Source organism: Akebia trifoliata, chromosome 15, assembly GCF_017979445.1.
Source record: "Akebia trifoliata isolate Shusen 1 chromosome 15, ASM1797944v1, whole genome shotgun sequence".
In the NCBI taxonomy this organism is placed as follows: Eukaryota; Viridiplantae; Streptophyta; class Magnoliopsida; order Ranunculales; family Lardizabalaceae; genus Akebia; species Akebia trifoliata.
The window spans coordinates 22902205-22972962 of NC_141389.1; the positions used below are offsets into that span (position 1 = coordinate 22902205).

At 33.7% G+C, this 70758-nt stretch overlaps 3 protein-coding genes across 5 annotated transcripts in view; 2 read left to right on the plus strand and 1 right to left on the minus strand.

Annotated features, from left to right (window-relative positions):
- Positions 1-18774: 18774 nt before the first annotated feature.
- SGR9 (RING/U-box superfamily protein) lies at positions 18775-19832 on the plus strand. The gene has a single exon (XM_086424723.1). The coding sequence runs from the start codon at positions 18823-18825 to the stop codon at positions 19672-19674; it is 852 nt and encodes a 283-aa protein (XP_086280849.1). The 5' UTR covers positions 18775-18822; the 3' UTR covers positions 19675-19832.
- A 16563-nt stretch (positions 19833-36395) lies between these two features.
- On the plus strand, positions 36396-55548 carry PDE149 (integral membrane TerC family protein). Of its 3 annotated transcripts, none has more exons than XM_086425456.1 (15): positions 36398-36631; positions 36733-36813; positions 39399-39550; positions 39643-39719; positions 41702-41789; positions 41978-42058; positions 42203-42259; positions 47120-47201; positions 48966-49015; positions 49123-49179; positions 49289-49367; positions 50505-50563; positions 54482-54539; positions 54635-54751; positions 54825-55243. In XM_086425456.1, exons 1-14 carry the CDS (start codon positions 36466-36468, stop codon positions 54724-54726), a joined length of 1179 nt encoding a protein of 392 aa, XP_086281582.1. In that variant the 5' UTR covers positions 36398-36465; the 3' UTR covers positions 54727-54751; positions 54825-55243. The 3 variants fall into 3 exon arrangements, with proteins under 3 accessions (XP_086281583.1, XP_086281582.1, XP_086281581.1); XM_086425455.1 differs by lacking the exon at positions 54825-55243 and adding an exon at positions 55269-55548 and having other exon boundaries at positions 36399-36631; XM_086425457.1 differs by lacking the exons at positions 54482-54539; positions 54635-54751; positions 54825-55243 and adding an exon at positions 54178-54469 and having other exon boundaries at positions 36396-36631.
- A 2242-nt stretch (positions 55549-57790) lies between these two features.
- Positions 57791-70758, minus strand: part of PHOT1 (phototropin 1) — a 20327-nt gene continuing 7359 nt past the window's right edge. Inside the window, exons 6-24 of the mRNA XM_086425128.1 lie at positions 70716-70758; positions 70533-70603; positions 67018-67124; positions 66429-66478; positions 66185-66289; positions 65866-65925; positions 65665-65754; positions 63822-63898; positions 63623-63707; positions 62764-62844; positions 62388-62491; positions 61587-61636; positions 61208-61314; positions 60955-61077; positions 60761-60812; positions 59712-59824; positions 59275-59415; positions 58598-58699; positions 57791-58062 (exon numbers count right to left, since the gene is read on the minus strand). The exon at positions 70716-70758 is cut by the window's right edge and continues 174 nt beyond it. Coding sequence (XP_086281254.1) covers positions 58601-58699; positions 59275-59415; positions 59712-59824; positions 60761-60812; positions 60955-61077; positions 61208-61314; positions 61587-61636; positions 62388-62491; positions 62764-62844; positions 63623-63707; positions 63822-63898; positions 65665-65754; positions 65866-65925; positions 66185-66289; positions 66429-66478; positions 67018-67124; positions 70533-70603; positions 70716-70758 — 1558 coding nt within the window. The 3' untranslated portion in view covers positions 57791-58062; positions 58598-58600. The remainder of the gene's footprint in view (positions 58063-58597; positions 58700-59274; positions 59416-59711; positions 59825-60760; positions 60813-60954; positions 61078-61207; positions 61315-61586; positions 61637-62387; positions 62492-62763; positions 62845-63622; positions 63708-63821; positions 63899-65664; positions 65755-65865; positions 65926-66184; positions 66290-66428; positions 66479-67017; positions 67125-70532; positions 70604-70715) is intronic.

Below are 70758 nucleotides of genomic sequence, written 5' to 3' on the forward strand. Positions count from 1 at the left end.
ATTAGTTCCGGAGATTTTCCATCTTAAGTAAAAAAAAATTCCTTATTAACAATACCACGTGACATCTTAGATGGGGACCTTATACATTTTGAGATACGTACTAAGCCAGCCATTCTAGTGATAATCAATACCATGATATTTACATTAGATAAGTCTTGGATGTGTGCCAATTAATACCATTAGTTATTATCAATCAGTGATTTAGGATTTATATTGTATCAACTTAGAACATCTCCGATGGCTTATCGAAATATGGCAATTCCTAAATTTGAAATAGCCTCTCATAAATGCCCGTCCATGCTCCAATGTAAGTGTCAAATGTCCTCATAAAAATGAAATATGCTAAAATCGATGTTATATTTGACAATGATCTTGAAATATTTCAAAATTTACTAAAGTGTGTATATTTTAGAATTAGAAAAGTGTCTTTTTTAAACTTTTTAAATAAAAGTAACATTGAAAAAAATAAAAAGTATCAGTTGAATTTTCTTTTTTAAAAAAATTACCATCCAAAACATATCAATAGCATTTTTTTCTTTTTGGAGATGAAGAATTAGAGAGGCATGTGTCAAATATAGTATTTTTGTATGTCTTATAACGAGGAGGGCTCCTTCAAAATTTTAAAACGGCCCACCCTCTTCATAGTCGGACTCAAGACAAAATATATCATTGTCATTGGAGTTGCTCTAGCGTGTATCATTGAGTATTTTTTTAGTATCACATGTCTAATATGTTAGATTTGGTATGTGTTACTAACATAGTTTTAAATCTCGTCCGAGACCAAGATGACTCTTCCAAGTTGTTTCGATATCGTCTACTAATGAGACGAATTGACAATTTGTCTCACAGACATGGGTTGTTCCAACTTGTAAGACATTTTTTTTAGGTAAATTTATCAAAACATGCACCACATTTCAACTTTTTACCAAAACGGTAAACTGTAGCAATGAATTTTGAAAACGGTAATTTACCATTTTTGGAATTATTTTTTTTATCAAATCGGTAAAAATAAAAATTTATTCCAAAAATACCCTTTTTTATTTTTTGACTGAAATTACGAGAAAGTTCTCTCCTCTTTCATATTTATGTTTTGGTGTCTTTTGTGACCGTCGATCTGATGAACTCACACCCAACCCTTCACGTTAACTATGAAGGCACTGGATGGGTTGGAGCTCCACCCAATCTCCACCATTTGACTGCTTTAGAGTAAAACAGATTCACATTGTTGTAGAATGAGACTTTCTCATCCCTCCCATAATGCTTCTTCTTCATCTCCATTGATTGCTCATGGAACAAACGGATGGCCTCAATCGTCTCCTCCATTAATTGCATGGGTATTCCATGGTTGATTACTTGGAAGAATCCCCACGTGCGGCATGCTTCTTTTACTTCATCGATGATTTCTGACCGTTGATTTGATGAATTCAACCCTGATAGATCGATGATGGGGGCTATTAAGTTAGAAGATGCAACTGATGGTTTGAGATCAAATATCATTTTGAGTGGGTGATGGAAGATTTGAGGAATGGAGGTGATGGAGTGAATCCAAAGATTTAGTTGGATTTTGATTTATTGTTAAGGTTAAAATGGTAGATGCATATGTAAATCCAAAAAGAGTATTTTCGGTAAAAAAAATTTACATTTTACTGTTTTACCGTTTTGGTAAAAAATATTAGTTTCAAAAACGGTAAATTACCATTTTCGGAATTAATTGCTACAGTTTATCATTTTGATAAATAATTATGAAAACTCTACCGTTTTGGTAAATTTCTCTTTTTTAAATCTCGTCCAAGACGAGTCAAATAAATCGGATATCTTGTCCAAGACGACTTGGTCTCATTCATCGCCGTTTTGGTAAGTATTTGAAGAAGGCTTTGTTTTCAAATTGATAATATACCCCTTTGATCACAGTCATCTATGAAAGACTTTACTTAAAATGGTAATTTAATGTTTTGAGTATATCAAATGTTTCGATATGTTTCGGCAATGTTTCGATTTTTTAAGAAACTGAAACATTGGATCGAAACAAGATTTCAAACCATGCATATATGCATTTCTTTGCTATTATAATTAGAGAAGGTGGAGTAAATTGATTCAACACAAAAAGTTGAAAGATCAAAAATATCCCCACATTTGTTTTTAATCTAATTCATTTTAGTCAAAATAAGCAAAAATACAATCCCATGGCTCCTATAGACTAGCGTTCATTATTAATGGTGCAACTTGGACCAGATCAAATTGAGAATCTAACCAAACCGATAGCTTTGGGCTGGATTGGTTCAGTTTGGAACAAGTTGATGTTTGGTTCTGGGTTAAGAAAATGAAGAACCAATCAATTGGATTCAATTTTTTTATTCAAGGTTTGTATAGAACTGAATCCTTGCGTAATAAATATATTATCTTTATTATGAATTATTTTAGGAGTTAGGACATTGATTAATGAATATTTATGGATTAAGTAATGATTTTTATGGATATATTAATGCTTTATTTTATGAGATTTTATGTTTATTATAATTTTTTCATTAAAAATATGTTATTTCCAAGAAGATTTATTGAATATTGGTAACCCATAAAACTGAAGTGAACTTAGTTTGATTTGGGTTGATTTTGTTCCATTGGTATTTCAATTCAATTATGGTTCTTATTTACTGGAACTAACCTATGTCTGTTTGGTTCTAATTTGGCCCAAGATCGAACCAAGTTACACCTCTATTAGTTATTAACTTTCTAAATTGATAGAAATATCATTTTTGTTTTGTTATCTATAAAATCAACTTAGTCATTATTTAAATTATAAAAAGACCTTTACAATATATTAAATAATAAAATATAATATAAAATTATATTATTCATTAAAATGATTATAAAAAAATATAAAACATGCATAAATCCTAAATTTTGTAATACATGTGTTTTTGCACAAACCACCTATTAGTTGTCTATAAATGTATGATTTTTAATAGAAGAGGAAGGCAATGTTGTGGGCTCAATTGCCTTAGTAAATGGTATAAAATAAATAGTAGTTCAATGTGTATGCTACGTATACACTAGTCTCAAGAGCCAGTTCAAGTCAATGACTCATCATTTGACTTAGTCGAGTCAAATATAAATAAAAAATATATATTTAAAAATAATTATTAGTATTGTAATTATATTTTTTTTGTTCTCCACCAAAATATTAATTATAGTCTCATAATTAGTTCGAGTTTCTGGCCCAATTCAATGTCGTTCTAATCTAGATAAGTCAGGTTGCTGAGTTGAATAGTAAATGATTTACTGAGTTAGACTCGACAAATTGGTTCTATCAAGTATTGGGGATGAATCACCTTGCAATCCAATCAAGTCATTCAATTTGACAAGTTTTAAAAATATAAAGTATGCTAATAATGAGTGAAATAGAACAATAAAATCATAATAGAATGGGAGAAAATTTGTGGTTGAAATCTAATAGATGACATCTTTGAAAAATCAAAACAGAAAAGAAGACAAAAAATTAACCAAATACAAGAATTTACATGGTTCGACAATGTCCTACATCCACGGAACAAGAACAATCACTATTTTCTTATTTGTTTTACAACCCCAGAGATTTTTATTTATAAAATCAGAAGTTACTAAAACATATAAATCTCCCCTAAATAAGAAACCCTCAAAAATAGAAAAATTCTTAAGAAAATATTAGATGCTCCTTACACTCTCGCAACTTTGTGTAGCATAATAGAATACAAGACATTTACACAACAATCTCCACCTTGGTTTGGATTCTGCCATCTTGAAGAAAAATGGTAAATGCTTCATCTCTCGCACCTCCTTGAGGTACCCTTCCCACACCCCTTTCACTACTTTCTAGGGGATGTATTCAAATACATGCCAATGGATGTTGACCAAGTCCAAGCAATGCTCGAACTTGGTTGTTGTAATTGACTTAGTCATCATATCTGTTAGGTTGTCATTTGTACATACTTTCTCCAATATAATCTCTTAGTCAGATATAGCATCCCTGATGAAGTGAAAATGAACATCAATATGTTTGGTTCTTACAATGTAAACATGATTCTTCACATTAAATGTATTGCACTTTGACTATAAGATGCAAAACCATATTTTCATGTTTAATCCCTAGTTCAACTACAAGTCCATTCAACTAAATTGTTTCTGAGACTGTCATATATTCTACTTTTGTAGTAGACAAAGCTGTAGTAGGTTGTAATATAGATTTTCAACTAATGCACTTGCCATTGTAAATAAATACCTAATAGTAGATTTTCTATTTTCCAAGTCATCCGCAAAGTCTGAATCAATATAACATGTAACTCTACTTCCCTTCTGGACATCCATATTAAACTCAATGCCTACATCCAAAGTATCATTCATATACCTAAGAATCTACTTTACCGCTTGCCAATGTTTCTTTCTTGGGTTTGCCATGTACCAACTAACCACATTGTCTACATATGATATGTCAGATCTAGTGCATATCATAGCATACGTAATGCTTCCAATTGCACTAGCACAGGGAATTTGGGACATTTTCTCTTTTATTCATCTGTAACTGGGCATAATAGTGAAGATAACTTGAAGATTGATGTCAATGGGGTATTAACTAGTTCTATACTGAATAAGCCAAATCTCTCAACTACCTTATTCAAATATATTACCTGCGACAACTATAATTTTTCCAATTCTCTATTTCTTATTCTTAAGATTATCTTTGCACCCCCTAGGCCTTTCATATCAAACTCATTGCTAAGTTGTCTCCTAAGCCAATCAATATCAGATCTATCTTTAACAGATATCAACATGTCATCCACATAAAGTTCTAAAAAAATGAAAGAATTATTATCAAGCGATCTGAAATAAAGACATAGATCAAACTCACATTGTGTGTACTCGTTCTTTAACATGAAAGTATTGAAGTGTTTGTACCATCGCCTTTGGGAATGTTTCAAATCATAGAAAGACTTCTTCAACTTGCAAACATAATTTTCCTTTCCCTTTTTTTAAAATTCTCCTAATTGATGCATGTAAATCTATTTCTCTAGTTCTCCATGTAAGAAAGTTATAATGGCATTTAACTGTTCTAACTCAAGGTCCTGTATAGTTATTATAAATATCAAAACATGAATAGAAGTATACTTGACCACTGGTGAAAAATTTTCACTGAAATCAATACTTTCACGTAATGAAAAAAATATCAAAACATGAATAGAAGTATGCTTGACCACTAGCTCCCCATTTCTCTATTTTCAAAAGATGGTTCTTCTTTTTTTTTTGTCTAAAAACTCATTTGCAGTCAATCGCCTTTTTTCCCTTCAATAACTTCACTAAATCCCACATCTGATTTCTGTGCAAAGAATTCTTCTCATCTTCCACTTCCTTTTTTCACTTGTCCTATTGTTCATCAACAAGAGAAAATTTGATGGTTCACCATACTCTATAACAAGTGCAAAAATCTCCACATCTATATTTTCAAACCTCTTTAGCATCATCCGTGTACATTATGATTTTCGTAGTTGAGGTTGTAAAACTTATTAGGGCCGGGGGGGGGGGGGGGGGAAGGGGGGAGGAGAAGGGTTCATCTCCATCTTCTTTACCTAAAGCCTCAGGGTATCAATCTCCACCTCAATGGGGCTAGCCTTCCTAACAGTGGTCTCATCTTTATGTTTGTCATGTTTTAACATACTAGTTTTATCAAATATCACGTCTTTTCTATCACTACTTTTTTTGTTATAGGATCTCATACTCTATGTTCCTTTATACCTTTTGTATAGCCAAGAAAAATACCATTATTTGATTTATGATCAAGTTTACTACACTCATTACAAAAAGAACATGCATATAGACAGAACATCCAAATATTCTCAAATAAGATTAATAAATTGATTTACCTTATCATATATCTTTTGATGTCTGAAGTTTTATTGTATTTGATGGTGATTTGTTAATCAAGTAAGTTGTTGTATTGGCCACTTCACCACTTTTGGATATCCATGCATTGATCCTCAGCATCTAACTTTCTTAAGTAGAGTCTTATTCATGCGTTCTACAATCTTATTCTATTGTGGCATTTTCTTTACAACAAAGTTATGCCCAATGCCCAAATCCTTGCAAAATTGTAAAAACTTGCCTTCATTAAATTCCCCTTCATTATATGTCTTGATACACTTTAATTGTTTATTAGTTTGCTTTTGCAACTCTAACTTTTCATTCCTTGAAGATACTATAGATCTCTTATTTATACTTAATTAAGTATACATATACTTTTCTGGAGAAGTCTATACATGTTATAAAGTACATGACTTCTGAATTAGAGGCTATTGTGGTTGGTCCCCATACATCTGAGTACACGTACTCAAGTATCTTCATACTACGATATTTAGAAATCTTGAAATTTACCCTGCAGTATTTTCCAAACACAGTTTTTACAAAAATCCAACTTACAAGTTTTCAATTCTCTTTAAGAGTTTTTTGTTGTGAAGTTTCAACATACCCCGTTTACTCATATGACCCAATCACATGTGTCATAATCTAGTTTCATCATTTTCACCATTTTCTGATGAACCAATAACAGTTCCACCTATAACTATATTCTCTATCAGCTTATGCAAATTTCTTGACTTCTAACCTTTTAGGACAACCATAGCTCCTTTCACAACCTTCAAAACTCCACCTGCATTATAGTATCTATACCCACCAGAATCCAATGCACTTAAAAAAATCAAATTCTTTTTCAGATCGGACACATACCATGTATTAGTAAAGGTACGACTCATTCCATCGTGCATCTTAATTTTAATAGTTCATAATCCCAACTGTTTTACACATTGTATTGTTACTCATAAACATAATGCCCATTATATGGTTCATATGTTTCGAATCAATTTCTATTCGGAGACATGTGATACGAACATCCCTAATCCAATATCCAAGAATCACGTAAGGTGTCGGTACTTGAGGAAATGAAAATTGAAAGTGCATCCCCATTGCTACTATCTGCAGCGTCCGCTGCTATACTTGCTAAATGAAAAGAATTTTATTTTTTATTTTTTTCAATATCTTTCAAACATTTTAGGTAATCTATTTTGAAGTGTAATTTCTTATGGCAGTAGTACTACTTATTTTTCCCTTGATTTCGATCTAGATTTTTTCCTATCTGATTGATATTTGTTTTTTGACCTTACTCGTCCTTGAGTCTCTTTTGCCACAAGCCCTTCTGCCCAAGATTTCTCATTATTTGATTTTCTCCTCATCTGATGTGATGAAAATGTTGTAGTGACATCTTCTATATTTAGAATCTCCTTCACATTAAGTAGGGTTGTGACAAGATGATCATATGAAATACAAAAAGATGCCAACAATAACAGCGCCTTATCTTCTTTTTCGATTTTAACCTCAGGTCTCAATAGTCCACTCACGATCTTGTTGATTGTACTAAGATACTCCAGCAGATTTGAACATTTAGCCATTTGTAAACTGTACAGTTGTTTCTTCAAAAACAGTTTGTCTTTTAAAGATTTTTTGTCATGTATAAACTTTCCAATTTATTCCATAGATCTGAAGTTGATTCTTCATCCATCATGTTATACATTACTTCGTCTATAAGACATAAACGAACAATACCTATGACTTTTTTACTGAACTCTTCCCAATCATCCTTGTCCATCGTCGCAGGTTTCTTACTAGACAGTGCCTTGTGCAATTCTTATTGTATTAGCAGATCTTGCACTCGCATCTACCATAAGTTGAAGTTATTCCTTCCATCGAACTTATCAAACTTCAAACCAATCATCTTCCGCAGGGACCTCAATAATCTGTGGCTCTGATACTAATTTGTGAAAAATCAAACTAACAAAGAAGACAAAAAAAAAAAAAAATCGAACAAACACAAAGATTTACATAATTAGATAGTATGCTTACATCTACGGAACAAAACAAGAACAATCACTATTTTCTCATTCATTTTACAACCCGCAATATTTCTATTTATAAAAACGGGATTTACTAAAACATGTAAATCTCCCTCATAAAAAACCCTTAGAGAAAATATTACATGTTTTCCCTTTGGGTCAAGGGTTCCACCCTAGGACCACTAGGAGGGGATGCTTCCTCCTTCATCCCCGCTCACTGACTGGGCAATGGGACCCCCAATGGGGGCGCTACCCCCTGCACCTCCACAACTTTGCATAGCACAACAAAATACAAGACATTTATAAAACAACATACTTATTTTCATTTTTTAATTTAATAAGTATTATCTTGTTTAGAAAATCCAAGTAGCATTATCTTTTCTAGTCATTGGATGAGAGAGTGGTATTTCATGTGCTGCCATTATTTATGCCCATGATAACCGTAGTAAGGCAAAAATCAATATCATTTTCGTTTAGGACAACTCTTTATCTTGCAATTTCTTTAATGGAGTTCTCCCTCCATACCCTTCATCAATGACACTTATAAATGCTAAGGTTAAGAAATTTCTTCGATGTCACCTACTAAACATGTGTCATTGCTAGTAAAATAGTTCCTTTGATTATTGAATTTTATTACAAGAGCTCTAATATGATTTATACAAAATAATACGAAGAAATCCTAATTAGAAGTTAAGTCTTTCACTATAATAAATCGGAAACTAGTTTGATTGGAAATGATTTGGTATATATATTAATATACTTCTTATGATAATGCAACCAATTTAATATTATTCTATTTCCCATTATGATATGTTCTCTTGAATAAGGAATGTGAGATTGGTTTCATTTAATATCAAATCCTTTGATCTTTTCTTTTTTGATGACAGGATTTCTGAACCCGTAGGTCTGACTAGTAGGGGCGAGTTGACAACTAGCCTTTTGTAGTATCATATCTCGCCCAAATCCCCCTGGTACATACAATACCCCACAAGCCACACATACCATGTAAGAAGGGGTAAATTCTTGTGAGTCGTCAAAGAGGGCTTGGACTCCAGACCTCTCCCTCTTTGTCAAATCCCTTGATCTCATTGGTTGAATGATTGATATCATTAGAAAATTTTCTATTGTGTTGTTTGTGGCCATTGCAATAGAAGGCATCCCCAAATTACAAAACTACCCTCATTAATTAGGTTTCGTGTGATTGGTCGTCCGAAATTCTGTGAAATCTCATATCAATTTTTCAGTGAGCAAAAAATTTCTCAAGGATGATGCACCAAGAGCTATCAATACAGTTCAAGCCATTAGATGATTCACTCTAATACAATTTTAAGAAAAATAAGTATTTCATTAATTAAAAGAACTCTAATAGAATTTTAGACAGAAAAAAATGGAAAGACACTACAATATAGAATAATGATGAATGCAAGCGGTCTTGGTATGCGGCTGATGTGGCAAGGACGCAGAACCGCACATATTTTTTGTGTGTATCCTGATGAAAATGATGTATGATTTTGTACCCTTACCACATCAGCCGCGTACCCAACCACGTGCTTTCATCATGACTATATATATTTAACAAATGGGGAGGGTAGATGTCTCAATCCTTGTGTCTCTGATGCATGGTTTTAAGACCGGATTTGTTGATTTAGATGTGTTCCAACCATTGAAACAATCTGGATCACTGCCCAACTACGTCACCTGTGCAGCAAACCCTAGATGGAGGTTGATTAGATGAATGAGTCCATCAATTTCCTATGTTATCTGGTTCATCCGTTTGCTCGGTTCAAATTTAAAATGAATTTGGTTCGTAAGGGTAAGCAAAGATATATAAATCATTTCTAGGTTCGCTAGTGCAAATATATTTACTTCAGCCATGCAAATTAAAGAATAACTGTAGCCTTAAAATACTTTAAGGGCTAAATTTGGAAAATAAAAATAAAAAAAATCTCGACGATGGAAGATTAAAAGGTATAATCGACTTTTTCTTTAAAAAAAAAAAAGAAAATTTGTATCTTTACCATTCTGTGTGCCGAATGCAATGACAGAATTCTGCGAATCAAAGCCATTTATTTTATATTTGATCACTTTGGGGTTTTGATCAGTCAATTAAGATTAAATCGTGTTTTTATATGATTTTAATTAGGCAGGAGGCCCCATGATCTGAAGCAAAATGGTCACTTAGACCTGAAGCTAATGACAGTCTACAGTTTCCAACCCTTATTTGATTGCCCAAAAAATAGTACCATGCCTCCCTTTAAATGACGATTCTACCCTTAATCTTCAAACCACTTCATTCCAACCTATGAGATGACCATGGTACCCTAGATTCACATTTAAATAATTCTTAATTTATGCATGAGTTGCATATATATATCACTTGTTATTGCTTGCATTCCCAACCTAAAAAGAAATTTTCTCGTTTTTCAAATCCCTATCTTAACCCTAATATTTGCACACATCATGGGAGGTGTCTTTGTGAGCTCCTCCAATCCACTTCATACTTCTTTACTCATGTTCTCTTGATTTACTATAATTGTGGCAATCATACACATGTAGTGCAACCATTAGAAGGAGAAGAAAATGATTATACAGGAATATAGTTTTTTTTTTTTTTTTTTGAGTGATGATAAACAAAGAAAATCGATGACGTTGCATAGACTTTAATCAATCTAAAAAACAAGAAGATGATGGAGTGAAGAAGAAAATAATGTTGCAGTAATGCAATCATTTTATCCTTTTTTTATTTATTTATTTTTTATTAGAGTGTAAGGAGGAATTTTTTAAGTAAGAAAGTACAATTGGTACTTGGAGATCTAAAACTAGTGAATCTTTTTCTACATGAGTGCTCATAATATGACGGACTTTTGATGGATGGACTTGACGTACGACGACATAGAAACATATAACTTATTAAAAAAAAACAAAAAAAAGAGAAAGTTTCTCTCTCTCACCCATTCTAAGCCCATATGTTTATTTATTTTTATTTCAAATCTTAAAAAGGATCGTTGGGCCCACATTGATTATCACATTGACAATCCAACAACACAGACATGTAGATTTCATGAAAATATTCATATTCAAAACAAAATAATTAAAAACAATTGTCTCTTGAGCTTGATGCATGGTGTTTAAAACGGATGACTACCGAGCACCCACATATAAAAATAAAATTCAACAATGAAAAATAACTATTTTTTTTTAAGGTTCATATAATTTTGTCATCTACAACCCCATTTCATGGGATCATGATTTTGAATGTCACAAGGTGATCAGATTTATAAGTTTTTTTTTTTTTTTTTTTCACTATGTGCAAGAGATAGAAACTCTCTTTTTCTCTTTTTTATTTTTTTAATAAGTTATGTGCTTCCACGTCAGCGTGCGTCAATTCCGTTCATCAAATGTTCATCAAATTATCAACACTCTTTCTACATTGACATCATGTATTATATATTGGCGTCAAGTCCATCCATCAAATGTCCGTCAAATTATCAACACTCTTTCTACATTGACATCATGTATTATATATTGATTGGTAAGCTTATTTTTAATGAATTTAATTAACTCCATGCTAACGGGATTTACCCAGGTCTTTAATATGATCACCCAAAGATTTCGCCAACTAAGCTAGCTGGCTTGCTCATCATGTATTATATAGAGTAGAGTAATTTAAGGGTTGAGATCCGTTGACTCCTAAGAATGACTCATGAAAAAAACATATGATCCTAACCCTTTAAATACAAAATCCAATAGTTGAGATTTATAACTATCTTGATATCACAAATCTCAAATATATTTATCCGCAGGATAAATCTCAATCATTGAATTTTGTGTCTAAAGGGTTGGGATCATGTGTTTTTTTCACGAGTCATTCTTAGGAGTCAAGGGATCCCGACCCGCCCGGGTGTCTTTCAATTGATGAGATACTCCTTGTCATTGGTCTTCTCTGAGAAACTAACCTAAATAACATAAATATATATCCTCATCTTCAGTCTCTAGCCAAAAAAAGACCACCCATCATGCTCCTTGTCTTTAACCTTAGATTTTATCTCTTCGTAGCAAGAATAAGCTACGATTCTTTACGAGAAGCAGATTGTAGATTTTATAGAAAAACAAAAAAAAAAATTTATCTACAATAAATTGAAAATGAGGGTATTTAGGTTATTTTATGCTAATCTTTAGAATATTGGAACTCAGGTATCTCCAACATTCACCAAAACGTGAAGCGGCGTGAGGGGTAGGTCTGTAATTTGCTCAAAGGGAAAGATACTTCTGTAAAAGAATCAGCGACAAATGGCCTTTATAAGCGCAGTAAGTGTGAGACTATGTTGCACTTGATATCATTTTTGCTGTTTTATAAGTGGACAAGACTCCCACGTGAATGTTTCCTGATCTCGCCCCAAGTCCCAAGGGAAAGAATTAATGAAGAATAAATAAATGGGATATTTACGAAAAAGTGATCAACTTTTGACGAATTTACGATTACGGCTTACTGTTCATTTTAATTATCAAAACGTGAATAATAATAAATTTGGAGGTTTTTAAAGTGACAATTTCACAGGTTTAATCTGACTAATTAGAAATAATTACTTTAAAACCGTTGAATTAATTATCATCCTGAAATTTTTTTTAACAAAAATTAAACGTGATCATTGACATTTTGGTAATTAAAATGATCAATTAGCATAATCGTAAATAACTCATTTTCAACTCACGAAATGGTAATTCACCCTAAATAAATTGTTATGATCACGCCTGCTTTTTATAAGATCAGGAGCATTAAATTTATACCTAAATGCTTACTAATTTTTCTATTATAGGGTGGATTAGTAATGCTTTTTTATTTTTATGACGAGAGTGTCAAAACTTACGGCTGACTAGGAGAAGCCGCCCAAGCATGTGAGTCCCTCCCTTGGGCATGAGCAGCGCCCGCACATCACATGCACCGTTAAGTGAGGGTGCACACTCATGGGTGGCCTCGAGAAAATACTGCTCATAATAGGTATCAAACTCACAACCTGAGGACTCTCATTGCTTATTGGATCCGAAATTGCCATTGAACGATTGCCTCGGGGCTGGTAATGCTGATTCACAAAATCTTATTTTTATAGATATTAATATTATAAATAATTAAATTCTTTTTGTGAGGCTAATTTCTTATCACCCACACATTGGTATGCACAACAACGCCAACCTTCATGGATGACATGTTTTTGAAGAAGTGTGGTGAGTTACCTACTAAAGAGATCCTGATGCCAAAATTATATTATTGAGTAGAATTAGATAATAAAAAGAAACCTAACAAAGTAAAATAAGCTTCTTATATATGTATTCTTAGTTGAATCGTGACAATCTATTGTTTCTTTTTTGCATGCTCCCTTCACAAAACTGTAGTCCATTGTTTTGGGATACACAAGGACATATATTTATGATTCTGTACAGTTTTGTGAAGGGTGCGTACAAAAAAAGAGCGTCAAATTATCACGACTTTTCTTATTTTTAATAACTATCCTTATCTCTTTTTTTTTATCGATAACTATCCTTATCTTTCTTAATAGTGCAATACTATCTATCACTTCCATGACTACGTGGTGGTTATGATTATTGCTTTTTGAAAGAGAAAATTTCGAAAACATGCACAACTTTTATTTAAATTCCCATTCTAATATACTATTCATTTTAATTTCGGAAATATGCATAACGAGATTGCATGTATTTTAACTTGATAATCTTGCAGATAAAAAGTGGCGAGATCGTTAATATTTATTCGAAAAATTAAATTCTTGGTGGTTTATAAAGGTAACAATCTTACTAAAATGTAGCGAGATCACTTCTATTTAGTATTTATTTTAAAAGTGACGATCTCGCTAAAAAGTATGTTTTGAAAATTGAAATGAACAGTGAATTGGAATGGAAACACTTTCCCATACTCAGCGCACAAAATGATAATTTACCCTTTCTAAAATCTTGTCATCAATTACATACACATTCAATGTTGCCTTTACTAGGGGCAGAGCCAAGATTTTCTTTTAGTGAGGGAAAACTTATAATTAATTAGAGGGGGAGGGAGATGAGGAAGTGAGGGCAACAGGTCAAACGGGGAATATCAGTGGTTCAAATTGCAAGGGTATCTCGAATTTAAGCATAAATTCAAGGATATCAAAAATACCTAAAAATGTTGAGTGGAGGCAATTACCCTCAATGTCTCCTTACTAGCTCCGCCCGTGGCCTTTACCATCCCATTATCACTTTTCACTCCTATTTCCTATCTCGGAATGTGACAATAATGATGATCCTCTTCCTTATCTTGTTCTCGTTGTTTTACCCTTTCTAACCATTTACTAGGCATAAGACTAATACCTCTGAATGCACGCTTAAGGTGCGTTTTTATTTTTCTCTCAAGCATTCTTCTATCCAATTGACTAGACCAAATTATTTTGTGTCAAAAAAGGAAAAATCAAACTTGGTTCATTAGGTTGAGTTGTCATAACTCGTTTGATATTTTATCAATGTGACGTAGAATTCACTTGTTCAAATCATCGTAGTCTTGTATGTCATGGTAAAGATCTTCAACTTTCTTTGTCTTTCTGGTTCAAAAATCTTAAAAATTAACTCCTATAATAATGCGTCAAGTCATTTCCATATCATTTGTGAACGAACGAGACGAAAAAATAAAGATTGAAAACCATGATTGGTTGTGATAAAATCAATATGTGAGGCCAACTAAATAATGTCCATCGCATCACTTGATAAAAAGAAGAAATGAATGAAATTCCAAACATGATAAAAACAAAAAAATGGAAAGAAAGGAAAAAAATCCAACAAAGAAAACGACATTGGAAATGCCAACGTGCTATAACTGGACACGAACTTGTGGACAAAACCACACCGCCACTAGCCCATTCTGCTCCACAATCCTCCTTACTATCAACCAAACTCACATCTACTCTAATAATAGAGCTCGATGACCTCAACTACACTGACTACTCACTTAATGCCAGATATGTCCCTTAATTTTATCCATTAAAGAGGAACCTAACCCAGTTACAGCCCATGGAGTTTTACTTGTATGATCAAACTCAAAAGCAAGCAATTCTTCTTTTGTGTACCTTTAACCTTAACTATACACTATATATTCAAGGGAACTTCTTTAACACACGAACTTTTTTACTTTATAACATTCCAATCTATACGTGATTAATTACAAAAGAATCGGTGTGTTTTAAGTAATATTTGATGTGCCAATAGAATCTTAATAAATAAATTAGGATGTGTTTTGACAAATTAAAAATGAGATGAATGGATATTGTGGAAGATTTTTCGATCAATCCAACATAGCAATGCCAACCCTCGAACTCTTGACACCACAAAACTGATCTGGTATTTGTCAAAGAAATTCTCGTGCTGAAGTTATAAATTCACAATAATTTTTAAACAAAATCATCTAAAAATTAAAATGAAATACCTTTTTCACTATTTATGTGGAGAACTCTCCTAACTTTATCTCTTTCCTTGATTTTCAACCTTTGTAATTATCACCATTTTCACGAGTCTCTCAGATTACATAAATTAACATATTAATTATTTACCATCTTTAGATCCTTCTCTCATACTCATTGGATATCTACTTCTCTCCTTACCACCTAGGGATGGAAGCTCATCTCTTACAACATGTTTGGATGCTTATCCTAAAACTTCTTTGTATGTATGATGAAGTGCTCCACAACTTGTTATCTCATTACGGAGCCATCAGTGGTGGAGCATCTATCTTTATTTTTGACTCACAGAAGTATAGTAAAAAAAGATGATGAGTTTAGATCCTCTACTCTTGAGAGTAAATTAGGAAGAGTCATGATAATCTGACTTACTCACGCGGCATAATCAATCGACACCCTTGACATGACATATTCAAGAATCGGAGATCTGCACTTAAGGGATACAGAATTGCACTTTATGGGGAAGTGCAGTTTTGTATCCCAAGGAATGCAGATCTATGGGAAGTCAAGTCAGCAGTGGCGGAGCCAAGATTTTGCCCATGTGGGGGGCAATCAAGATTAGAAATTTTTTTTATGGGAACAAAAGTGAAAAAAAAATTGTTGTGAGGGCAACTAAGATTGAAAAAAAATAAAATTGTGAGGGTAATAGTGGCAGATGTTTTTATCCCCCGCTAAAATCTGTTGCAATATCTCACTAATTCATAAACTTTGAAAATTCTTGCCCCCACTCTAAATCTGCCCCTACACGTCAGGGGTGTCGATTGAGTATGCCACATGGGTAAGTCAGATTATCACGATTCAATTAGAAATCCAAATCCTCTACAGATTAATGGCAAAGATGTCCACAAACTAACAACCAACCCCCACCCATATTATTGTGAGTAGATTGAACAAATATGTTAATAGCTTCCAAAGGAGTAGAAATTCCGATATGACTCTAGGGAACAAGGATCTTCAGAGTATCTCATCACATTTCACGGATGAGAAGTTGTGATGTAACGAGTTTATTTAATAGAAATCTGATTAAAATTACTTTTGGACTGATATGATCATTACATAGCATGTTCATTAGTATGGTTGCTAATTAAGACTAATCCTTCCAAATAGACTCCTTACACCTCCTGTCATCGCAATTAGATGCACTAATAATGATTCAATGTATCTCATGCACTACATTATGAAAAAAAAAACCTTTTTCGAGATTTCAAAACTGTCAAATTTTAGGTAATCAAATCTATAATTTGATACTCTAAAATTATCAAAATTTTTTGACCACACATGCATATGGTCAAATACTTGTCAAATTACCATCAATCTTTATCAAAAAGATAATGGCTTTGGGCCGTAGAATTTTGATGTCGTTATTTTCTTATATTCAAAAATGATATGAAGACACTTGCATGGAACCATTAATTAAATAATGGCCCACGATAAATTTGAATGATAACCATGATTTAAAAAAAAAAAAATGCTGGAGCATGGTTTTAAAATTGGATTTCGTGTCTTGTCTCTTCCATGCTGAATATCGAGTTGTCTCGGACGATTTTTCAATACGTTTGAGACGTCTTGTTCAAAAAGATGAAACATGAACGTAAGATTTTATATCTCGCCTAAAAATTTTGACTTGTTGGTCCGTCTGTCTCATCCATGCTTGATATTGAGATGACTCGGGCAATATGTCTCGATCTCGGACAGGTTTTGAAACCATGTGCTGGAGTGACCTCAAGATTGACCTCAATTCATACTTTATTGACGTGGAGGTTTGAACAGAACCATCAATGCTTTTCATTGAGATACAAGTAAAAAACATCTATAGTTCTATGTGCACGATCAATAAAGCGTGAATTGAGGTCACTCCAGCACGATCGAGATAACTAGTCCAAGTCATATTGATATCATTCATGAATGAGATGAGACAAACGAAAAACCAAGATTTACTTCTTTAATTTTTTTTTCTTTTTTTCTTATACATAAATTGGAATTGAGCTCGACTCGTTTTCGTTCCCAACGAGACGAAACCAAAACTGGATTTAAAACCATGATGGCTACAATGTGTCACTACAATATTTTTTATCTACAACGGCGGATTTTTTTGTCGCTATAAGGTATTTTTTCCGTCGGTAAAGGCTATAGCAGCAAATGAGTAACGGAACCAAAATCCATCGTTGTTGCCTCGGTCGCTAAATCTAGCGGCAGATAACCGATTCCGTTGTTGCAGGTACTATTTTTAGCAGCGGATATAAATATCCGTTGCCATAGGTCAATTTATTAACAAATAGAATATAATACATATAGCAGCGGATATTAATCTCCGCTGCCATAAGTCAATTTAAAAAAAATTAAATATACTACATATAGTGGCGGATATTAAGATCCGCTGCAATAATTCAATTTTTAACAAATAAAATATACCACATATAGCAGCGGATATGAAAATTCGCTGCAATAGGTCAATTGTTAATAAATAAAAATATATAATCCACTATTATATTAAATTTTTTAAAAAAAATTGATAAAAAGAACTCACTAAAACGATTTTTTTAATAGAAAAATTGGCTTCTATAGCTGTGAAAAATACAATCCGCTGCTATACTCAATTTAAAAATTTTGGCCGTGCACACTAAAATGAGATTTTTAATAAAAAATTTCACTCTACTACTGCGAAAAATATAATCCGCTGTTATATTCAATTTAACAAAATTTGATAGAAAGAACTCACTAAAACGAGATTTTTTAATAGAAAAATTGGACTCTACAGCTGTAGACAATACCATCCGCTGCTATACTCCATTTAAAAACACTTTTTTTAAGCAAAAATTAGACCCTACAACTGCCGAAAATATCATCCGCTGCTATATTCAATTTAAAAAAATTCATAGGGGAGAACCTATACTAAAGCGAGTTTTTTATATTAAAAAAAATTTGATTTTTTAGTGGCGGATTCATTTGTCCGCTGCTATATGCGCCTGAATAAACAGAAAATTATTAGTGTGAATTTTCTGGTTTTGCGCAGGTCCCTACAGTGATGGATACAATTATCCGCTGCAAAAATATATATCTATAGAGGCGGATAAATATATCCGCTGCAATAAATGTATATATAGCAACGGATAAAATTATCCGCTGTTATAAAACGTCGTTATAAATAAAAAATGTTGTAGTGTGTGGTGTTGCACCACATGGTTGATTGTGGCCATAAACCAACTTATCCACAAATTTGAGGGTAATTTTGTCATTTTATTTGTCATACTCATACATTATCGTATATGTAAAGTAGTTAAAAAAAAAAATCAAACAAAAAAAGGATACATTGGTCATTATAACAAAATTTCATATCCAAATTAGTCATTAATATTATGTTCAACTTTTCATCTTTTAAAGTCCCCACGTTCTCCAAGTCTCTCACCCCACACGATCCCATGGAAGAAGACCACAAGAAGAACTCAAGCGAAACCATCATGACTGCTCTCTTAACCTTAAACCCACACCAATTCCACGATCTGACACACTCTCTGTTGTCAGATTTCCATCTCCAATACCACCGCCTCTTCTCTCTTCTCCACTCCCCCACACGCTTCAATCACACGCTTCACCACCTCCAAACCCTCTCTCTCCACCAAAAAACCCTCTTAATCGCTCGTTATCTCTTAACAACACTGAAACAACTCACACGTGTCTGGGAAACCCACAGCACGTGCCCAGGCATCTTCAGATTACGAGACATCGACGCAGTATTACTCCTAATGCTCCTCTGTGAAATCAGCCAACACAACTCACAAGCCCTAGACACCTCCCCTGTTTCCACGTGGCGGGTCATTCTCAACAATTACTACTTCAGTAACATGTTGACCATTTCGGGTATTGGTATCTCAAATGGTGAAATTTTGTCTTCTTATATCGACATCGCTACAAGGTGTCGTAGATTTATTGAGGCTATGGGTTGTGGTGGTGGTGGTGGTGGAGAAGTGGCGGCTTCAGCTGCAGTGGTGGTGGCGTTGCCTTCGGTGGAGGTGTGTGGGATTAGTAAAAGTGTGGAGTGTGTGATATGTAGAGAGGAGATGAGAGAAGGGAGAGATGTGTGTGAATTGCCGTGTCAACATTTGTTTCATTGGATGTGTGTGTTACCTTGGTTGAAGAAGAGGAACACGTGTCCGTGTTGTAGGTTTCAGCTTCCAACAGATGATGTGCTCGGAGAGATAGAGAGGTTGTGGGGTATTTTGGTAAAAAAGGGTGAAAAGAATGTGTGTGGGGATTGGGGACAGTTAGTTTGACTTATTTGGCTGGAGAGAATAATTTTGGGAGTTTTAATCGTTAAGCTCTGAAGTCTGAACTCTGAACATGTAGATTGCAGTACTACACGTGGTAAGATGGTGTACATATAATTTGTTTTTGGTTTTATAATTAATAATGGAGAACTTTTGTTGTGGCACCTAAATTTTGTTATGGCACCACTAATCTCCCTATCATCATAGGTTCTTATTAACGTGTGCCCTTATGGCACATGTTAAAGTGCAATAAATACACTTTGAAAATTGGATTTTGTATCGAAATTGTCTTTAATTTATTTTGCCGAATTGTCCTCAAATTCCAATTTTCAAAATGTATTTATTGCACTTTATCAAAATCCATTATCATATTCACCGTCTCTCCATATTTCTTTTTCTATATAAAAAAAAAAGCAGTCTAGGATTTCACATAATTTTGGATGATTAATCACGAGGTGTTTTTGTAAATTGAGGATGCCCTCGTGAATTCATGTGATTGGTTGATTCACAATTCGTGAAATCCCGAATTAATTTTTCTATGACTAAATACGTTTTTTTAGTCTTTCTCCCTCCAAAGGCCCCCTCTCGGATTGTGATGTTAGATTTTTTTTTTTTCCATAAAAAGTTAATTCAAGATTTCATAGAATCCCAGATTGACCAATCATGCACACCTACTTTTACTAATTGAGGGCATCCATAATTTACAAAACTATCCTCATTGGGTTTTGTGCTATTGGTCATCCATGATTCTATGAAATCCTGAATTTATTTTTTTATGAGCAAAACACTCTCCTCTTTCACAAACCCTTTCCAACTTCTTTTTCTTCTATCTTGTCATGTTTCCCTTTATTTATTTTATAGTTTTCTTTTTCTATGTATGATCTTATAAGAAATTAAAAAAAAAAATTTCAAGAGATGTGATGTTATGATTGCCAAAGAGATACGAGCTTAAGCTTACACACAACCCATATTTTGATGTTTAGTGTATTAATCGGATTGGTATTAGATTCAACATCATTTTAAAGTGGGCACTAAGGATATAATTAGTGGAAGGGGCAACATCAAAAACTGATTATCAGGAGACTCAGAAAGAAGGATATCGGAGTATGAGAAAATCAAATATGATTTATCTTTTATGATTACTGACAATAACCTTAATATTTTTAAATTAAAAACAGAAGAATCCTAATCATTCTAACCTTTTTGATAGTTGAAATTACATTTCATCTTAATATCCAATTATTTGATCTAATTCTACAACATCATTAAGTGTATCACAATACATTTTATTACATAACTTCAAAGTCTAATACTCCGACATTCTCCCTTAAATTTGTGGTGATCAACAATCAACATGAGTTTAATGATATTAATATATTCTAAGTGTAGAAACCCCAATTTGCACAGGTCCACCTCAAAAAGGCCTGTAAAATAATGTGTTTTAGATCATTTTACCAATCAAAAGGTTTAAGGGCTTAATTTTTTAAAATTCAATCTTTTTTGAAGTAAAAGCCTAGGGCCTCTTGTTTAGCCTAAGAGCTCACAAATAAACATTTTTTTCACATTCATGTATTCTCATTGCATCTGTGGACATGGGATTTTCAACATTTTTGAAACATCCCTCCACTTTGGGGTGTTTTGGAGTCGCCACCATTCATTTTCCAAAATTGGTGTGAATGGTCACCCGAATTTGTATTTTAAAAAAAAACATGTCATTTTGACATTTTTTTTTGTTGACTCTCGTAGGATAATGCACGTGGTCCAACCTTTGATTCAAAGGTAAGGGGGTCCATTTATGGAGTAGGGAAGGTGTTAGGCACCCTACTCCACCCACCATAGGTGGTAACCTCGGATTCAATTTTCTTAAAATAAAAATAAAATAAAATTGAAGAAAAATTCGATGTGTGCCCTCAAGTGTGAGGGACTTTCAATGTTGGCTTCAATCATTAAGGGCACCCTTATGTAGAAGGGGCCCTTTGGTGATTTATCCCATGGTAGTGTGTGCAAATGTGTGGGAAAAGGGAGAGTAGAAGAGGGGATGTGGGGGGTGTTCCTTTTGTTGAACCCACCTTGTCCTTGAGTTGATTTTCAAATATGTCTTCCCTTGAGTTGACTTGAACTTGCTTGAGGTTGTAGAAGATTGAGTTGAGTTGATAGTAAGGTGTTGAGAGTAGAGTAGAGTAGAGAGTTGTAGTTTTTGGAGGATTATTTTTTTAATTTTCATTAGGTGTTGTAAGGGGAGAATGGGTGGGTTTTTATAGAAGTTGGGGAGTTATTTTAGGGGTAAAGTTGGGTGAAATGAAGAAAAATGATAGAATGGTTATGAGTTTGAGAGAGAAGTAGGTGTAATTTGATGGAGATTGAAGGGTATTTAGGGAATGGAGGTTAAATGTGTTGTTTACAACCCAAATGGGTTGGATCTTTCAACCCATTTGGGTTGAGTGTTAAATGGAGGAGAATTGATGAGAGTGGTTGAGAGGATGAGATTGTTAAAAGGGGATAATTAATTGGTGGTTGTGATTAAGTGGTGTTTGGTTTAAGAGAATGGAGGATTTAAGAGGGTGGTTGATGATATTTTGGGAGGGTGAGGGAAATGATGACATGTGTCAAAGTGGGTGGAAATAAAGGGTGGAGATGAGTTGATGAGAAAGGATGAGTGTTTGATTTGAGAGGATGGGTGTAGGTGTAGGTTGTAGAGATGGGTTTTGTAGGAAATGATGGGAGTAGATTAGGGGAGGGTGATAGGTTATAAGTGTTTGATTTGAGAGAATGGATAGGATAGGTTAGGGTAGAGTTATGGGTTGAATTAATTTTTGGAGGGACGTAATGGAGTTGGTTGGTTGGATGAGGGAGGTGGAAGGGGGTGATGACATGTGTCATATTGGGTGATTGGTTGTGATGTTGGGCTTAGGTAGAAAATTGGGCTTGGGTAATGTGTTGGATAATGATGGGTTTGGACTTGCATTGGGTTGGATTGAAGAATGTAGGAAGGTGATGAGGTGTTGGGTCCATAGGCCACGTGAGTAACCTTGGGCCGTTTATTAAAAAATAATGACAAAATAAATTGAAATTTTGTAGGTTTGGGCTTCAGAGCCCATTCCGATTTTTTCGATTTTTTGGGGCATTTTGCGTCGAGGACCCGCTCAAATTTGGGTGTCTACAACATCTATTTCTAAATATCAAGCATTGTCTAAACTAAACCCATTACTAAATCCCTAATTCTAAACCCAATCTCAATTCCAAAATCAATCCTCTAACCATTTTCCAACTTGCCCATGGACCATCCCTAAATCATGCCCAAGCTCACTCCTAATTATGTCCAAATCCAACATTATTCCAAATCCCTAATCCATGTCCATTGACCAAGGTCAAGTTTCAATAAAACATGAAAATGCTCATTCTCACAAAATTATCAGTTGTCACCACCACATTCAATCTCCCAAATCTATCACATTGAACATCATCATCACCTTCAAAAGCTACACACACTACTCTCTCACCATACATATTATAACATAACCACATCATTTTTTCCGAAAATTCATTACAAGCCACCTCCATGCTGCACTATACATTTTCTCCTTAATTAACTCTTTTAATCTTATTGTCTTAGCCATTCTTTCAATCAACCACCATACCCTCTCTTTACTTGACTTGCACTAAATTAAGGTATGGGTTGTAAAATCCAACCCATTTGAACCTATACGATTTTTGAGATTGAAAGATCGATACTATGTGATTTTGAGTCGTCATCATTCATATTTAGGAAATGAGTATGATGGGCACCCGAAAATTGGTTTTAGAGATTCAATTTTTATAATATAATGACACTCGTACGAATAAAGACAATGTTTACCTAGAGTTTATGTAAGGGGATTCGATTAAAGAATGGGAAAGGTATTTGGCACTCCTCTCTATCCACCTTAAGTGGTAACCTTGAGAATATGACCATTTTTAGAAAAAAAAAATCGAGAAAAATGATTTGTACCCTTTAAACAAATAGGGACATTGATTTTGGCCTAGATCATAAAGATCACCTTATTGAAAGAGGGGACCCTAATCCATGTTTTTGTCTTAAGATCACACATTTTTTGAAAAATTTAGGCTTTAATGGTTATGGGCCAACTCTCATAGAATGAGGAGGGCTCAATTACCTTTGACCTCAAAATTAAGTTGAAGTGGTGGGTGCAAGGTGTTTATATGGTTAAAAAACAACAAAATTCTTTTGGAAAATAACTTCAACCCCTACACTTTTGACTAAGTTGAAGCCTAATCTACCAAGGAAGTCAAGTCAAATTAGAATTAACTTGTTTCAGTTGACGAATTATGCTAGACCTAAGAAATGTAAGCTAGTGTGATAACGGCTTCTATTAGGAAATGTACAAATGAAATGAATATGAAAATTAGATTAAGAGCACCCCAAATCTTGTTCCTGCTACGCTTGGGGAGGGTGTTCATTACATCCAAATTAAGATTAATCTAAATTGAAATTAAAGAAAATAGGGAGAAATAGAATATGGGAAGGGAGAGTGTAACTACACTTATTTTTTACTCTAACCCCACCTTGTTCTTGAAGTCTTCTCTCCTTGATGTACTCTTTTTAATCTTCCAAAGATGGCTTTAGAGTCTTGAGTTCTTTGATAAAACTAAATTCCCGGATTAAATTGCTCCCCCTAGAGACTTTATTTAAATAGAGAACATGGTACATGTTAGTTATAAAACTACTCTAACTACATCAACATAATTCGGTGTATTTCGATCTACCTTAGTATAATGCACCTAATTACAAAATTCTATACATCTGGATACAATATAATGAATTGCAAGATAACCAATTCATTAATACCCTCTTGCAATCGCATGTTCTTTTGAAAAAGGAATGTGTGATTGATTACACATATCATGATGTGATTATTGATCGATAGTTGAAAAAACCGATCATACTTGTTCGATATCATTGCATATTTTGTTGAATCGGATTGTCAACTTCATGTCCTTGATGGAAATGAAGAATTAAACTTGATTGTTGCCTGAGAGATGATAAATGATATGGCCAAATATTTAAATGATGAGTGACAACATGTTCAACTCAAATAGGGCCTATAAGGTCATGATCAATTTAGGCAAGACCGAAACTAGACAGATATCAATCCAAAATTAACTTGATAGAAAAATAAAGAGAGATAAGAAAAGAGATGATGAGCGATACAGTCGACTCAAATGGGGCATCGATTGGGTTAATTATCGGTTTAAGCTCCTAAAATCCTCAGATAAATTTCATTCCTACCCTCATATAATAAGAAAAATCCAAAAATAAACAAAAATAAAATCAATCTTATATTTATTTGTTTTTAGGGTTGGACATTTTTACTCCTAAAATTCATCCTCCAACTCTATAAAAACCCTACATTTTTATAATCCAACACATGCTTTCAAGTCATCTCAAAACCAAACTTTTATTCAAATCACCTCTTAACTCTCAACTCTCAACTCTCAATCTCATCTAATAAAAAAAAAAGACTCAACATAACTATTCTACTAAGGACCTAAGAAAAAGATAAGAATATTCAAGCTTCAAGGTGCGTGTAGGATGTAATTCCCCCTTTTCTCCCCTTTCCATTTCCCTTTCACTTCTTTATTTTTGGTTTTGGAGGTCCATCTCTTTTAAAAATGTAAACCTTGTAGGCTTAAAGACAATAGGGTCCCTTTCTTAATTAAGCAACATTCATGATCTAAGTCTAAATTAAAATCTCTTAAAGATTTAGGGTCCAAATTTCATTTCTATAAAAATTTCCTCATAGATTTTCTAAAAAATGAAAAATGACTAAGTCATAGGTTACCATCTAAGGTAGAGAAAATAGAGTGTATAACACTTTCCCTATTTTCTAAATGAACTCCTTACTTAAATCTTAGGTAAGCTACTGTCGAATCTATACAAATCTCCAAAATCAAATTTTCAAAATAAAATTAATTTTGGTGCCCATTCACACCTTATACCAAAAAATGAATGACGGTGTCTCCAAATCTAAGTAGAAATTGAGTTTTCAACAATTTCCCATATCAATACAATGAGAATGCATGAATGTGAAAATAACAAAAAATGTTTATTTGTGAGCCTATGGACCAAACAAATGGCCTTAAACTTTTATTTATAGAAAATATTAGATTTTTTAAAATTAGGCCTTTAGGACTTTTGATTGGCGAAATGATCTAAAACACATTTTTTACGACTTTTCTCAAGGTGAGCCCGTGCAAATTGAAATGTCCACACTAAGAATCAATGAAATACATAGTAGAGAATAGAGCAAATCATAGATTGCTAGGATTTCGTGTAGGGAAAAATAAAACATTTTGCAAACTAATAGAAAACTTTAGACATCGATTTTTATTAAAACCAATGTCTATTATCATCTAAATAGAGGCATCATTTTTACGAAAAAAAATTGTATAAAGTATAGACATTGGTTTTTACAACAAGCGATGTTTTATATGAACATTGAGAATTTTCAAAAATAAAAAATAAAAATGAAAAACTTTACACATTGTTTTTATTTAAATATGATGTCATGTTTTCCTATGAAAATTTTCACAAAAGTTTCGTGCAAAAGATTAACATTATACATCGTTTATTATATAAATCGATGTGTAATATTATTTTAATTGTAGTATTGCCTATTTTGAACTGTGTAGTAGTATGGGTTGGGTTTTACGAAATTCCTTAAACAGGAGGTATTGGCTCTACTAATTATTAATTTGCATAATTGGATTGGGGTGGGTGACTTAGGAATAATTTGATTGGATAGAAACCTGAACAACGACATTGGATTAGATTTGTGTGTTTAGTAGTTAGATCTATGATCATAATAATTAATAATGATTTAGTAACTATTGACCTACAAATCTTGTTGAGAGTTGGAGTACACAAGCAAACCCACTATTGAAGTGGGTATTGTTCGACTATAAGCATAGTTTTAAAACCTGATATTACATCTCATCTCATTCCCCATAGATATCAAGTTGACTCTCTCGAGTCATCTCGTTTTGTATTAGATAAATCATTTAACTTGATTTATAATTAGTTATTAATATATATTTATTTTACTAATTATAATCTATGTAATAAAGCACAATGGTTGTCTTCGCCCTACGTTTATCCCCCATAAAAGTGGTTCAGATTCAATCTTGTATGCATTTTTGAAGAATAATTTCTAACTTTATTTCATTTTCTCTCTTCCCATTCATAGAATATCCCCTTTCCAATAATATCTCTCTAACTTTATTCTCTTTTTTCTTCTTACCTTTTTTTTTCAATGATACCATCCCTCTAGCTTTATTACCTTTACCTATCTATCCTTTTTTCTAATAATACTCCTACAACTTTCATGTTTTTCTTTTATTACCCTTTTAACTCCAAAATTAGATGATCGCGTTGTAAGTACCAACAAACTCTAGTAGTTTTTATAAAATAAGATGGATGAGAAGATGCTCAGTCACAATCATATTTTTATTTAAATAATAGTCTAGTTATTAAAAAATAATTGTTTTTATGAAATATAAAAATTCAATTAACTTAACTTAGCCAATATTTTCAAAATATCGGATGGATCATATCAAATAACTGGTATACCAAATGTGCGTCCTTTCCGTTTCTCTCATATTAGGGAAAGGTCCTCTCAATGCTCTAATGCCCACATTGGATATAGACCAAACTATTTCATGATGTTCTAAACTCAGCTCACATATTATTTTAATAGGCAAACAATCCAATCCTTGCAACATACTACTATTATATGTCAAGATGGGCCCACTCAAGCCATGATCAAGCTCTTTGTCTAAGAAATCAGACACCATTTTGGATAATCAAAGTCTCATGAATGGAGTATTTGAAGATTAAAGAGTCCAAGCATTGAAGAAATATTGAAAGAATCGATGAAATATTACAGAACATCAAGCTTCAAGAGCCAGAAGAAATCATATTTGCTAGATATAGAAACTCCTGGTCGTTATATGAGATATAATAATTTATGATCGCTATTGAAAATGCCTTCAATCTGTGAGTGCGGATTCATTTTTTTTTTTTTGAGTTGCCACCTAGTTTTACGGTCTATGAACTAGAACATGACTCTAAAGGATAAAAATACTAAACTACGAAAAGATCATGAGGTATAGGGATCAAATTACAAGACTGGAAAGTGTTAGATACCAATCCCGCCCCACGAAAGTCGATCTCTACTTTTCCCAAAAAATTATATTTTAAACCAGCCTAGATCTGAAATAAATAAAAAATTACCCTTGTTTTACCTGAGTGATTGCGACAGTTGATTCAATCAAAAGTTGACGAAGATCGTTCCTCGTGTGAATCTTCTTGTTTTATCTTCGTTACTAAATCTACCTCTGATCTTCGAGATGAGACTTCTTTTTCTAGATCTAAATATTTTACTAACTTTTTGGATATTTTTAAATTGAAACTAATGCTTGGGGGTTAGGTATGGACTTGAGGATTCAGATTTAAGATTTTGAATAGTATTGGGAGAGTTTTTGACTTCTAAAATTAGGTGGTGGAGGTTCATTTTTAAAAAGCTTTGTGATAAGATTATGGTTTTATTAGGTTTTTCAGAGATAATGTTTATTTCTAACTAATCTGTTAAGTTGTTTAGATAATGATTCAATTAAGTTTTATTTGAATTTTTAAACTTACGTAGAATGATAATTTTAAAATTTTGGAGAACCCCCCTAATGAAGGGTTATTTATTAAATTATTTTGAATTCTTTAGGACCCTGGATGGAGGATTCTTTATTAAATATCAGGTGGACCCCTCTTAAATAAATGGGACACCATTTAAAATATGTTCCACGGATTTAATTAATTAATTTTATTTGTTCACAAATTTTAATTTGATTTTTTAAGATTTCACTTAACGTTAATTAATGTTTTAATTATTAGTTTCAAAATTTTGAATTTTAAGGTTGAAAAATTATCATTTTACCCTTAAAGAGAACTTTTGCGTTGAGAGGTTGTTTTTCGATATTTTAGAATATTTTAAAATTAGTTTTTCGTAAGGAATTCAATAAGAGTATTGGTTTGTATCACTTATGGGTTTTCGACATGAAATGATCGTAGATCCTATGAAAGGTATTTTGATAATTTTGTTAAATTTTATAAAAATTGACGAAATAGTTCATTTGATTTTAATTTGTTGTTTTATGTGCTCAAAAGAGTTTTCCTAAGCGTAATGTAGGCTCTATGCATGTTCTAATATCATGGGTTTTTTGGTATTTTAATCATTTTTTAGTGATTTTTCTTGTAAAGCTTCGTTTGTCTCAAAATGATTATTTCTATGTTTTGAGTCATATTTTCCTAGCGTAGTATGGTTTCTAAAATTTGTTTGCTTGAAATATCTCATCCGAACTTTGGAAACACATCTAGTAATAACTAAAACTATTAGAATATTCATCTATCATCGGGAACCGTCGCAATCAAATTGATGAGTTGATTAATCAAGCAAGTGCAAAAAATGAGGTGTTTACAACTATATAGCATATAACAACCAAAAGCTCACTTGTCAACGTTAACTATTGTAATTTGATTTCTTGTCCCGCAAATTTCCTCTTGTTTTTAGACGAGTTTTCTATTTTCTTATTAACTTGTCTTACAAGTTTCCTTCCCCCCTATGACCCTATAAATAAAGGGGATGAGCACTTGTTTTGAAAGGATTTAGTTTAATTAGACCTAAAATTTTAAAAGATAAAAGAGAGAAATCTAGAGAAAGAAAATAAATATTCTAAGATATTTCTTAGATCTAAAGATAATTCTCCCCAACTATAGTGGATATCTTTTGTAAATCCAAATCATTTTTCTCAAGAAAAGAACGAGAGGAAGAAGTTTGTTTAAATTTGCAAAAATCCATTAAACTCAGAAGAGGTGAGATGGAATCCATACTAAAACTTAGAATATTTTGATTTTTCACCATTAATTCTTGTTATCCACCATTAAATCTAATTATTCCCCGTGGATTTTGACTAACATGTTTGTAAAATTTGTTTTCATCGTCTAAACAAGTTTCTTGGCCAGCAATTTGATTTCACATCATTAATTTTCATCTTTAATCACAAAATATAATTTCATGTAGCGGAAAACTTTTTGGTTGAATATGAAGTTCCGCTTCAAGATGCAATTCTTATTTTAGTTTGAATCTTGGAACTCAAGAAAATCACAAAATCCAGAATGGAGCCGATCACCTTACTACTTGCGTGATTGGATCCTGGATTTCTTCTCTTTGTAATGGGGACGAGATCAACCAAGAACTCATCTACTGTCCCCCCATCCCCTCCAATTCATATCTAATGACTAAGCTTGTCACTACCGAATCTCATCCATCCAATTACAACACCAGATCAGTCCATTGGAGGGGGCAACAACTACAACCCTAGGTGGTGAAGAGCCGACATCAAGGTGCTTAACCTTCCCATTGATGTGAACTCTCGAGGAAGATCAGATTGTTATCCCTAGAGTAACTTTTATCCATTGAGCAACGACCTTTCCACTCGATTCTGACGAGTTTGTAAATGACGATTCACTTTAGAATATGGGAAATATTGAGATGACTTGGGCGAGTCATCTCAGTCTCTAAGGATTTTTAAAAGGGACTGATTAGTTGTATATCACCTATTGCCAGTTGCACTCCAACCTAAAAAAAAAAAATTCTTAATTTTTCCATCTTATTCCTACTTTTGTTGCACCCCAAAAAAGAAATTTACACCAATTTGAAGACATAGGTAGTATTTGCACTGAACTTATCATTAGCAAAAGCTCTTCTAGATTTTTAAAAACATTATAATGAAAGATGAGGTTTAGTGGCTATTAAGAAAATAATTAATAATTTACTAAACGGGCTACTAAGATAAACCCCTCTGCCAAATTCCTTTTAGTAATTTTTTTCAAAATTTTAAAAAATATTATTTTATCATTAAATTTGGGAGCTCCATGGAAGTTGAGTAACCATCCATTTTCAAAATCTTGGATAAAATCCCCATTTTTATTTTTATTTTTTGAATTGGTTTTCTTGGATATGAGTTTTTCCATGAACTATAGGGGGGGTTGAGGAGTTGGATTGCCAGTTTCGCAATCCATTTGAGCTAAACTACCCTTAGCGAGACTTGCAAACTTACTAATGTAGTAAGGGAATTGTTTTTCAAATCCTCCACTAATTTCCCATAACTCTTACTAATCATGTGTTTGGATTGAGAGAAATGGAGAGAAGAGAAAATAAATGAGTTCCCCTCCATTTCTCTTGTTTGGACCGAGACAAGTGAGGAGAGAAGAGAAAGAAAAAAAAAAAAGTGGGTCACAACGTGAAAAAAAACATATATTTGACAGCCCAAAGCCGTCGAATTTCATAAAATTCGTCGGACTAAGGTGTCAAAAGTGTCATTGTCAATTTTTTTTCTACTAATCGAAACCATCAAATTAATGGAGGATGGGAGAAATTTGATGGCTCTAAACCGTCGAATTGGGAAATATAAAAAATTTTAACTACCATGGGCTGTCAAAATTCGATTTCTAAAATTTGTGGGCTTTGGCCCATCAAAATTTCCAATTCTCACATAGTGGGTTTTCCTTATATCCAAAAGTGGAGAGATTTGACGAGACCTTTTTAAAATATTTTATAATTCCAACTCTACCCTTAGATCTCTTTTAAAACATTTTAAAATTTTAAAGCTATTATAATTTCTCTCTTGTCAAGCCAAACATGATGGAGGGAAAGTGAGTCTTTCTTTTCTTAAAGAGATTATCTTCTCTCCACTTCTCGCAATCCAAACATAGTGTAAGGGTCCTTAAGCTAAAATGGATTACCACATTGTCAATCTAACACCATAGCCTTCTAGATTTCATGAAAAAACTCACATGCAGTTTTTTTTCTTTCCTGCTTGGGCTTGATCCAAGGTTTTGAAAATGGAAGGTTACTTATCTTCCATGGAACTCCCAAATTTAAAAATAAAATTCAACTTTAAACATAAAAAAAAAATAATAATAATAATAAAATCTCAAAATTCATAAAATTTTGTCCTCTACAACTTGTGGCATCGGATCATGTTTTTGGCCTTGGATGCCACAAGGTGAAGGGTGTCTACGTGGCACATTTTGGTTGGTGATTAAAATACATTCGGCTGCATGCAAAAGTAGAAAACGGCTTGTATAGGAGCCCAATGTATTTTAAAATTCTACCATAATTATAGATCTTGATTCAAATTTAAATTTTGAAACTTTTTTAACTGAAAAACAAATCATTTAATTTTCCCACTATAAAACACAATCGCTAAGCCAACTAAACAAACACTCAAAAGGCAATCACTGAATTTCCCACACGTTGAAGAAAGTTCTTGAGGTTGTCTTTCAAACATAAAGGACTCTTAAAAGATGAAGATAAGATAAAGACGGAATTCTAGAGGAACTCAATCTCTTTATAAAGGATGTTCAGTTACGATAAAAAAGAAAAAGAAAAAGAGAGCTATTCAATTAAAAAACATGGAGGGGAGGTCTAAGAGATGAGGCACTCTCCAAGCAAAAAAAAGAGGTCGTAGAACACGAGACTCTTTGAGGAGAGAGAGAGACAGATAAATGAGGTATGTTTTTGGTTTGATATTCTTCTTTTTGATTTCATGTAGACCATGAGTTGAGGGTAAAGATGATGTATGTATTGGAGTAATTAGTTATGTTGTATTGCAATGTGGTTTACTACGGTACACCATATCATATCTGTTGAGATTAAGGTTAGGTACTTAGATTGATTTTGTTGAGATTTATTAGGGATGGAGTTTATCTTTAAATATGATGATTCCAGTCTTTCGCCTCTTTGTCTCGTTGAGCTTTAGGTGCACACTACAAAAACGACATCTTTTTGCGGCGGAACGTTAACAACGTTTTCTAAAAGTCACCTCTAATTGTTGACCAACAACGGCGTTGTTTAGTAGAGCGCTACACCGTTAATTAATTTGATTAATTTTTAAATGTATAAAAATGATTTAACGGCGGTTATTATGTGTCGCTAATACATAGGAAACAACGATAGTTTCTATAGAACCATTGGGAATACCATACATGTCAATGGTGATCTTTTTTTTCCTTGAATTCCATAAATTTACATTCCGGCTTTTTTTTTTTTTCATGTTTTGTCTTGGATGATTGAGACTATTTCTTATCAGGTACGCTATCTCTCATCCATTTGGCATCGGAATCTCGTCAGTCTTATGGGTTACTACCAAGAAAATGGACAACAAATACTTATCAATGAGTACATTCCCAATGGAAGTATTTCCAGTCACTTATATGGTAACAATTTGTTCACTTATTCTCTTTTATTAGAATACTTAATGTATCTAAGAAATTAGAACATGGATGATTGTTTGCGTGACATTCTAAACTGCTTAGATTAATCCAGGTATGATATGTATGTCCACATTTAGTAACATTAAGCTATGGTTGTTCACAGTTGGATATTCTTAGAATTAGAGGTATGTTTGCTTGTTATTAATTATTATTTCTCACCTATAGGGATTTTTTTTAAAGATATTTTGTTTATTATTAATATTATTATGGCCGGTATCTTTTTTTTTTTTTTTTGAAGATTTAACAGCATTTACTAGAAACATCCAGTATTATTTAATATATTAGTAATACTATTACCAACAGTTTCTAAAGTGCCCCTAATACTTAATTTACCGGCGGTTTCAAAGAAAAGCCATTAATATAATATATTACCAGCAATTGACACAAGCGCTTCTAATACAAGATTTACCGGCGGTTTACAGGTGATGCCGTTAATATGATATATTACCAGCAGTTTTAAAGCACCTCTAATACAGTATTTAACAGCGATTTCTAAAAATGCTGTTAATATATTATATTACCAGCAGTTCTTAAAGCACCTCTAATACATTATTTCAATGGTGGTTTCCAATAAGCGTCATTTATATTATACATTGTCGGCTGTTTATAACCGTTGATAATAGAAAAATACACGTGGACGAAAAGTTGTATCAGTACTTCATAATCGCCAGTAATTGGTCATAAAATTGCTGGAAAAAATATATTATTGTTGGCGGTTCTACAACTGCCGTTGAAAACGCTACTATAATTTTCCTCGATGCCATAATTGCCGGCTAAAGACCAACTGCTGTTGATATATAATACCGACGGTTCTTTAGCATATTGAGGCGATTTTAAAACGCCGGGGAAGAACATTTATTTTATAGTGGCAACAGAGATGACTAGCATAAAAAAAACCGAAAGCCTTTTGAAGTTTCAGTAAGAAATGGATCCGCCTCCCCCTTTGCACTTCTTTATCCGGTATAGCAGGCAGCTTCTCCGGCTTAGCTAGCAGCATGCTCACCTACTATACCTAGAGATAAATTTTATCCCTAATAATTCTCAACGAAATCAATCTAACCTTATCTTAATCTCAATAGATATGATACGGTGTACCATAGTACACCATATTACAATACAACATAACTAATTACTCCAATACATACATCATCTTTATCCTCGACTCATGGTCTACATGAAACCAAAAAGAAGATTATCAAATTGCAAAACATATCTCTCTCTCTCTCTCTCTCTCCTCAAAGAGTCTCCTATTCTATGGCCTATTTTTTTGTTTTTACTTGGAGAGTACCTCGTCTCTTAAACCTCCTCCCCTCCACAGTTTTAAATTGAATAGCTCTTTTTTTTTATTTTTTTTATTGTAACTGAACATCCTTTATATATCTCATGGACAATATCGAGATGACTCAACGAATCATCGTCATTTTGGACAAAATTTAAAACCGTGCTTTGCTCTCAATTGTTATGATTGCACTTTTCTCTCTCTCTCTCTCTCTCTCTCACACACACACACACACACACATAGGGGCGTTCAAGGGACATAAGTAAAAGCATATGTAAAAACAACCATTTTTTAGAATATGACTTAAAAGCTTTGGATTGAACTTATTTTTTATAAGGATGATCTTTATGATGAGAGGATCATCCTTACAAAAAATCAACTCAATTTGAAACTTGTAAATCCATCTAAAGTGATTTACAAATTATTAGTAAAAAATCAACGAACCACATTCTAAATCACTTTTTAGGGTTAGAAGGTTCAGATTGCTGATTTTTTGTGAGGATGATCTTCTCATCATAGAGATCATCCTCACAAAAAAACCAGCTCAATCCGAAATGTCTAACCCATATTTTGAAAATAAATGTTTTTAACCCCATCAAAAGGGATATAGAATGTGGATCGTCAATATTTTACCAATAATTTGCAAATCACTTTTCATGGATTTAAAAGTTTTAGATTGAGCTGATTTTTTATGAGGATGATCTTCTCATCATAGAGATCATTCTCACAAAAAAAAAATCATCTTAATTGGAAACTTCTAAACCATTTTTTTTTTTGAGAGAGAGAGAGAGAGAGAGAGAGAGAAAATAGTTTTGTTGAAGGGAAGAAAAAAGATAGAGGGTAACTTTGAAAGCAACTAGTTTCAAATTAGAAGTCTTTTTTTAAGGTTGGGGTGTAAGGGTTTGCTTGTGATGGGCAAGTTGCTCAAGTTTGGTTATGAAAATGGAATCTTTTTCTATAGATTGGAGATGATATAGGCCATTTTCAATAGTTTCTCAAATAAGACTAAGGTCAATGGGTATGTCATTAGTTTGAAATACAAGGACACCTCAAATATTCACCAGGAAGGGTATTATCAACATCACCCAAATATTTTTCCATCTTATCTATTGTTCCCAATCGTTTCTTCAATTGGCAAGCTAACTTTTACTTACGACATACCAATCATAAGGAAAGAAATGGGTTGGTATCCGTTGAAGAGCAAGTCATGATAAAACACGTGATTTCAACATGAGAAAACACGTGATTCTGCCGGTACAAAATTCAACGGTCAATATTTATGCATATCTATATAATAAAATGCAATTGAGTTGTAACAGCTGTTTAACACAAATTTTTGTATGGGACTCACTTTAATTATTATTATTTTTTTCTTTATCTCCTCAACTTTATTTTCACTCTAATTCTTTTACCGCTTTAAACTCAATTTTTTTATTTAAATAAGAGCCTTATAATTTTTATTTTTTTTCATTTTTATGTCCTTAATCCTTCCATCGAATTATTATTTGATGGGATCCACTTTATTTATTTTACATTTCACCTCCTATATTTTTACTATATTTTCTCTTTTACCTCTTTAACCTTAAATTATTTAATAATATCCAAAATCCAATTAAACTCGATCCAAATCCAATAATTCCGTGTCGATTTCAAGTATTAAAATTATCACCACCTGCTCCAACTTCATTTTTCACTTTTACCCCATTAACCCAAGAGAGGATGCCCGTGTTGAAGGCACGGGTGAACTCTAGTCTTCACATATAACACATATCTCAAAGATATTTATCTTGACGAAAAATATCGACCATTAGATTTTATATTTAAATAGTTGGGATCATGTGTTTTTTTTTTTTTCATAGGGTCTATTCCTGGATCATTATTTACATATTATTACTAAAGAGAGTTACTATCATCACACCAAAAATTTCTAACGCCACCAACTATGTGCAATTCTTTGGTGATTTACGTAGGAACTGATGTGGCAATAGCAGCTCTCTAAATAAGAATTGGTGCATTTTATAAAAAAAGAAAAGAAAAAAAAATTGGTGTGTTAATAGAAGCTCTCTGAAAAATGGAGAGTACAGGATGGATAAGATACTGAGTTTGTGCTCTTCTGCAGAACTTCTCAAGAATGACGATATTCACTTCTGCAACGCACAGTGGAGTACAAACTCCATTGAAACTCGTTTCAGGTCTTTTTAGGGTTTCTCCTCGTCCACCTTTTCTAGTTCCAGCAAAGACAACGATACGTTTCAGATCTCTAAACCATCATCGCTATCACCTCTTCTCCTCTTCAGGTACGTTCAATTCAATTCCTGCAACTCAAATTCAAACTCGTTTTTATTTTTTTTTATTTTAATCTCTCCATTTATCGATCTCTGTTTCATTCCAATTGCAGTCGAGAACAATTGTCGACTTCGATCTTCACTGATCGCTTGTGCTAGAAAGATCGAACAGGAAGAAAATTTATCTTCTTCAGGTGAAAATGTTGAATTTTATAATAATATTTTTAGCTTTTTTTTTTTTTTTTACATAATTATGATTATGATTATTATGTGAACAAAGAAAGTAGAATGTTGGATTTTGTGATGGTGCAGTAACTTGTTCATGTAATACAAATTAAAAAGAGGAAATAAAAGTAAGGGATATGAGAGAGGGATAAAATTGATACAAAGTTATCCAATTTGAGGCGGATCGACCTGGCCAAATTCAGATTTCCAAGATAAATAAATAAAAAAAATACTTTTTTGCATAATCAAAGGGCTTAAAGAGTGACGGCAAACACCTCCCCCCCCAACCACCACCACCACCACACACACAAACACAAAAAAAGAAAAAAAAAATCCTAAAAATATAAACTTGTCCCGCTATGCAAATAAGACATCCATATCCATAGCTCATAACGTTCTTGCCCTCTTGGATCGACAAAATCTGGAAAACACTAATGAAAGGCAAGAAATATAGGTAAAGAAGCAAGCAAGTAAGATACTAATGGCTATTTGTTTAATTCTTACTAGTCTTTGTTGCTTGTGTCCTTTATCATGGGTCTCACCTCTTTTATAGACTTCATAGAGTTAATCTTTATAGGTTTTTTTTTTTTTTTTCCGATTTCTCGTAGCAGATTCAGCTAGGTTTCTTTTTTGGATAGCACTGTAATATGTTTTGAGTCATGGATTGACCACATTTACGCCATAATTCCTCAGAGAAGGTACTCGTAAGATGGGATCTTGTTCACTAACTATAGATGAAGGCATGTCATGAAATTTGAAAAGTATGATTTATGAATATTTGCAACCAAAGAAGTGGTGTACGGGTGTGATAGTGCCATAAGATGGGCATGTGTTTTATAATTTGTCAATCACCACATATATGACATTTTTACCTTATGGGGGTGGGCAGTCCTTCGATTTTCCATCGAAATATATGTACTTATAGGTGTGAAGATGCCTAATCTTTTCTTTAATTCATCCGCCAACTTTGGTAATGTTTGACCAATGTGATGAGTGGCCTTATTTCATCCATCCCTTCCCAATCACAGAGGAAATAGCCAAAATCTTAATAGAGTCAAAGAGTCATGATGGCATTGCATCGTTAATTTTGCACTGTTCTATAATTTTCTACAAAGCCATGACCTCATCCTATGAGCTCCACACTGTTGGGTGATCCTCAAGATAAACAATAGGAGTTCATTGTGGCCGATTGTCAACTTTTACTTAGGATGGGCTAGCAGTGTACACCACGTAAAAGCTCGTACTGAACTTCATTTTGCACCGTTCTGTAATTTTCTGCAGACCCATGACCTCATCCTACGAGCTCCACACTGTTGGGTGACCCTTAAGATAAACAATAGGAGTTCATTGTGGCCAATTGTCATATTTTACTGAGGATGAGCTAGCAGTGTACACCACTTAAAAGTTGGTACTGAACTTAATTTTGCACTGTTCTGTAATTTTCTGCAGACCCATGACCTCATCCTACGAGCTCCTTACTGTTGGGTGATCCCCAAGATAAACAATAAGAGCTCATTGTGTCCGATTGTCATCTTTTACTTAGGATGAGCTAGCAGTGTACAACACTTAAAAGCTGGTACTGAACTGTTAGTGAAAGAAGATCCCCAATTAATAATGGTTGAAGGACACCATGTTGTTGTACGTTGTATTTAAACGAACTGTCTTTATTAGCTCCTTCATATAGGTTCTGGCACCTTGAATTGTGAATCAACGTGCATGCACTTCTTTGTGAAACTGTTGGTCATGAAGTTTGCTTCTTATCAACCACCTACAGAACGATGGGTTAGGATTGTGTTAGTAGTAGAAAAGACTAGAAGGGACCTATGGGCAAGACAATGTGTTGTGCTATCCTGTTTGGGTGCAGTATGTATATATATCAACAAAAGTGGTTAGGTTGCTTTTGTTTGTGCTAGTTTGCTGTCAGTTCAAATGGATTTTGAAGCCAATATGTTGAACTTTGTAGTGGAATCAGTGAAGACGACTGGGTGCATAAAATCCGTTTGTTGATTAAAGAACTTCCTTGATGACTATTTTAATGTTATTCTATCTATATTATTGGGCTTGCCCCCTTAAATTACCTTAATATTTTCTCGACAACTGGCTGAGTTTTGTTTTATAATTTATTATTAGTGTTTATAAATATCCATCATTAATTGCCGTACTTATTGTATGTATTTGACCTCATGGGTTATTCATTTTTATAACATTCAATTATCTTTGCTCATTTATTCATAAAATTTGTGAAGCAAAATCATAGGGTACATCCTAACTAATCGAACCCGTTGCAGATTTTCTATCATTCTTTTGCAGTATCGTAGTAGGCATAAATTTTTATACAAAACTTTCACTTGTCTGAACTCTGGTATAATGAGTTGACAGTGTCCACATTGATTGATTGATTTTTAGGCCTTGTGTTTTTCTGACCGTTCAAGCATTTATATATTCTAATTTTAATTACTTAATATGTGTCAGAGCCATCCACGAAACATTTCAGAATACTGGAGGTTCCCTGTAGTCTGTTTGAATATAATGTGGTGGTAAAATGGATCTGCAGAAGAAACAAAGAGGAGCAGTTCTCAATCATCTGATGGCATTTACAATATTGACGATGTCTCACACAATACCCCTTCTGTTGGCAATAAAGAAGAAACAAATCAGGGGCCTGACCATAGCTATGCATCTTCTGTCAGAACTGTTGCTTTATGGGTCAGTACTCTATAGATTTTAGTTATTCCTGACTCACTTGACTTCTTGTTCTATTCTCTAAAATAAAATCAACACAATCCTTCATTTCGTAGGTGGGTGCTGCAGTGACATTTGGTGTAGGTTTGGGCTTGAAGGATGGAGCTGGCAAGGCCTCTGAGTTTTTCGCAGGGTATGGATAGAGCACAAATCTGTATGATATGTGTTTTAGATCTATTTATGAGGTGCTTATACAATTTTTTTTTTTTTTTGTTGTTGTTGTGATAAGTTAAAATTTTATTGAGCTTCTAGGCTTGGGGTACTTTACCCACCTAAAAGCTTGGCCTGAGTTGAAAGGAAGTAGGACGGATGTAGACCTCGGCCCAATATAATCACATTCAAGGAGGTTGAATGATACATGGGGTGGCCTTCTTAACTTGAATCGAGAATACCTCAGCCTAGATGGAGCCGAGGTGTCGTATTTTTAGAGTACCTCGAGCATGATGAGGCTGAGTGATGGGGACATCAAATCTTGAAGAGTAGATTTTAGTTTTTATTTAGATTTTCTATTTTAGGGCTTTAATTTTATGTTTTTCAGACTTATTTTGATGTTTTATTAGCCTATGGTCTTAGTATAATATTTAGAGGTGGTTCAGTAACTTTAGTTTGTCTTAAATAATATTTAGGGTTTGAAAATTAGGAGAGAGAAAATTACGAAAATAAAGTTATTTATTTGGTATTTTAGGTTGACTAGGATTTTTGATTTTTTTTATTATATAGATTGTATTGAGGGTTTAAAAAAAAAAAAAAATGAAGAATGATGAATAAAAAGAAAGCTTGAACTTGATTTTCTCAACAATGAGTGTGGTGTGAGGCCATTTTAGAGTGAGTCCAATATGGTATTCTTTTCTTCTAATCTTTATTTTTCTTTTTTATTCTTTTGTTTTTCTTGATTTTCTTTTAGTTCCTTGTTCTTGATTTTCTAGAATTCTTGATTCTTGAAACTACTTTCTTGAATTCTTAAATTCTTGATTCTTGAAACATAAAAGCCTCAACCCTTAATCCTTCCCCATTTTCTTAAACCCTTATTTTATTAACTTCTTTTCCAAATCTTTAACCTTAATCATTTTCTTAACCTACAAACCTTTAACTATTTTCATTGGGATTGTGGTCATACTTGCAAAAGGTCATAATTAAATTATTTTATTTTTGGGTTTACCCTACCCTAACCCATATCCTTAACTCAATCCTCAACTAGAATTCCCTAAACCGCCTTATTTTCCCCTTCTTCCCTCATCGTCCTGCATCACCGAGGTACAATATTTGACAGCCTGCATTAGCAGGACCTTGGTTGATGCGATAATCTGATGTGTTTGACCATCAGATTCAAAGCCAAGGGATTAGGGGATCTTGACGAGAGCCCAAGATGACATGTGGACAGCTGATAATGGGTGTATATTTTGATCACCACAGTTCTCATCAAGAGACTGAGGGAGAAGAATCCTATGAACTTATTTGAAGAAGCATGCCTCATATATTGATGACTTGTCTTAAGCCCGAACATTCCTTTTGTATTCTTGGCTATTCTTAATGAGAATGATTTATTATGTACAAATGATTCCTCTAGAAGGTTGGCGTTCTTTGTTCTGCTATCAACTCGTATACTTATACTTACCTTACTACTTATTTTGGTTCCTAACTCAAATAGAAGACCTTATTTTATGCTTAAACAACTCTTTGCACCTTGGGAGCCTTTTTAGAAACTCCCCAATCCAATCCTCATAACGCTTTTCTATTTTCGTCACCCCTATATAATTTGGCAATCTTTTTTTCTAGTCGGTTCTGTGCTATAATACTACAATTTTCAGCAAACACTTCATTTTATCGATGGTGTTACTAATGCGCATTGGCCATGCAAATTGCACTCTGACGTACATTTATACTGGGAAGTCTCTTTTTTTTTTTTGCACTCTGCAAATTGCATAAATTTTCAGCAAACACTACATAAATTGCACTCTGCAAATTGCAAAAAAGTTTTTTTTTTATAGTTCTAATACACTTACTTTATGTAAAGAAACCTTGTGTTGATTTTGCTATATTGGTTTCCAATTCCATGGGTAGGATGGGTTTTTCTTTTTAATCAACTCCAGAAAAATTGTTCTCTGATATTTTCAGGTATCTACTGGAGCAAAGTTTGTCAGTGGACAATCTCTTTGTCTTTGTTTTGATTTTCAAGTACTTCAAAGTACCAATTATATATCAGGTACTGTATGACATGCACATTCACTTTTTTGCATTCTTAATTAATGAAGATTTGTTCACTGTACAATTTTGGTTCTTCTAGATGTGAGTTGTTTTATGTCAAGACACATTAATTTTTTCTTTTTCTCGGTAACATTCTCAGTCTAAGTCAATTTATGTTAATGGACTTCTTATTACTTTGAAATATAGAGCCGTGTGCTTTCATATGGTATTGCTGGTGCCGTCATCTTTCGTTTGTCAATGATACTGCTTGGAACAGTCACACTTCAGGTTGCTATTTTCTGTTTTTTTTTTTCTCCTGATCTAATTTCTAATTGGATATGTATTCCCTCACATCTAACTTAATGAGGGATACTTCTATATGTTTCATTCTATTGGATTCTGTACTGAAATATATTTCTTTGTTATTTTTAGAGGTTTGAGGCAGTGAACTTACTTCTGGCTGTGATACTTCTATATTCATCGTTCAAGGTACCATTTATCTTCTGATCTAATACATCGACAAAGTGATGGCACATATCTGTTGTCAATTAACCTCCTCTAGTTCTCTTTGATTTGGGGATTATGACACTATGTTGAATTTTATCTTTGATTATGTTGCTGGATGTATTCGAAAAAAACAAATTATTCTATGTTAGACACACCTCTTGATCACGATTTATCTTTTCATAATTGTGTATAATGCCTGTAATTGTTCACATTGGCCCAATTCTCAATAACCCACTTCATTCTTAATTATGAGTTTCAATAATTGTGAGGGTGAGGTACATAGTTGGACATAATGTCTTATTGCGCGCTCTGCTTGCAATTAGCCTGCAACACATACTAAAGCTCTTGCAGATCAAAAGTTTGATGTTGAAATTTTCTATTTGTAACCATTGAAGTGTATAATCAATCCAGAAAAGAAAAGTGACAAGGGGTTTCAACCATTGGATCTACTGGCTGAGATATTTTGACACTTCTGATGAGAACTGCTGAATACATCAACACCCCCTTCTTCTGGAACCATTTTGCTTCAGTAGCTTGACCCCAGCTAGTCATTTTTTATTTAGGTTACTGAACAGGATTTTTTTCTTCCAAAGTTTTTTTTTCTTATTCTATGTAGCTATTATCTATTTTTAATGACACAAAAAATAGAGTTTCTTTTAGAACCATACTTATTTTAAACCTCTTGTGGTGCTAGAAGGAAGAAAGAAGAAGAAAAAAAGAGAAAGAAGAAGATGCATTATGGTTGAAGGAAGACCCTTTAGCTTTTATAATAACAAAGTTAAAAGTACAGGATTGTCCCTAGAGGCTTTAGGATTAATAAATATACCCTACTTCTCTACAAACAAAAATAAAGCTATTAACAACAAATAATAGCATTTAATACTTATATATAAAAAAAGCAGCTAATAGCATCTAATAACACTACTAAGTCAACAACTAATATCATCCAATACTCCTCCTTGAGCTGGAGCATAGATGCCCAACTTGACAAGAATACCCCGAAGAGAGGAATGATGGACATCCTTGGTGAAGATAACTGCTAACTGCTGAGATGATGTGAGCTTGAAGCTTTTCATGAACAAAATGAATATCCACTTCAATGTGCATAGTCTGCTCTTGCATAATGAAATCAGAAGCAATGTGAATGACAATTGTGGATGTAAATTTTGGTTTATCTGACCTCCACTGCTTCTGTCTAAGCTTGAATGTGGACCTGTGTAGCCCTTTGATGGCTGGGTCCCATGCCTATTTATAAGCTGAACCATGATATATTATACCCTTGATTTTCGCCTTCAATCTTCGTCTTGATTTGAGCACTAGATCCATCTCTTTATTCTTGCTACACTCAATAAGGTATCTTCTCTTTTAGTTATGCTGTACGTTTCTTAGGTGATTCTAATTTTAAATTTATATCTAAAAAATATTTGGACTTGAATCTTTCCCTTTTTGGGCCTTCAGACCTTTCACTATCTTACCCTCCTTACGATGCCTCGTTTCTTCGGACTATAGTGTAGAATTTTTCTTTAACAAGACTCACGTTTTCACAAAATCAGGTATATCCACAAAGAAATTGTTCAAACCATTTGAATTTGAGTTCACAAACAAATCAGTCTTATCAGGAACGAGACCTAAAATATTAAAATCTGTATCGAATGGAATAACATAAATTTTTTTCTCTTAATAAGTATAAGAATAAGAAGACGATGAAGAATAAATTACTTTCTTGTTTCTATTATTTGTTCTACTTCTCTTCTTGTTTACAAGTCGTTTCTTGTTGTAAAATCTTCGTCTCCTTATTCTATCATTCTTTTTTCTCTTCAAAGATCATCATTATAAAAAGAATATATTGATGTAATCGAGTACTTTGGAGTAAGATATTATGTTTAATTGAATAAGAAAGTCCTTCTGAGCTCTCTTAAAAAATATATAGAGGATATATTTGTAGAATTATAGTCGCACAAAATTGTAATTATAATCAAATTAATCTTTTAGAAAACAATAACATTAGGAGAAAAACCCTTTAATTAGCTTATCAAAGACGTTATCAAACCGGGCCCCTTCAATGAGCAGCAATGGTTCAGGTATGGTGCTAGTAATGGTTGTTGAGTGTTGTGTCATCCGCTTTCGCTCCCAGGTGTCACGTGCTCATGTATCGTGCCCCAATTCAACCCGTAACCCTCTTATATTCATAGTTGCGCCTTCCTCGTCAGATTGATCTTTTGGGGGTAAATGGTTTGTTAACATGGTATCAAAGCGCTAAGTTCATTGAGATCTCGGGTTCGAGTCTCCTCGAGGAAATGTTTTACTCTTATGGGTGAGGGGGAGTGTTGAGTGTCATGTTATTAGCCTCCGCTCCTGGGTGTCACGTGCTCACATATCATGCCCCAGTTCGACTCATGATTCCCCCTCTTATAATCATATTTCCGCCCCTCAGATTGGTTTTTTGGGGTAAATGGCTAGTCAACATGGTATCAGAGTTGGATTCGTAGAGGACATGGGTTCGAGTCTCCTTGAAAGAATTTTCCTCCTTTATGGGTGAGGGGGAGTGTAGAGTGTTGTGTTATCCGCCTCTACTCTCGGGTGTCACATGCTCACATATCGTGCCTTGGGTCGACTCGTGATCATATCAATCTTTTGGGGCAAATGGTTGTCAACAGAATCTTCAACTTCACGCAATTCTCCCTCATCCAAATTCGCAACACAACCCAAAGGGGAAACTTCATGCATGATTTCAATGCCCTCTTGATTGCCTCTTCCCTATTATTTTGGGGATCTTGAATTCAAATTTGAATTTTGAATGGGGGCTCTCCACGTTGGAGAAGATGATCGTGAACAGGGAGTTGCTTGTCTACGTCATCATCTTCTAAGAAGCTTAGGTTAGAGGGTCGAGTCAATCTTTTCTTTATGGATTTTTTTAATCTAACTTACTTGTAGATAGTAGAAACTAGCGGATCCGATCTGGTTTTTAAAATAGTAGAAAACCTCGTTTTACAAAATAAGAATCTTTGATGAGTCTGTTTGGAATCCATACAAACCATTGGATTGTGAACATAGATTGTCCTAAATACTAATGATAAACTAAATAAAGGACTTTCCTCTTAATTTTTTATTTTCTAAAAGACTAGTTTGATTACAATTACAATTCTTGTGTGAATATAACCCTACAAATTACCCATACATCCTCTCTCTATATATATTTTAGGAGAACTCATAAGGTTTTTTTTTCAATCAAACACACTATCTTACTCCAAAATACTCGATCATATCAAAATATTCTTTTTATAATGGTGATCTTGAAGAGAAAAAGAGGATCGAATAAGGTGAATAAGATTTTGCAACAATGATCTGTAACCAAGAAGAGAAGTAGTAGAACAAATGATAAAAATAAGAAAATAGTTTATTCTTCATCATCTTCTCATTCTAATACTAAAGTAGAGAAGTTTTTCTGTTGTTCCATTCAATATAGATTTTAATATTTTAAGTCCCATACCTGATAAGACTGATTTGTCCATGAATTCAAATTCAAATGGTTTGAACAATTTCTTAGCAGATATACTTGATTTTGATGATAGCGTAGTAGCAAAATCCTATTACATAATCCGAAGACACATGTCATCGTAAGAAGGGTCAAAGGTTTGACAGCCCAAAATGAGAAAGATTGAAATCCAATATTTTTTAGGTATAAATTCAAAATTATAATCGCCTAAGAATCGTAGAGCATAACCGAAAGAGAAGATACCTTATGAAGCACAACAAGAATAAAGGGATGGGCCTGACACTAAAATCAAGGCCAAGATCGAGGGCAAAAATTTAGGATAGCATATATCACGATTCAGCCTATAAATAAGCATGGGACCAACCATCAAAGGAAAGCGATTCCAACCCAGGAATTTGTCAAAAAATTGTATAAGAAGTACTATATCTTTAGATTAGAAGGACATTTCTAGGGTCCGCTCGACTTCCAATGAACGGCTGAGATGGATAGAGAAATAAGGATCTGTTTCTCTAGGGAATCCCTGGGGGATATCTTCTCCCATCTCTTAGCCGTTTGTTGGACACTATAATTTTACTACACTATATAGTTATTGATATGCATGTAAAATTATGTTTATATTTTGAATTATTTCCCTTAATATTTGGTGTTATAGTATTTAATTTTAGTAGATGTAAATGATTAGGGCTGTCAATGGATCGGAGTCAATTTGGTACCAATTCGATAAGGATCAGATCGGATCCAGAACTGATCCGACAAGTAACATATCAGGTTTTTCTCGGATCTAAATATTAAGATCCAAACCCAATCCAATAACAATCGGAGCAGGTCTGGATCAGATCAAATCTGATTTGATGTACAAAATTTAAATAAGTTTCGTATATTTAGACAAATATATAATATAGTTTATAATTTCTAACATTTTATCGGATAGGGTCCTTATTGGACCAGAACATGGTCAATCTAGATCCTGTCCAATAAAATATCAGATCTGAACCTTATCGAATCAGATCCTTATCGGAATCTAAATCATCGATCCAGATCTGAAGTTATTGAATCAGATTTGGGTCTGATCTAATCCATTGACTGCCTTAATTTGCATTTATATCCTTTCTATTTATTCAATGTATTTGTTCTTTATTCTTATTTTAGTATTTATTTGATGTTTCTAGTTAATTGATTCTTGAGTTATGAGCTTATAAATGCTTGCTATCTTCAGCCCTATATGTGAATATTTTGTTCTTTGTATTCCTAATGGTGTTTCAAATCCTATGCTGATGAAAACCACTTGTTCTTAGTACAATTTAATTGTTTTGGTGTTTAATAATCCATGCTGTTCATTTGTATAGATGTTTGATGAAGAAGAGGAAGAGACTGATCTGTCCAACAACTTTATTGTGAAGACATGCCAGAAGTTTATCCCTGTCACTTGTAACTTTCTATTCTTCTATTTCTTCCCCTTCTATCTATTTCTTAGTCTGATCATTATCTAGGTTAATACATGTACTTTTTGTTCTAATTCATGCAGACAGTGTCGTGTGTTTATATTCCAGTCAATTCTTTCGGATGAGTTGAAGGGATATAACACCGTTTCTGCATTCTTTTGTTTCCTCTCTTTGAATGAAGTGAAGATTTTGTTATTCATCTTGAACTTGTATGGATTTGCAGTAGTATACCATTTCGTCTTTGTTGTTTTTTGTCAAAATAAAATAAAGGGTATTTTTGAAATGTTGAGTGTTGTGTTATCCGCTTCCGCTCCCGGGTGTCACATGCTCACGTCAGATCGGTCTTTTGGGGTTAATGATTGTCAACATGGTATCGGAGCGTCAGGTTCATATAGGTCACGAGTTCAAGTCTTCTCGAGGGAATTTTCCCCCCTAATGGGTGAGGGGGAGTGTTGAGTGTTGTGTTATCCGCCTCTGCTCCCGAGTGTCATGTGCTCACGTATCGTGCCCCAGTTCGACCCGTGACCCTCTTATATTCATAGTGTGCCTTCCCCATTAAATCGGTCTTTTGGGGTAAATGGTTGTCAAGAAGAAACACCCTGTAAAATTGGTGATATTAGGTTCACCCCCTTGCAATATGCAAGATTAGGTTTACTCCCCTTGACCCGTATGTCAATGTTGTTCTTTGTGGTTGATTTAGCAATGAAATTTTAATCTTCTCCAAATTTTGATTTTGTAATTTAAGTATTTGAAGAGTATTTTGAAAAGATAAAAAATTCACCATTAAATCAAGAAGAAAATGCAACCTTGACTTACAGTCAAGGGGGTAAGCCTAATCTTGCATTTTGCAAGGGGGTAAACCTAATATCACCAATTTTAAGGGGGGGGGGGTGTTTCTAAAATACCCTAAAATAAATTAATTTACCATCACTGTATATTGTTTGAAATATCACTAAATGCTTTTGTTGCTTGTTTATGAAATTAATACTATTTGCTATTTTGTGGATTGTATTGGTTCTATAGTTGATTGTGTGTGTCAATGGATAGTTGAAAATTCGAATTCGAATTCAAAAAATCGGATATTATCTGAAAATTTTGGATATCGGATAGTTTTATATATTCGAATCCTTGTCGGATACGGATTCGGATATTAACATTTGAATCCAATTCGAAATAATATATAATAATTATTATTTTATTTGATTAATTTTTTATATAAATAATATAATATCTATTATGTATTTTATTTATTTATTATATAAATCATATAATATATAATAATTTTTTTTTTAATAATGAAAAATCAACTGGATAAGGAAAAATTATGTTTTTTATTTATTTATTTATTTATATATACAAATTATTCGAATTCTAATCGGATATTATCCGATAAGATAATCAGATTCGAATTTGGATAGAGTTTTAGAACATCCGTCGGATTTGAATTCGAATTCAAATATCAGATAAAATTTTCGGACTCGGATTCAGATATTGCTGTATCCGAACCGATAAGCATCCGTTGACAGCCGTAATTGTGTGTATATCGTAGAAAGTGAATTATGGTTGAATGGGGTTGCTGCTGTGTGGTTATTTTTTGTCCAAATATTTAAATGCAACAGCTGGATTGTGAGAATTGGCTGACAAGGGCCAGTATATCAAATGAAATTTCGCTTTTAGTTGTTCAGTAAATTCTGACCAGAGCATTGTAATAAATTGCTAATTCTTCTCATTTTTGTTCTTCACGTTACAGCTGATTATGATGGCAATCGATTCTTTACAATTCAGGATGGTACATGGAAAGTAAGTTTTTGGTGAAGTTGTACCTTCAGTTTAACATTCTAAAGATAATTTTACCTTGTTATGCGTACTTTATCTGGTTTTTAATGGGCTTCAAACATTTTGGGCAGGCCACGCCTTTACTCCTCACAGTAGCAGTTATTGAACTCAGTGATATTGCGTTCGCTGTAGGCTCTTTTAGTCTTTCGATTTCAAGCATTTATGTTTTGTATTTAATGTTTTTGCTAGTTCAGTATCAAAATTAGAATATTAATGTATTCTATCAAATTTTTTTAGGTTGACTCAATACCGGCAGTTTTTGGTGTTACACGAGATCCTTTCATAGTTTTCTCCTCTAATTTATTTGCCATCTTGGGTAATTACTATCTTTTTTCTGTCTATTATCTTCGATATGTGGTCATCCCCATTGAAGTAACTATCCAATTCTAGTATTCACTTATTATGCCTTAAATATGAGTGCTGAATTCATAACTAGGATCAAGGTTCTCTATGTTCCATGTACATTCTCGGAATTTCTCCAACCCACAGCCCTGGGATATGAAACTAATTGAAGAGAGCAAACAAGAAAGAATAATGAAGAAATTCACCACAACCGAATTTATGTGGAAAATCCAAAATCAGGGAAAAACCACAGAGCCTCTAAATACTCCTAATGAATTAGGGTTGACATACTTCTATAAAAAATTAGGAATAACATACTATCATCACAAAAGTACAAAATTTCCCTTTGTGTCGGGGGCACGCTGCCCTCCTGCAACCACCCAGTGAGCTCAGTGTGGAAGTTGTAGCTTGATTGACATACATCTCTGTGTATCTGTTCTGTCAAGCTTGACAACACATAACATGCAGGCCTTGCCTAAGTCAGTCCAGGTTTTGTCCAGGACATGCCCAGCCTGCTCAGGCCTTGACCAGGCCAACTTAAACACATTTGTTTATAAGTCCATGTAAAACACATTTAGTAAGTTAAAAAACACATTTTCTAACTTTGTTTATGCATCAAAACCATTATTTCCCAAAAATAATCTGAATGTCTCTATCGTTATGTTTTGGTTTCATTTTGGACTCAGTTAACTGAAATGAAATGATATTTTAAACCATGTTTCATTTTGGACTTTGGTTAACTGAAATGAAATGATATTTTAAACCATGTTTCCACTTGGTGGACACCATGTGTGAGACTTCCTTGACCATAAATGAGCTTTGATTAGATAATTGAACCACCTGGTGAATAGTTTTTCTCTAGATATTTGCCGTTGCATTTATGGTGGTTCAAAAAGAATACAATTGGTTGGATGATAAGGGTAGTCCAATGAGTCTTGAGCTTTGCTTCATGAAATCTTCTAACTGGGCCCTGTAATTTTGGCAATTTAGATTGAGAAGAATATTGCTTCCATGAATGAAACTGGTATACACTGCCAAGAAGTATGGTAGTATTTCTGTCTTTCTAATATGAAGATAATTGGTTGATTGATGGTAGTGTCATCCCATGCAGGTTTAAGGTCATTGTACACACTTATTTCTGAACGTATGTCAGAGTTGGAGTATTTACAGGTGAGTTGTTAACTTGCTTTACCTGAATCATTGTTGATTGGTATGCACGTCATACCAGGTTTTCATGGTGCACCCTAATATGGCAATATAATTTTTCTACTGTATCAAACATAGAGAGAGAGCGCTATGATGTGGACCTCCATATTTAGAGCTTTTCCGCAGGGGGGGGGGGGGGGGGGGGGGGAGGAAGGTTATGTTTGGGCATAGTGGCGATGACTCCCATTAGTACTTGTACTTTTTATCTGTTTTCAAGACATGTTCAATCTACATTCTCAACATAAAAATAAAATGAAATGAAAAAAATAAAGTATCTATGACCCCGTCTCTGGAAATAGGAAGTCAACTTTCGTTTTTCTTGAAATTTGAGAGTTTCACAGGTTGTTGATAAGTGTGATCTGAAGTTACAACATTCACGCTAGTAATGCGTGGGACTGAGCTTGGAAACTTGCATCATTAGCAAGCCCAGTAGTTAGTTCAAAGTCTGTTTATGATGAGTCGCATACAAACTGAGGGTTAAGATCAGTTTGCATACTTAAGAGGCTACAAGCGTAGTAGTTATATTTAGTTTTTACTTATCATAAAAAAGAAAAAAGAAGTGTGTTAGGTATATTTGATTGGGATATCAAAGTTTGAATAGTAGAGTTTTTTCTTAGGCTTTTATTTTGGGCTTATTTTCATGTTTTATTAGTCCACGGTCAGAGCATAGGTGTTTGGTGGTAGTTTGGTCGCTTTAGTATGTCTTTTTATTAAGTTTATAAGGGCTGAAAATTTAGGAGAGAGAAAGTTTTGAAAATTAGAGTTTTATTAATTTCTTTATTTGGTATTTAGTTTTATTAGGATTCTTAGATTGATTTTCTTTATGTATAGATTGTATTAGAATTTATTGAGGAAGAGTTTATGAAATAAAGATTTAGTTCAAGATTCAAAAATCTAACAAGAATCAAGAAGAGTTTGGATGGGTTGATTCCTCATAAATAAACAAAAAATTAAATAAAAAAAATTGATTGAAGAAGAAGAAGATAAAGATTAAAATAAGGTTAAAGGATAAAAAGATGGCAGATTTACGTTGGAATCACCCTAATGATTTCCATGGTATTACCATGTTGAATGCACCAACATTCAAACTAAAAAATAGAAAATTCTGTAAATTTTATTCCAAAAGTAAAAAAATGCATTTAAATATTAAAACAAAACCCTAAAGAGAAAATTATCCAAGTTACCCTTAACATAAAGATATATTACTAAAATTTTCTAATTTTCGTAATTTTATCTCTCTTAAATTTTCAACCCTTATAAACTTAATAAAAAGACATACTAAAGTTATTAAATTACCACTAAACATTTATATTAAGATCATGAGCTAATAAAACATGAAAATAAGTCCAAAAACATAAAAATAAGTCCAAAAAATAATCTACTCTTTAAACTTTGATGTCACCATCAATTCTCTCCTGCTTGGGAAGATTTTGCCATTGGGGAAATAAAATGATTGTAATGCCCTAGCAGATTAAGTCTTGATAGTCCTTGTGCACTTTGACTCTACTTTACTTTATAACACAAACCAATGCATCCCAAGGTGGGGTCTTCCACTTCAATTCATTCCAAAGTGGAGTCTTCAATATGATTTCTTCCCACGTAGAAATCATCAAACCAAATAGATAATTGTTGAACTCTCATTTTCTGACAGGAACCAAAGCTGACATTTTGAAATGCTCCATCTATGACTTAACTCATTGGTTTATCCAAAATATTATTTACCATTTATTTTCCATGAGATAAAACTAGTGTAAAAGGTAAATGATTTAGTGGCTCAACAATTTCCTATGACAGTTGTTCAGATTCTTCAGACTAATTATTCTTCAAGAACCACTAATGATGTCTCACACTCGTCAATCTTACTCTTTGAAATCAGGCTCATAGATTTCTTCCTCGAGTTCTTCATTACTTGCCTTTAGTTTAGAGTTGTGGACTTTGATCACATATGCTTCATTATCCTAGTTTGAGTACTCTGATTTATAGTGTCCAAGACGATTGCACTTGAAACATAAGTTTTGTTGTCTATGCTTTTCATTTCGTTGTTCACGTAATTGTTTGTGCTCTTCACTTTCCTTTATAATACATCGAAAGTATGCCCAAGAGTGACGCGTTCGACATAATTCTGACAACATATTTGTTAGTTTTTTTTAGAACATCTCTGTCGAGTCCATCTTTCCTCAACGTGATCTACTAATTTGAGTTGCTTGAACCTAGACTCTGATACCAATTTAATGCAAAATAAAGAGGGAAGAAAATGAGAATGTAACAGTTATCTATTTGGTTTGATGATTTCTACATCTAGGAAGAAACCGAATTGAAGACTCCACTCTGGAATGACTTGAAGTAGAAGACCCCCCTTGTGTTATGAAGCAAAGTAGAGTTAAAATATACGAGGACTATCGAGTCTTGATTTGATGAGGTAGTACAATCATTTTATTTTGCTAATGGCGAAATCTTCCCAAGTCAGGGAGAATTGATGGGGACACCAGAGTTTGGAGTGTAGTTTTTTTTTTTTTTTTGTAGGCTTTAATTTGGGCTTATTTTCATGTTTTATTAGCTAAGGCCTTGGTATAATTGTTAGGGAGTGGTTTGATAATTATAGTATGTCTTTTTATTAAGTTAATAAGGGTTGAAAATTTAGGGGAGATAAAATTATAAAAATTAGAGAATTTTTGTAATTTATTTTTAAGTTAAGGGTAGCTTAGGTCTTTTTCTCTTTAGGGTTTTGTTTGTGGTTTAGGAGTATTTAAACGCATCTTTATGTTATTTTATCAGAACTTTTGGAAACAAATTTACATAATCTTTTGTTTTCTAGTTTGAATGTTGGTGCATTCAACATGGTGATACCATGAGAATCATTGGGGTGATTCCAAGGTAAATCTACCATCTTTTTCTCTTTTAATCTTCTTCTTCACTCATTTTCTTTTTATTTTTATTTTTTGTTTATTTGTGAGAAATCAAAACCCTTCTTGAATCTTGTTAGATTCTTGAATTCTTTATTCTTGAAACCCCTTTCCCACAACTCTTAATCCTTACCCTACAAACATCAACCTTTAATCATTTCCTTTACCCTATAAACCTAAATTCTAATCATAATTGCAACATTTTATATTTTACATACCCAATTGGTCTTTGTTGAGACCTTTCACAATGTCCAATAAAGTCTTTTGGACCTGAAACCTTTCCATAACCCAAATCCTTAACCTAAATCCCAAACCAAATTCCCTAACTACTCGTTATTTCATCTTCTTCCCTCACTGTCCTCATCAGTATTGTCACTAACCACTTGTTGAATGAGAAATGAATGGGATTAAAAAACTTCACCTTTTATAAGTTATTAATTTCATTTCATAGGTGGATTGGTCAGCAAACCTATCTAATTACCATCTTCGAAGCCTCAAATATCTGGGAACAACTATTTCTCCATTTTGTTCTTTATCAGCTAGCCTACAGCTTTAATCAAAATATCTTGTTTTTGTTTTCACATGCAATGATTATTGCTTAACGAGTTAAATTTCTTAGTGTAGCATACATTTCAATGTTGACCTCATAATATTTCTCTATTTTGTCCCTTTCAGTTTGTATGATTGTGGGGAAAATGTTGTAGGAAAATAGTCCTGAGAAAAATTGCGCATAGAAAAATTTCAAAAACTGGGTGAGTTTAAGTTTTGATAGTGGGAGTGAGAGAATGCTATTAAGATTTTCCCTTGTTAATAAGAAATTCATTTTCCTTGGATGTTGGGTCCAAGCCAAGATGGGAAAATGGTTTTCCCATGAAACACTTACAAACCACATTTTCCTACACAATCATACAGACCCTTACATTTTGCTTGAAGTTCACTGTAAGTGGAGCATTGACAGGACCTCATTTTCCCTTTTCAGCCAGCCATCGGCACTGTTCTGGGTTTTATTGGATGTAAGATGATCTTGGATTTCTTTGGTGGGTATCTTTCAAACTCAGTTCACTTTTATTTTCTTTGTATCAGCTAAATCTACTCAAGGAGAGACATTAGAATATCACACTTCTTTGTGCAGGATACCATGTATCAACTGAGGCTTCTCTGGGTTTCGTGGCAACTAGTCTCAGTGCTGGTGTGCTGTTGAGTCTCTTGAAGAAGTCTGAATAAAGAACCTAGAGAAGCAAAACAGCAGGTGTTGAAGAGTTTTTTTTTTCTTTAACCGGTGAATTGGTTTGTTTTGAGTGGTTTTGTTACATGAGTTTCAGACCATCTGAAGTGAAGAGGTCTTTTCAGTTGCGCGCAGGGGCGGAGCTAGTAAGGAGCTGGTGGGGGCAATTGCCCCCACAGAACTTTGAGACACCCCTACATTTTCAACCAATTACATGTCCCATTTGTACCCACTCCCTCACCTCTCTCCCCATTTGCCCCCACACCCTCACCCCTCCCTCCATTCAAGTTCTTCAACTATACAACTAATCATTGTTTGCCCCCACTAAAAGAAAATCCTGGCTCCTCCCCTGGTTGCGCGAAACAAACAAATAAGACTGAACAAGACAGGAAATCATTCTTGGTCCCTAACCATTCATTTCTATGTTACCGAAAAATAGCACACACACACACACACACAGAAAGTTGTCTCAGTTTGTGTCGGATAAGCAACTTTACTGAGAAAGTGTTAATGAGATTATATCTATTGGTTGCACATGCAGGAGGATGGAAACCATGATTTGATGGGATACAAGATGTTAGCGGAATTTAAATGGTGAGATGATTTTAGAAGGTTTCTTCAGTGAATGGGGAGAAATAAAAATTCAGTCTGGAAGAATTCCGGACCCATCAAATAAAGGATCTTGAGTCGGATACCTACTATTGACATATTCACATCTTTTTTATTTTATTTTATTTTTTTGTATTCTATTTCTTGTTGATAGGATACATGGATAAATATATGAAAATACGGAAAGTGAAATGCTGGTATCCTGTTGTGTATTTGTGTTATTTTGTGAGACTGGCGGTGTGTTTGGATTGAGAGAAATGGAGAGAAGAGAAAATAAGCGAGTTTCTCTCTATTTCTCTTGTTTGGATTGTTAAGTGGGGGAGATTAGAGAGAGGAAGAGGAGAGAACAATGGTAAATTCTCTGACGCCTCCCTCTGACACATGCCCCCATACGCCCGATGTGGCATGAGCTAGAATCATAGATTCAAGGATACACAATTGGGTATCTCAAAGGAAAAAAAATCTATGGTTGTAGCTGGACTCATTTTCTTTCTCTCCTCAAGGGGAGAGAGTCTTTTAAAATATTTTATAATTCCAACTCTGCCTTTGGTGTCGTTTAAGATATTTTAAAATTTTAAATTTATCCCAATTTCTCCCGTCGTGGTGGGGAGAAACTGAGTTTATCTTCTCTTCTCTCAACCCAAACAAAAGGTACCGAGTTTTTTTTTTTCCCTATACAGACAAACTTTTTATTGATAATTAAAGAAGGATGAGACGACCTTTAAATAAAGAGATTACAAACTTAATTTCTCTCCTTACAAACCAGGTTCAATCTAAAATGAAAAATCCTCGAAAAACACATCAATAAACTTAAATAAAAAGAACGCAAACCTCAAAGTACTAATGATAACCTATTGAGTAGTATATTCATTCCCTTAAAAAATTCATAAAATCCTCTCATTCCTGAGGTCCCAACATACTGCAATATGCCTATATAATAGAAGATGATTGATATATCTCAATTCGATGTGCACATGAAACTAGAAGCATGGTCATGGTTTTAAATCTCGTCCGACACCGAGACGACTTGTCCGAGTTGTCTAGGTATGATGAGTTGACAAGTCGTTTCAAAGATATGGTTTGTTCTAATTCTAAAGCTATTTTTTAAATCTCGTACGAAACATCTCAAATAAATAGGATATCTCGTCTAAGATGACTCAACCTTATTCATGGAAATGAGCTTTAAAATCATGACATGACTAGGAAGTCCACCGAAATAATACATCTATATATATATATATATATATATATATTATGGGAAATGTTCAGCAACAAACATTTTGACAAACATTTTGGCAAAACATTTTTGAAAATATGGGTTACAGGTTTTGGAATGGGCTGATTTTTGGTGAGGATGATCTCTACGGTGAGGAGATCATCATCACCAAAAATCAGTCCATTCCAAAACTTCTAACCCATCAAAAATGGTTTACAAAAAATGGACGGTCCACGATTTTTCAACATGTTAACACGGGGCTAGAAGTTTTGGAATGGGCTGATTTTTGATGAGGATGATCTCCTCACCGTAGAGATCATCCTCACCAAAAATCTGCCCATTCCAAGACCTCTAACCCATGTTTTGAAAAATGTTTTGCCAAAATGTTTGTCAAAATGTTTGTTGCTGAAAGGGACCCTATATATATATATATATATATATATATATATATATATATGATATGATTAGCAGTTAGAAGCCCAAATCACAGACGGGAAAATTGAGATCGCTGCATGTAATTTGATAGAAAATTTATCTTCACGACTACGTCTTCAATCCTTCATTGAAAGAGGCTAGAAATAATAACCCTTTTCTAGAAATAGAAATTCCTCTTATATGCACAACTAATCATGTACAGATATTAAATAAATAATCATTTTACATCAAGGTTGACTTGGGCCAATTTTTGAAAATATGGGATAAGTCATCTTGGATCTCGGACAAGTCAGATTGCCTGGTTACCTCTGCGATTGAGATGACTCACCTAAGTTCATAAACCATGAAATTGAGTTGGTTTCCTACGTAAAAATTCTATTTAAACCCAACCAATCCTGTGTATAATAAGATTTTAGAAAGCTAGGCTAGGTATGGAGGCCTCCAATATTTTCCCATTGTTGAAAGTCATGATGATCATGGGGCACACTCAAATCAACTCTCGTCTCCTGACATGACAAGTTTGGGAACAGTAGATATGTATGCCTCGTGATATGTTGCTCCATTGAGATACACATTTTTATAGGAAAGTGCAGTTTTGTATCCCGAGACGTACAGATCCATGGTTCCCAAACTTGTCACGTCAGGAGAGTCGATTGAGTGTGCTACATGGTGTTAGTTAGATTATCATGATTCTTGGGTATCAATTTCTTTTTCTAAAAATTATTGCCATGATAAAGCCAATCATTGGTGCTGACATGTTGTTGATTAATGCTTTTAAGAGAGAGAGAGATTACATAAATAAATAAATAAATAAAATTATTATTTTTTAGCCAAGCATCCCAAGTATCCAACAAGATAGAATAAAGAACACCCATACATGCACACATTTAAGTAAAAGAAAACAATGAAAATGCCTGAGGAAGAGTTCCTCCTGTGGTTGGTATTCATCCACAGATTTGGTGTAGAAACGCTTGACAGAGCAAAAAAAATATCTCAAGTGAGTACTGGGACTGTCAAGCACTCTCCAAATTCTCTCACCAAGTTTAGGAACAATAGTTGCATTTAAGAAATCCATCTGTAACAGACAAATAAGTTAGAATCAGAATACAGATAAAAAAAAACAACTAATAGTAAGTGGGACCCAAGAGTTAGCAACTGATCCATAATAGAATAATGAATTTCTGACGCCCCCCTCTGATATATGCTCCCTGACGTGGCACATGCTAGGACCATATTTTTTTCCTCAGGATACACAACTGTAAGTACTTATGGGGATGTACAGTTGTGTATCCCAAGGAAAATCTATGGTCCTAGCCCATGCCACATCTGGGAGCATATGTTAGAGGGGGGGCGTCAGAAAATCACGACTCTTCACGATATATATATATGAGTCGTGATGAATGCATGCGGTCATGGTACTCAGTTAGGTACGCGGCTGATGTGGCAAGCGCACAAAACCATAGATCATTTTCATCGGGATACACATTAAAAAGATGTGTGGTTCTGTGCCCTTGCCATGTCATCCGCGTACCAAGAACACGTGCATTCATCATTATTCTATATATATATATAATATAGAGAGAGAGAGAGAGAGAGAGAGAGAGAGAGACCTCTTAGAACACATTTGTTTGTAGATCCAAAAGTTCAGGATCTACAACTTTAGCTTCCTTTTCAGCATCAGCAAAGATAGGAGCCTCAAGTTGAGGTGGGTTCTGGGTATCAATGCAAATATCAGCACCTAAAATCTGATAGAATAGTACACAAAAAAACAAAAGCAAGAGGAGAATAATCCAGCATGCATCAACATGAAAAAAAGGACTTCTCTTGAATCCCTTTTCATATTGTTTTCTTTAAGCCAAAAAACAAAAAAAAAAATAAAAAAATAGTAAAAAGTTTAGTTATCGGTCATGATATCTAAGATTTTATATTTGAAATATATAGCATTCAATATTTTTGTACAATAGAACAGTGTGACATAATAGAAATGAACACATTTGCAAAAATATTACTCCAATGGGTGATACACCAATGGAAAGTTGTTTGAGATGGTTTGATTACGTGTAACAAAGGCCGAAAGCAGATTACAATAGAATGAACAAAAGACATGGCTGACCCTTTTTTGGTAAGTCTTTGAAGATGATGACAATGAACTCTAACACAAGTAGCCCTTCTTGTAATTTGTTTAAAATCATATTGGTTCATAAATATAAAAAAATCAATAATGCAAATTAATATGCTTATATTGACAGTTGCTTCAACTCAATGTGATAAGGTTTATGATTCTAACCATGCAACGGACTAGAGCCCAATTGATACCACGGAAGAATGGGTGCTGCTTAACTTCATTTGCTCCTTCATGTGAGCCCAATCTGTTTTTGGGATCTCTGTGTAACAACCGGTACATTAACTGCCTTCCATGGAGACTTACCTGCACAAATACCAAATTTCATTTGAATTCTACACTTTTGTGATTCTAAAATGAGTAGCAGAATTTCAACAAAAAAAAAAAAGTCTCATACACTGCAGACACTCCACTAGTAGAAAATTATCGTGTCTTGTTTTTTCCAAAATTGTTTTACACTTATTTATATTATCATTAAAAAAAAAAAAAAATCTTTAGTATCATCTATATGAAATCATACTCTTCATTTAGAATAATATATCTGTCAATGTATGGAGATGGTTAATGTAACGAAATAATAAGTGTAAAATAGAATGTCTCACCGGAATACGTCCTGGAAATTTAAGATCCTTGTGCAGAACATTGGCAAAGGTTTTCTGCCTTGTCTTTCCTCTAAATGGTGTATAACCATAAAGCATTTCATATAGAAGAATGCCTAACAATTAAAATCATTATGACTTAATCAGTTAAGAGGTACATAAATTAGAAGATGGAATTGTCCAAAAAAAAATTCTTAAAAATGTTTATACTAATGCAACTTTATCACATTGCAGACATCAGAAATAGGGATTGATGATCTTGAACTATAAGAAATATGTACATACAAGAAGAGTGGTTAGTGGGTTGGCAACTAATCGGTGAGAAAGGGTTTTGCACCCATTTGATATAATAAGAAGCCCGGATTATAAAGTTCTCATATCAATCTGATGATCGAGAGCGTAAGATGACATATCGACCACTAAAACAATAGTGGAGCTTGATAAAACAATGAAGGATCTAGATAGAGTATAACACTCAAAAATTTCTCACAAATGCAAGGATGGAGAAACAGTGGTACCAAAATGAAGAGATTGTTGTAAATTATTCCTTGATTCCCAATTAAATGAACATTCATAAAACGTCTGACGTTTAAATCAATTTTCATTATTTAGATCTGAACTTGATGAATTACTTGGCCTTGATGATTATAGACAAAATAAGACCTTTTCCAAGATTCTGGAATAGTTGACCTATGAAGGAGTCTAGGAACAAAATCTTAGGAGTGGCATATTGGAAGAAATATGACATTAATCAGATATTCTTTTTCCCATGAAGAGGTGTGACTGAATTTGAGCATAAAGGGATGAAAATAACCTAAAACATCTGATTTTTCCAAGTAATTTTTGTGAAGGATTAAGTTAACCTTCTCACAAAAGCCTTACAGATCTCTAGTTCGAACCTTTGTTCATTCTTTTTTTAGAACAGAAGTTTACATGCAAGTTTGAGCTAGAAAAATGCTCCAAGAAGAAAACTTGTAGTTACAGCGTCTGTTGAGTGAATAAATAGGGCTACCGCATTTAGCAAAAAATTTCGTTATGGAATACAAACTTACCAAGAGCCCACCAGTCAACTGCACTAGTATGGCCAGCTCCAGTGATGATTTCCTGCAAAAATAATTGAAAATTAAAAGTTATTTTTTATTTAGTAATGTATAAATTAGAAAATAAAAAAATAAAAACAAAAACTGTCTCAAAGCAGAGAAAAGCCTGGCTTTGCTAACATGGCTAATTTAGACAACACACTAACCGGTGCTATGTACTCCTCCGTTCCAACAAAGGAATTTGACGCTCGCATTGGTTCAGCCATAAATATTGGAGGCAATTGTTTTTTCTGTTGCTTCTTCTTTTCCTGGCTATATTGAATTAAAAGCTGAAAAGTACATCTTAGACTCATTAGCCTATGCAACAATAATACACCAAAACCAGAACCCAAATAATCGTAAAATCAAAACAATGTACGATTATTAGAAGCTAATAACATTCGATAGTTGAAACAACACCTGTGGTTTGCAAGATGTCAGACATGAGAGGTCAAAATCTGTCAAGGATACATGCCCATTGTGCTGGAGTAATACATTTTCAGGTTTCAAATCCCTGTATATTATACCTGTATAAAAACAATGATTTTCCATGAAATACTCATGTTTGTTTGATGACATAAATGGGTTAATATGAACATGTTTTTAATGTATAAGTGGATGATAGTCTGAGAAACATCTTTAAGTGAATTAAAAGCAAATTATGCATTTTCAATTGTCTATCCTTGAAAGAAAAGGATGACATTTTCATTTCAGTTTGCAACATAGTAATCACATGCTGATTTTTGAGTTCATTTTCTTTTGGAAAGAAAAATTCAGAGGTGATGTACATGTACTCTACCTTGACAGTGAAGGTACTCCAGTGCAACAACTACTTCTGCAGCATAGAATCTGCACTTATAACAGCTGTGTCAGAGGCTTATTTTTTAAAAGAAATCATCAGTAAAGTATTACTAATATAAAACAATATAATCGAAAATATAATATCCATGACAAAGGCACAAAAGCATATTGGACCATGTCAGCTGTAAACATAAATTGACCCCAAATAGGAATACTAATAATAATAATAATAGCTACTACCACACTGTTAACCAACCAACTACTCCAAAGGACCGATGGAGAACTATGAATATATATGAGGGTCACAAGGCTTAACTGGGATATGACACACCCGAGAGTGGAGGAAAATATAGAGTCAACTCATCCATAAGGTTGGAAAGAATCAAACCCGTGACCTATACAAACCTAGCACTCTGATACCATGTTAACCAACCAATTACTCCGAAAGACCAATCTATTTGAGAGTGGGAGAACTATGAATATAAGAGGGTCACGGGGCTTAACTGGGGTATGACACACCCAAGAGTGGAGGAAAATATACACTCAACACTCCCCCTCATTCATAAGGTTGGAAAGAATCGAACCCGTAACCTATACGAACCTAATGCTTTGATACCATGTTAACCAACCAACTACTCCAAAAGACCGATCTAATGAGAGTGGGAGAACTATGAATATAAGAGTCCCAGGGCTTAACTGGGGTATGACACACACGAGAGTATAAGAAAATATACACTCAACACACACTAACAAAACTCCTGGGCATATTATGCTTTGCTGTCATTATGAGAAGCCTTACCTTACAGCATCTTCCTTAAGGACCTTCATAGGCTGCCTGTCCAAAAGCATAAAGAGCTCTCCACCAGGGAAGTAATCAGTTATCAAACAAATATGTGTTTTAGTCTGCAAAATATGTTGAAAACAATCCCATCAAATTACCAAAAAAAAATTCATAAGAAATTCCAAAATAAGATTCCAAAAATCAATATGTGAAATTTGTCTATTTTTATATGAAGCTGGTAAGCATTTAATCTCATTTTAAAAGTAAAGAGAATAAATTAAATAATAAGGAAAGTTAGGCAACATCAGAACATATTAGACCTATCTTTGTACAGTAAGATTAATGAATGGAAAATGATTATATCATTATATAACTCATAATTGGAATAACGAACCTGAAAAGATGCATATAATGCAGGAAGAAAAGGGTGGTCCAGCATGTCAAGAATTTCTCTTTCTGCACAAGCTCTATGTACCTGCAACAAAGGATACAAATAAATTATTGTAAAAGAAAAAAAATGGATAAAAACTCATGAATGTCAACTTTAAAGTACTTTTTACTCTACTATCCCAATGAAAAAGAAAACTGCCAACTATAAGTTGCATGAATAACTTTAATCACCACATTTAATGGCTAAAAGTCTATAGTATATTCTGAAGAAGAAGAAAAAAAACAATAGAAGCTGAGCTATAAACTAGATGAAATATTTTTCTATAGCTAATTCAACATAGAATGTGTCAAGAAAACTGTGTGATGGGCAATGCTAATAACTTTTATAGCTGAAGAGAACTAAAAGTTGCAAAAATAACTTAAATCACAATCTAATGGCTAAAAAGCTAAGATCGCCCATTCCACAAGGTATAAAAGAAGAAAAAAAGGTAAACTGACCTACAAGCAAGACTTAATATAATTTTTTGTCTAAACTCAATATAGAAGACGATAAGAAAACCAGGTAACATACAACGTCGATAAATCATGGAGAAAGAAAAAATAATCAACCTATAAAAAAAGGAAAATAATGAATATGAATTATAAAAATCACAATTCAACAAATGACACAGGCAACAACGATAATGGAGCCACCTTGAACAATATTTTCACATGAAGAAAAAAAAATCTGCATAGATGATAGTTCATAGTTGTGGTTCCATGCTTGAAAAAAAAAATCAATATGATGTAATCATAATTTTGAAGATTGTTAGATTTCCTACAGAAGGCCTAGAAACATAGATTCAAAACTTTGAGTTCAGTACCTTGTTACGGTTAAGCATAACACCCTTCTCCATAGCCTTCATTGCAAAGTGTTCTCCGGTTCCACACAATTCCACCAAATGTACACTGTCGTACAGAGTCAACATGTAATGTTTAAAAATTGATAGACAATATATCAATGAGAGATTTTAACTGAACATGTTTGATAATAACAGAATTCAGAAACAAATAAACACAAACCTGCCAGTGTCACCAGATCCCAGCGCTTTCACTGGCCTAAAATGTTTCAGGCCTATCTGTTCTCCACTCTCCAGAATCTGTAATGCAAAGGTTGGATAATCAAACTAATGAGATATTGAAAATGTTGCATCTCAATTAAATCATAAATATAGAATTAAAAACAGCTCTAACAAAGATGCAAACAGGTAAGGCCTTATGATCGGATGATATTCAGATAGAAGAATGGACATACATGGCTAACTAAGCTATTCAGTAATATTTTAAAGACTATAGCGGTGCCAGATGTATGGAGAAAAAGTATCATAGTAACCATGTGAAAGAATAAAGAAGACATTCAAAGCTGTAACGACCATCAAGGTATTGAACTTATGAGTCATACAATGAAACTATGGGAAAGAGTGATACAGAAACGAATATATCAAAGAACAAACTTGGTTTTATGCCAGGCAATCAACAATTGAACCAATCTTTCTACTTAGACAGATGATATAAAAGTACAGGGGAATGAAGAAGAATTTCAATGTGGCTTTCATTGACTTAAAGAAAGTATATGATAGAGTACCAAGATAACTAATTTGGTAGGTATTTGAAAATAAAAGGGAATCCCATATAAATACATTGACATAATTCGGGATACGTATGATATGGATGTGACTAGTGTGAGAGCAAATGGAGAGGAAACAAATGAGTTCAAAGCTTCAATTGGTTTTAATCAGGGATCTGCTTTGAGTTCACTTTTATTTGCACGAGTCATAGATGAAGTAACTATTTATATTCAAGAGAGCACATACCTTGTTAAATGATATTTATGGATGATACTAGAGAGGAGTCAACATAAAACCAGAACAATAGAGAGAGGTGTTGGAGTCTAAGGGCATTATAATAAGTAGAATCAAGACCGTATAATTGGAGAGTAAATTTAATACTGATACTTAAGAAGAGGAATGTCCAATAAAAAATGATGAAAGAAAAATTCCCCAAAGACACCACTTTTGTTAAAGTGGAAGTCTGGTTCATGAGAGCTATGTGATAAATGCATATCAACCAAGTTAAAAGGAAAATTTTATAAGATGGCTGTAAGGTCAACTACACTTTATGATTTGAATGTTAGACGGCCAAGAAGAATCATGTTAATAAATCAAGTGTAACAGAGATGAGTATGTTGAAATGAATGAGTGGAAAGACTAGGAAAGATAAAATTAGGAATGAACAAATTCGAGAAAATGTAAGAATGTATCTAGAGGCGAGAGAGAAAATCAAGTAATATGGTATGGGCATGTTCAAAGAAGGCCAATTATGACCTCATCTAAAAGAAATATTTAAGCTGAACAGTCCAAAAGAGTGAGAGGAAGACCCAAAAGAAAGTGGATTGAGATAATGAAAGCAAATATAAAAACACTTTCAATAATAAAAGTCCTGGCTCTGGACAGAGTGGAGTAGTGGAACAAGATTCATTTAGCTGACACCAAATATTTGGAAAAAGGCTTTAATGATGATAACTAACTGAAGTTTCCAGAAGTCCAATGGAAGGTAGAGAGCTGGTATGAATGCAATATTAGATTTATTGATCTATACTGCAACAACATATGTTCTAAAAAAGCATTCAAGGCGATGATAATTTGATGTGAGCCATGGCTACATGTACCCATGTGATTATAATCATTTGATGTAAATCAATAATAGCCATTAAAAAGTAAAGAAAGTGCAAATCTTCATCTTAGATCCACGAAGAGCAAAAGGGGAGCATAAACTAATTCAAGATGAAAGCAGCAGAAAACAACTATAATATGTGGTAAGCATATTATAAAATAGGAAACAAAGAAAAACTGAAAGAGTTCTATACCTTTTGAATAGCTCTCCATGGTTTGCTGTCCTTCCTATGGGGTTTTGGCAGAACGATCTTTGAGTGATTGATCCAAAGATCCTCTGGTTTCTACATGGAGCCAACAATATTAATTTATTTTGAATGGTAAGCCAACAGAAGTTATTACAATCTTAATAATGGATCTTGATCAAAATTTGGGTGTAAATATTTAGAACTTACCAAATTAGCATCAGGAAGTTCTCTCACTGCATCATCAACATTTTCAGCAGTTTCTTTCACCTAAATGTCAATATCAGAACGCATATGCACTCTTAGAATTATTTGGAAGACAAGTATCGTTTCGTGATTAAACCAAAGTCGCAAAACAAGTATATAATTCTATAGTCGACCATGAGCAACTTATACGCCATGGAACCACTACTCTCATAAGTCATAAGAGGTTGGATCTGGGGCAAATTTGAGTTTCTCCAATTTTAGAAAATAACCAATCTTTAAAATTGGGAAGGATTCCAAAAAAGAATTTAGGAAGAACAAACACCAGTTTTGAACTCTCTTGTGCTGTATCCTCAGGAATGCAGTTGTGAAGTGGCTCAACATGCTCACTACCATCAAGTTGTACCCCAATAAAATATTGTACTTCTCCCTGTTTACAGAAACAAATTAGAATTATATACAATATCTCAAATGAAAAACAAAATTAGTCAATTTGAGAAAAAAAAAAATGCACCAATGATGCAAAATTATACAAAAATTAACTGAAGATCATTTTAAAGGGATTTTACCTTCTGGTCACGCATAGGCTGCAGATGGAACAGATTCCAGAACTTTTTCCCTGCATGAATTCAAATAAATTAAAAATCATGGTGTAAATACGAAGAAACGGGTATACCCAAATTATTTAATCAGATACAGTTTTAAATATTTGCATACCCAAATAAATTTATCCGTTTATATAAAACTTTTGTCGTGAATTTACCTGATACAGTTTTAAAATATTTACATACCCAAATAAATTTATCCATTTATATAAAACTTTTTTCATGAATTTACCTTTATTCTATACCTGTTTTGGTTTTAAAATATTAGGTTTTATAATTTTGAAAATCAATATCAATAAGGATACAAAGGAAATTATAAATTTACCTGGGTAAGTAAATATTTTAAAACCATATTATTCGGTTACGTAATTCTTGAAAAACTTTTATCCAACAGTGTAAAACACCCTTAAATCATTTTACATCAGATTTGAATGGATTCAAAGTGGAGATAGTCTTTAGGGAGTAAAATTACAAGTAATATTAAACTATATTGTCACACATTATCCTAAACAAACACATGAGGCTAACTAAAAAATTGCCCAAGAAAGAGTACCGCTTTTTGTGTAGTTTATGAGCTGCACAGTAACATCTGTTTGGTTATCAATAGCTGCTCTTATTTTTTTCACTGTTGCTGGATCAGTTTCAGGGCCTTGGAGGAACCTACAAGAATCCCAAAAATATATATTTAAAAAAAAAGTTAATGATAAAAGAATATATCAAAATATTAATTGCTCATAACCAAAGATACTTGAATTATTAATTGGGTGAACAAAACCTATAATTGAACTTCCTGAGAGTTTTGGGGGATTGAATTTGTGGGTTTGGGTACTCGAGCAAGGGTTAGGGCTTTAGAGTATCCCTTTTGTGGATTTTTTTTGTCTGTCGTGCTTGAGCTTCAACTGCCTGTCTACCTCAGTTCCTCTTCATGCCCAAGCATTTAGAACAGTAGCCAACCGTTAAGACTCGAACAGTCCAACTGAAAAGTAAGGGCGGATCAACCCGAGATTGGGTCGGGTTTGGGTTGAAACAGCTCCGGATGGGTCCAGGCTTGAATGTTTTAGTATATTGTTATAAATTGATTTAAATTTCAAAAGAAATTAGTTTTTCTTAGTATTTTGTGATAAATCAGATTAATAGATGTAAAAATGAAAAACAAAAAATTATCTTTACTTCAATTGAAATAATTTTAAGAAATATTCAAATATAAAAAAAAAACATAAAATAAATAAAGATTATTGTGAGATGCCTAGTATTGTTATTAGGCTAGAACTTCAGGAGGCAAAACAGTATTTTTTTTTTTTTTTTATAAGTAGTAATTCATTCATATAAGAAAACCAGGTCAGTTGCATGTATATATATATATATATATATATATATATATATATATATATATATATATATATATATATATATATATATACTGTGTTTAATACAAAACAGTATTAAAAAGGACTTCCGCTACCCGATGAATTTTTTTAGGTATATATATATGGGGGGCATTCAGCACCTAACATTTTGCCCAACCATTTTTGTCCTACATGGGTTAGAAGTTTTGGAATGGGCTGATTTTTGGTGAGGATGATCTCCTTGGTGAGGATGATCTCTACGGTGAGGAGATCATCCTCACCAAAAATCAGCCCATTCCAAAACTTCTAGCCCCATGTTTATAAGTTGAAAATTTGTGGACTGTCCATTTTTTGTAAACCATTTTTGATGCGGTTAGAAGTTTTGGAATGGGCTGATTTTTGGTGATGATGACCTCCTCACCGTAGAGATCATCCTCACCAAAAATCAGACAATTCCAAAACTTCTAACCCATGTTTTGAAAAATGTTTTGCCAAAATGTTTGGTGCCGAACATTTCCCTATATATATATATATATATATATATATATATATGGGTAGTGTTCAAGGGCAAACTTTTTAGCAAACTTTTTGGCAAAACATTTTTCAAAACATGAGTTAGAGGTTTTGGAATGGGCTGATTTTTGGTGAGGATGATCTCTACGGTGAGTAAATCATCCTCACCAAAAATCAGCCCATTCCAAAACTTCTAACCCTTGTTTACCAGTTGAAAAATCGTGGACCGTCCATTTTTTGTAAACTGTTTTTGATGGGGTTAGAAGTTTTGGAATGGGCTGATTTTTGGTGATGATGATCTCCTCACCATAGAGATCATCATCACCAAAAATCAGCCCATTCCAAAATCTCTAACTCATGTTTTGAAAAATGTTTTGCCAAAAAGTTTGCTAAAAAGTTGGCCATTGAACGCCCCCCTATATATATATGGGTCCCGTTCGGCACCCTAAGTTTTACCACACACTTTAACAAACGCGTTTTGTCTTACATGGGTTAGAAGTTTCGGAATGAGCTGATTTTTGGTGAGGATGATCTCTATGGTGAGGAGATCATCCTCACCAAAAATCAGCTCATTCCAAAACTTCTAACCTCATCAAAATTGATTTATAAAAAATGGACGGCCCACGATTTTTCAACGTGTAAACATGGGGCTAAACATTTCGGAATGGGCTGATTTTTGGGGAGGATGATCTTCTAATCATAGAGATCATCCTCACCAAAAATCAGCTCATTCCAAAACTTCTAACCCATGTAGGACAAAAAACGTTTGTTAAAGTGTGTGGTAAAACTTAGGGTGCTGAACATTTCCCATATATATATATATATATATATATATATATATATATATAGGGTAGCGTTCAATGGCAAACTTTTTAGCAAACTTTTTGGCAAAACATTTTTCAAAACATGAGTTAGAAGTTTTGGAATGGGCTGATTTTTGGTGAGGATGATCTCTACGGTGAGTAAATCATCCTCACCAAAAATCAGCCCATTACAAAACTTCTAACCCGTGTTTACCAGTTGAAAAATCGTGGACCGTCCATTTTTTGTAAACTGTTTTTGATGGGGTTAGAAGTTTTGGAATGGGCTGATTTTGGTGATGATGATCTCCTCACCGTAGAGATCATCCTCACCAAAAATCAGCCCATTCCAAAACCTCTAACTCATGTTTTGAAAAATGTTTTGCCAAAAAGTTTGCTAAAAAGTTGGCCATTGAACGCCCCCCATATATATATATATATATATATAGATATATATATATATAGGGAAATGTTCGGCACCAAACATTTTGGCAAAACATTTTTCAAAACATGGGTTAGAGGTTTTGGAATGGGCTGATTTTTGGTGAGGATGATCTCTACGATGAGGAGGTCATCATCACCAAAAATCAGCCCATTCCAAAACTTCTAACCCCATCAAAAATGGTTTACAAAAAATGGACGGTCCATGATTTTTCAACTTGTAAACATGGGGCTAGAAGTTTTGGAATGGGCTGATTTTTGGTGAGGATGATCTCCTCACCATAGAGATCATCCTCACCAAAAATCAGCCCATTCCAAAACCTCTAACCCATGTTTTGAAAAATGTTTTGCCAAAATGTTTGTTGCTGAACGGGACCCTATATATATATGGGAAATGTTCAGCAACAAACATTTTGGCAAAACATTTTTCAAAACATGGGTTAGAGGTTTTGGAATGGGCTGATTTTTGGTGAGGATGATCTCTACGGTGAGGAGATCATCATCACCAAAAATCAGCCCATTCCAAAACTTCTAACCCCATCAAAAATGGTTTACAAAAAATGGACGGTCCACGATTTTGCAACTTGTAAACTGGGGCTAGAAGTTTTGGAATGGGCTGATTTTTGGTGAGGATGATCTCCTCACCGTAGAGATCATCCTCACCAAAAATCAGCCCATTCCAAAACCTCTAACCCATGTTTTGAAAAATATTTTGCCAAAATGTTTGTTGCTGAACGGGACCCTATATATATATATAAAAGTCTGACTTATATGTACATGCAACAGCGACCCATATATATGTTGTTTTTTTTTTTTTCATAATCTCTGCCGTTGATAGTGAATTTTTCTCCCTCTCCTCCATGGACGTAGGCAATTTGCCAACCCATGTAAATCTGTGTTCTTTGTATTTTCTTCTTTCAATATATGAAAGAATGTATGAAGGATTAATCTCAACTTTCAAAACGTACCTGCAATTTCTTCCCAAGATTTCTTCACGACTGTACTCTGTCAACTCCAAGAAGCTATCAGATGCGAATATCTAAAAAATGGATTTGTTAGAATCGATGAAGAAAATAATGGTTGTAGTACCAATTAAAGAACAAAATTGGAGCTCAGCAACGATAGAGACTAGTTCGAGGTCGAAATCTTACAATGGGATTATCTGGCAACCTTGGATCAGTGATGACGAAGTTC

What these genes read in the sequence shown, in the direction of transcription:
- SGR9 (XM_086424723.1), top strand. Translation starts at nt 18,823, where the DNA reads ATGGAAGAAGACCACAAGAAGAACTCAAGCGAAACCATCATGACTGCT.
- PDE149 (XM_086425456.1), top strand. Translation starts at nt 36,466, where the DNA reads ATGACGATATTCACTTCTGCAACGCACAGTGGAGTACAAACTCCATTG. An exon ending in TCAGAACTGTTGCTTTATGG is followed by an intron (nt 39,551 to 39,642) that starts GTCAGTACTCTA and finishes TTCATTTCGTAG; the next exon opens with GTGGGTGCTGCAGTGACATT. An exon ending in GAAGTTTATCCCTGTCACTT is followed by an intron (nt 47,202 to 48,965) that starts GTAACTTTCTAT and finishes TTCACGTTACAG; the next exon opens with CTGATTATGATGGCAATCGA.